At 34.2% G+C, this 60,948-nt stretch overlaps 2 protein-coding genes and 2 long non-coding RNA genes across 6 annotated transcripts; 1 reads left to right on the top strand and 3 right to left on the bottom strand.

The window, feature by feature from the left end:
• Positions 1-929: 929 nt before the first annotated feature.
• Positions 930-20,368, bottom strand: LOC135123035 (uncharacterized). Of its 2 annotated transcripts, XR_010279524.1 has the most exons (5): positions 20,245-20,368; positions 15,554-15,770; positions 15,428-15,486; positions 15,230-15,380; positions 930-1,274 (listed from the first exon to the last, which is right to left on the bottom strand). It is a non-coding gene; the product is annotated as an uncharacterized LOC135123035 (long non-coding RNA). The 2 variants fall into 2 exon arrangements; XR_010279523.1 differs by lacking the exon at positions 20,245-20,368 and having other exon boundaries at positions 15,554-16,979.
• Positions 20,369-20,390: 22 nt separating this feature from the next.
• Positions 20,391-21,931, top strand: LOC135123781 (uncharacterized). Its single transcript, XM_064048658.1, has 4 exons — positions 20,391-20,538; positions 21,242-21,434; positions 21,486-21,852; positions 21,899-21,931. The coding sequence occupies exons 1-4, from the start codon at positions 20,391-20,393 to the stop codon at positions 21,929-21,931; spliced, it is 741 nt and encodes a 246-aa protein (XP_063904728.1).
• Positions 21,929-27,455, bottom strand: LOC135123034 (uncharacterized). Of its 2 annotated transcripts, none has more exons than XR_010279521.1 (6): positions 27,382-27,455; positions 27,139-27,325; positions 26,799-27,091; positions 26,380-26,560; positions 26,066-26,284; positions 21,929-22,242 (listed from the first exon to the last, which is right to left on the bottom strand). It is a non-coding gene; the product is annotated as an uncharacterized LOC135123034 (long non-coding RNA). The 2 variants fall into 2 exon arrangements; XR_010279522.1 differs by having other exon boundaries at positions 26,799-27,083.
• A 30,054-nt stretch (positions 27,456-57,509) lies between these two features.
• Positions 57,510-58,463, bottom strand: LOC135123780 (uncharacterized). The gene has a single exon (XM_064048657.1). It carries the CDS (start codon positions 58,461-58,463, stop codon positions 57,510-57,512), a length of 954 nt encoding a protein of 317 aa, XP_063904727.1.
• Between the last annotated feature and the right edge of the window lie 2,485 nt (positions 58,464-60,948).

The following is a 60,948-nucleotide window of genomic DNA, read 5'->3' as shown; positions in this document are numbered from 1 at the left end:
TATTAATTGAATAATTCTTTCTCTAATGCTGGAATCTTGGAGTCCTCGGATAAACTGAGCTCGTAGTAACATGTCGATCACAGATTTCGAACAAGTAAAAGGAGGAGGTTCTTTTTCTTTACACCCCGTTTTGAATTCACAATTTTTAATTAATTCCTTCAATCCTGCAACGAATGTAGAAATTGATTCACCTGGTTGTTGAACTCTTGAAAAGAATTTATGTTGTTCAGCTAAAACATTTTTCTTCGGTGCTAGATGATTTCATGTATTGTCTTAACGTAAAGATGGGTTCCTGCACAGTATGATCCGGAATAATGTCGCTTTGTATATATTCTTTTTTCCAGGATCCTCTCTTACATTTTTGCTACTACACTAAATATTACGTAAGTATTTATACAGAAAGTATATTCCTCTGTAATTTTCACATTCTTTATGATCGCCTTTTTTGTATATCGGAACAATCACAGCAGTTGTCCAGTCTTCCGGTACCTTTTTCATTGACCATGCCTTTCGTATGATTCTGTATAAGTGGTTTTCCCCCTTCTATCTCGCATATTTGATCATCTCTGGTCTTACCATGTCCGCACCTGCCACCTTCCCATTTTTCAACGACTTCATAGCTTCTATGACTTCTTCTATCTGGATGCCTGGCTCGGAGTGCTCTATTGTGGGAATGTATTGTGGATACAAATGTCACCTAAATTTAAAAAATCAGTTACTTACGATGTTAATATACGAAATGTTATCACTCAATGTCTTAGTGATTTCTCTGAAAACTTTAACTGTGGTTGTGAGTGCAGTGAAGCTAATATCAACCTTCGTGAAGAAATTAGCAACTGCAAAGCGTTGATAGAAGCGCGGACAACACTCCTGAGCTTACTATAGCAAGATCTGACAACTCTAAGGCAGTAGTTACAAAAAGTAAGACCTGTGTTACCTATGAATTCTATTTCGTCCACTTATAAAGAAGAAAATTCTGATGTGCGGGAAAGACGAATGTCATGTGTAGGTCTAAAAACAATAGCTGATAACACACACACTTTCACTTATAATCAACCAGGTGATATCGGTAATATAAATAAAGCTGCAAGAAATTTCCGGCGTTTTTCTGATTTTTCTGATTCTCATCGCCGTATAGATGATAATAGTGAATCTGAATCGGAAAATGATGATACAGCTATTTCCACTGAACCTAAGAAATCTCCATCTCTGCTTCATAAGGATGACACGAATCTTCTCTGCCAACTAACTTGGATTCTGCTCCATTAATACCCCTGCAAACAACAAATAATGAACTAATAACTAAAGATAATAATTGGTCTAGATTGAAAGCAAGTACATCAACTGATTTCCACTCACAAGATTACCGCTTAAATAAGTCAATCACGTAAAAACAGACTAAAAATTTTCCACCAACTACAGTCCCCACAGAAACCACATAAATTTTTGGGTATACCATCAAAACGTGCAGAGCTTGTGTACTAAAGTACCAGAAATTAATGCATTATTTCCTAAATTTTCTATAATCTGTATCTCTGAACATTGATTCCAGTCGGCTGAATCAATACCTACCAAACGTAATTTTAGACAGTTATAAATTAATAAGTTTTTTCTGCAGATTTTCAACCACTCATGGCGTTGTTGCCATTTTTGCCCATTCTTCATATTTTAAGTATTTTGTGAGCAGAGATATATTATCTTTAACAATAGAAAATCACGTTGAACTATCTGGAATTGAATCACAGGTACTTAATTTACTTGTTGTTGTTATCTACAGACCTACAGACAGGTGATAAGAATATATTCTTAAGTGTTATGAATGTCCTATTTGAGAAAGTGTGTGCTTCATCTCGTGCCTTAGTGTTCACTGGCGACTTCAATATTGATTTTATAAAACCCAGTAGCAATATGAGGGAATTTTCTAATTCATTTTCATCTTTCAATTTATTCTATATTGTGCATTAACCCAGAGTTTAAAGTCTTGTTTAGACAAGTTTTTAACAAACTTACAGGGAAGACTATGTATCCAGTTATGTCCTGAACTATATCTAATATATATGTCTGACCACAGTGGCATCTTGTTCAATATGTGTATGTGCTTTTGTAATTTGAAAGTCGAAAAAATTATAAATCCAATACTTCATTAGGTCTATTTACTTTTTATAATAAAATGGCAACTGCAAATAGACATTTTCCATCGCGGAAAGTAAGTTCAAATTCAAAATCTCTTAACATATATTGGTTTAATAATAACTTAAAAAACATGCGCAACCAAATAGATTTTCTTTATCACGGCTATCGATTAACAAAAGATGCAGATGTTGGTCAGCAAATTAAGCATCTTAAAAGAACTTATAGATTTGAAATAAAAAAAGCCAGGCGACGAGCCCATGATGATTACACCTTAAAAGCTAATAACCATTCTAGAGCGATTTGGGCGTTAGTTAAACATTTAGTTAATACTGTATTACCTGAAATTCCCTGCTAAGAATGATTTTAATAACTATTTTGCCAATATACCAACTGAATTAACTCAGGATTTACCGGATAAAACAGACCTAAATAACTACAGATCTTCAACATTTGAACTACCGAGTAGTAAATTTGCCTTTAGCAAATTATCTTACAATTAAATCCGTGATATCATCTCTCAATTAAAAAATTCTCCAGCAAAAGATATTTATGGCCTAAATTCAAAAATTATTAAATGTATTAAAAACCTTATTGTCTACCCTTTAACTACTCTTTTTAATCACTGCATTCAAACTGGTATTTGTCCGTCAGTTTTGAAAAAATCTAAAGTAATTCCTATTCTCAAAAAAGGTGATTCAAAACTACTTAATAATTACAGACCCATCTCCATAACTCCCATATTAAGTAAAATCTTGGAGACGTGCCTTCAAATCCAACTAACACACTATTTCGAAACAAACAATCTTTATTGTGAGACACAGTTTGAATTTGGGAAAAACAAATCCACATCACTTGCTGTCTCTCATCTTGTTTCAAAAATTAATTATGCTTTTGAGAATAATATTTAGAGAGCGGATTTCTAGGTTTAATGCTTTTTGTGAAAAATGTAAGCACTTCAAAACTTTTTTATATCTGTAACTATGATACAATCTGGTGTCATTTGACACATATTTTTTATGCTTATTTGCTTTTTTTTCAATTTTATGCATATTAAAACTTATATGCTTATTTAATGCTTTCTTGGACGAATATGAGTTTTAATGCATATTTTGTTCAAATGCCGGCTTTGTCGGGATGACAAATACTTGTTAGTTAACCGTATCGTAGCGTATGCATTTTACCTGGACTTGACCATTGAAGTCCACTTACTCAAGACCCTTTCTGTGAATAGGTTCCGATCGTTTGGGTAATAAAATTTTATTATAGGATTGGAAAAATAGTCCATAGATTTTATGAGTTTATATCCTTACTTCCGTTGATATTGAATTAAAGCTTTTAACCAGATGTTCTTTTTCGGCATTTTGCGGCAAGACCGTTGAAGATTTTCTAGAAAAATGGATTATTGTACCCAACTACCAACCTTAAAATTTTTCTAATGGAAACTTTTAAGTAAATGAACCGTTTATTTCACAACCATCAGTCTATCGCATCTGTCGTAGTACAGTGTTATACGTGGTTCTCCCTTGTTACATGTTGAGTTCTTTTTGGTAATATTACTAATATTTTAAAAGAATGCCGAAAGTAAAATCGACGCCGGATGAGTGGATAAGGGATTTTCCAGAATTAAAATTAGAAAACAACAAAATATTCTGCAGAGCTTGTGTGAAAACCGTAATCCCACTATTTTTTTTTTATCTATTTTCCTTTGTTAATCCTGTATATGTACGTTGTTTTAGATTCAAAGTGATAAAAAATATAACGTGACGCAACATGTCAGATTTCGATTTATCTAAAATGATGATCCAGTCCAATATACCTTCAAAAAAATTGAAGAAAAGCCCTCTTCAAGAATTCCTTGAAAAACACTGCAATCGACATATTCCGGTTGAAAGTACTCTCCGAAAAAATTATGTAGGCCCAGTGTTTCAGCAAGTTTACAACGAAATTAAACATCGCATTGGAGATAATTAATTATTATTTATGGTTCGCTGTCGATGAAACAACCGATAGTTGTGGAAGATACGTGGCAAGTTTAATTGTTGGAATCTTAAATGAAAATTTCCATAGTCGAGGGTATGTAGTAAGTTTGAAATTGTTAGATAAAACAAATGGCAATACGATTACCAGATTTGTAAATGACAGTCTTACGTCACTATTTTTGCCAAATGCAATAACCGGAATAAAATTTTATTGATGATTTCGGATGCAACTCGTTATATGTTGAAAGCAGGGAATAATCTAAAAATATTGTACCCTAATTTAATTCACTCCACTTGCATTGCCCACGGTTTAAACAGAGTGGCTGAAGGAATACGTTTGCAGTTTCCTACTGTTAATAAATTAGTGGCAAATGGTAAAAAGATTTTTGTTAAAGCCCCACTAAGAGTGCAACATTTTAAGGAAAAATTTCCAAACATACCATTGCCCCCAGAGCCGATTATAACGAGGTGGGGAACATGGTTACAGGCCACATTTTATTATGACAAATATATCAAAGAATTTGAGGAAGTAGTTACGGAGTTTAGCGAAGATTCTTCTCAATCGATTAAAGATTGCATAAATATTTTGGAAAACAAAGATTTGCGACAAGATCTAGCTTTTATAAGAAGCAATTATCAATTCGTATGTGAAGTAATAGAAAAGTTAGAAAAACCCAACATGTTGGTAGATGCCATAAACTTAGTGAAATAATTTAAACAACAAGCAAACGCAGTTAGGGGTGATATTGGTACTAGAGTATCTCAAAAACTTGACGAAGTGTTAAATAAAAATGCAGGTTTCGGTGTTCTTTACGACGTTGCTCGTGTTTTACAAGGCCAGAAGGTGGAAAATTTGGAGTTAGATTCAACATTAGTTGCAAAATTCAAATTTGCGCCAACAAGTGTTGATGTGAACGCACATTCTCCAATTTTAAACACATTTTAAATGATCGGCGAAAACATTTTACAGTGGACAACTTGGAACAAATTACAATCATAAACTGTTTTAAAGAAAACTGAAATACGTGTGTAAAATATAAAGTCTACGATTATTGTAATAATATTTTATCCAAAGTTCTAAGAAGTGTCCTTTGATTTGTAATATGATTATGTTTTTAATGCTTTTTTGCTTAAAATAAAACTTTTTTATTGAAAATGTTGTGCTTATTTAAGCGATTATTCTTAATTTTTTTGTGCTTATAAATCCGCTCTCTAATAATATTATATGGGAGCTTTGTTTTGCGACTTGTCGAAAGCATTCGACTGTTTGTCTGTTGAACTACTAATACGTAAACTGGTTAACTGGCATCGTACAACATTGTTCGATCTGAATTGAATTTGCTAACATTTTATTTGTCAAACAGATGTCAGTCAGTGGCACTGGAAAACGATCATTCCACTGATCTTGAAATCTATTCTGGTGTTCCTCAAGGGTCGGTCTTTTTCCTCATCTATATTAATGACGCTCACAGTGCTTTTTTCTATAGTGAACTAGTCTTAACGCAGATCATACTACTTTTTTAGCATCAGATTTTAACGTTACTAAATTACAATACACACTAGAAGAAAAAGAATGTTGTTTAACGCACTTTTTTGCTGAGCAAAATCTAGTGTTAAATAAATCTAAAACAAAAAAATGCTATTTTTCTTCAAGAATATTTCCTCCGGGGATCAATGAAACAGAATCTGCTAACTTCTCGGGAGTTCATCTAGATTCACGAATGTTTTGGTATCAATTACGAAAACGACTGCAAGTTTATAAGAAGTTTTGCAGACCTAGGCTATAACTTTCGACGGATTTGATGAAAGCGTTGAAAATTTTGAGAGTTACAGTCAAAGACTAGAAAATTTTTTCAAATCAAGAGATTTGCATAAAAACGACAAAGAAACTAGTGATGCCAAAGTTGTGGTATTAATACATTGTTTGGGCAGCAGACATTACAAATTACAAGTTTGATCTCTCCAGAACTACCAGCTACAATAACCTACCAAGAATTAATGGATCTTGTAAGAAATCATTTTGCATCCAAGAAAAATGTTTTTTAACATAAATTCTTTTCAAGAGTTCAACAACCAGGTGAATCAATTTCTACATTCCTTGCAGGAGTGAAAGAATTAATTAAAAATTGTGAATTCAAAACGGAATGTAAAGAAAAAGTACCTCCTTGTTTAACTTGTTCGAAATCTGTGATCCACATGTTACTACGAACTCAGCTTATCCGAGGACTACAAGACTCGAGCATTAGAGAAAGAATTCTTCAATTAACAAACGCCTCCTTTGATGAAGCATTAGAAACAACGATGGCAATCGAAGCTTCAAGAAGTCAAAATCGAGAAGTTTATAACAACTCATCACATGCGTCAAATAATGTTAATAAAATTGGTTTTACTAAAGGACAATCAGAATCAAAATATAATCAGAATAGATCTTCACGTCAAAAATCTTCAAAAGTAACAGGTTGAAGGATAAATGTACAAGAATTATATCTATCCGGATTATGCTTACATTGTGGAAAAAAGAATCACCAAACTGACAACTGTCGCACCAAAGAAACATCAACAGTCTGATTCAATCAACAGAAAACACACTAAATCAAGAGCTCATTCAAGAGAAAGAAATTTGGTCAACAGAAGAACATATCGTACTGGCAGGTGTCGAGTCACTACCAGTTATTGTTCAAAAAGATGATCAACTTGAACAACAATATTAATGGGTCGTGAAACAAGCGTACAGCCCGCGATACATCGATCTAATAGAATTAAGAAACCAGTCTGAGGTTATTTTGTAATTTAAATATTTTACTGATTTGAATTCTGAAATTAGGGAGGCAAGACTGTTATATATGTTAATCAAGTTACTATGTTAAAAAAAAACAAAATACATTATTATTATTAGGTTTAGAATAATTTTCAGTTATTACATTTCAATGAAATAAAGAATAATATAAAAAATATCTAAACTGTTAAATACACAACAACACAACAACTTAGATATTTTTCTAAATTTTCGGCAGAAAAATGTTTCCTAGAACGACCCTATTGACATTTTTCAGCCCTAAATCCCCCGTTTTAATCGCCTATTTTAGGATATATTTTGAACTAAATAATTGATACATTTATCATTAAAAAAGTGTTAAAGCAGAACTTTCTCTAGATCGTGCTATACCGAAAATTCACCAACCTTCAATTTTTGTTTTAGTATTTATTTAATAAAATCCTTTCACAATGAATTATTTTCCGTTTATTAACTCAAACGATAAATCCTACAATCGCTACAAATTTAGTAGCAAGACTGAGTCTGAATCGCGTCCGACGTAACTGTCCGTGTACACGGTTCGAGACGCGTCAATTTCTTAAAGATGGGAAAATCCACCCAGACCTAACAGAATCTTCCTCGTTTAGAACTCCATCCGACACAAATTCCGCATTATTGACATGGGAAACGTCTCCGGCAATAAAGTGTGTGCGAGTTAGTGGATGAATGAAGAAGCCTGATTGAAAATCAACCAATTGTATGTGAGTCGCCTACAAGCAAGTGAGGCGGCTTGCTCTAAAAACTGCCGCTGCTGAACGTGCATAACAAGCTACATAAATTCATTCAACAAATGGATTCTGTGTTCTGGAAGGCTTAGTTGTCGACTTCGTAAAAGACCGGGGACGTTTCCTGTTTATTGCCTTCGGGAATTAGTTGAGAGGTCTGGTGGCCTAAACAAATCATTTACGCTAGCGAGGAGAAAAAACGTTTCAATACGGGTAGGCGGTTTTGAAATGTTAACATTGGGACAATAATTAAGTTTTTTTTCAATTATTGATATCAATTGGTAGTATTGTATGTCATTGTGTCACTATTTTCTACATTTTGAGACAAAATACTCAGTTTAACGTGTGAAAATATCGAGTGGGCAACATATTTAATAATTTTTTGTTTTGTTTCAGGTAAGGTTCCGAAAATTTTCAAATCATAGTGCCTCGATATACAAAGGTAACATTACTTATATCATCAGAAATCACTAAATATTGCATATAAAATGTCGTATTCGCTTCAACCGGTTTAAAGAAATATAAAAATACACTGTGCTTTAAGAGGTACTTGATAAATGTAGAAATAATATGTGCTCTTAACTTACCTCCTGATGGATATCATTATGTGTCAGTTAAATATAATTATGAATCATTTTTTGTAAATTATCTCTAAGCTGGAATACCACCTATCCGTGTCAACGGATATGAATGTAGTTGGTTATGTAAATGTCAAATGTCTGTCGGCTAAAGGAAAGGTCAAAATGGTATTAAAAAATCAAATTAATGTTAGGGAACGTCGGTTTTTGTGATTCAAAACTGTGTTCAAAAATTTAGACCCAAATGAAAATGTTGAAAAAGAAAACATGTGATCATAAAAATGTACAATTTCGTTTGTATATTACATATTTCTTTCAAATCTAATGAAGGTAATAAAAAACGTCAGCCAATAAAGAGTCCTTAAATAAGAAAGCGATAACATGTGACAACGTCGCCCTACATTCATCGCCTTCTTAAAAAAATAATTGTGATGCCATTGTCAAAAACTTTGAAGTTATTTTCTTCAACACCATCGAAATCAACAGTGGAGCTATTAACACATACGGAAGAAAAGTATTGTGTAATTGATCAGTAGTTTTCGGATCTTAAGTTTTTTGCCTTTTTATATCTACTTCAGGCATTGCAGCGAAATTTATATATTTATCCGAATTTAAAAAATTCTGTTTATTTAACGTCCATTTATTACTACCTAAAATGCCTAATTTACCGTTAGAGACCTAAAGTGTTAATTAAACGACCTAATTGTAAATTTTAAAAGGTTTAAAATAGGATTCCACGACCAACGAAGCGGACATGCTTGCACAATAGAGATTTTCGTGAATTCATTGCTTTGGCTGGCAGATCGTTTAAAAATGGGTTGTAAACAACGCCCTTTAGTTTAATGGTACGGGTTGGTGTCGCCAACTGACAACGCTGGCCTGCATTTTATTTATATTATAGCCGGAAGTAGGTGAATCTCTGAAAAAGCATTTTATTTTAGAAGTTTATTGTTGGTGATAGTGAGTGTCTTTGCGTGTTAGTGAGTGTGCTGGGGCCGGTTTTGATTTTTGTGCATACAGTAAAGAATCCTCAAAATGCCTAAGATAAAATCATCCATGAAAGGTAAAATCAAATTATAGTTAGAGAATAATTTGGACACTAATTTTCAATTTCCTTCTTCAACCAAAGACAATGAGTTATTCTGCAAAGTATGTGCAATAGTTCTAAGTAAACATTTAAAATACTGAAGCTTGAATTATGTTCACATTTTTGTTTCCTAGTTTAAGTGCGAAAAAAAATCAGGCAGTGGCGATGCACATAAAAAGAACGAGAATAAATCCAGTAAACAGACTTTATTAAACATTAGTTCCGACAATGATTTTACGCAATTTTGCACCGATTTATGTAGGGCATTTACCGCAGCAAATATTTCATGGAATAAAGTTAGTTGCCTTGAGTTTAAAAATTTTATGCATAAATATACAGGAAGGCATTTACTCTCAGAAAGCACTCTGAGAAAAAAATATTTACCAAAAGATTAGGATATGGTGAGCACTAGAATTTTTATTTTAAAACTTTTTAACATAAATTTTATAATTTACAGGTAATTAAACAAATTAGAAATTCTATTGGCAGTAATGATATATGGATTAACGTCGATGAGACGACGGACAGATTAGAAAGATACATAGCCCATTTAGTAATTGGAAACTTATCTTCTGAAGAAGCTGGCCGTCCATTTCTACTAGCTTTGAAGCAGCTTGATAAAACTAATAACAACACAATCTCGAGATTTATAAACGAATCATTGGGTGTGCTATTGATAATTTTAAGCATTGAAATTGTTATAATTTATTTATTTGTTAATTTGTAGCTTTATTGTGGCCAAAAGGAACTTAACACAAAAAAGTTAAATGGTTTGTATCAGATGGTGCTTCATACATCATCAAAACTTAACATGTATGGCACATAGGTTACATTTAGTGTCTGAAACAATTAGATTGAATTATCTAGATGTCGATGGGATAATTAGCAATGTTAAGAAAATCTTTTTAAAAGCTCCAATAAGAGTAGAATTTTATAAAAACAGTTTACCAAATACACCTCTCCCACCTGAACCTGTATTAACCAGGTGGGGCACTTGGATTCAAGTAGCATTGTTTATGCAGAACACTTTGATGTTTTAAAACAAGTCAGTAAATATATAATGGTTTTTTACTATCATTCGTATATTGAATATTTTTAGGTTGTAATGTCATTTGAAGCCACAGATGCACAAAGCATTAAAAAAGTTCAAGAGTTCCCGAATAAAGCAAACGTTAAAAATGAACTCTTGTACATTAAAACTCACTTTAAAATTATTGCTGATGCAATAGAACAATTAGAAATTATAGGTTTAAAATTAAACCAAAGTATGGAAATTGTGGAAAAAGTGTATACATCTTTAAAAAACACACCAGGAAAGGTGGGGGCAATGGCGTTCCAAAAATTATGTTCTCTATTAAAAAAGAATCCAGGATACGATTTTATATCTTCAGTAAATAATGTAATTTGTGGTAATGGAAATGCTACCAACAATCCATACATAAATGAAAACGTAAATTGTTCAATATTTAATTTTGCACCCATCACTTCTTGTGATGTGGAACACACGTTTTCAAAACTTAAATGTGTTTTAAGCGATCAAAGGTGTAAATTTATAATCGAAAATTTTGAGAAATATATAGTTTGCTTATGCAACTCATTTTAATTACCTGCATTAATATTTTATTTTTTGTTAAATGCGACTTGCTTTAATTTGATCATCATTTTTTTTGCGATAACTTAGAATTAGTGGACGTAACTATAGATCGTTTATTTATTTAATCATTTTTTTGTTCGTTACACCAAATATTTGTTTCTATAATGTTTTGTTTAATGTTTTTTTAAGTATATATTTTTTTGATGTATGCTTTTTCGTTGAGCAAATATTTTTTCCTCCAGGTTTTTAACCTAAACTAAGATTTTTATAACCTAATTCGTCAATTTTGGGACCTAAAAATGTCTCCTTTTATTCATTTTTTAACGACCTCTAAAATCCGAAGCCTATTGATCAGAAATCTCAAATCCTTTATCTGGTGATTTATCCTTTATTTTAGGGCCAAATTATTTTTATACACGGACATATGCAACCAATATCACATCAAATCTACGTGATAAACCGATAAAGAAAAAAATATATACAAACTTGTCAACTACTCAAAGTACATGGTGAGAATTATAGTAATTTCAATGCAAGACAAAATACATATCTCATATGTAACTCTTTTATATTTTATTTTTCTAAAATGTACAAACATATTTAGATACGTAGTAGTTAATTTTGACGTTCACAGTAATTCTATTTGTCAATTTTGATCTCCAATAAATTTTATGTCCTAAAGTCTTTGCCATTTCTATTGAAACACCATCTGTTGATTTTGCTTAAAATTTGCCAATTGGTAACAGCTTTCGGTTGATTGACAACGGCTTTTATTTAGAAAATTGTGTGAATATGAACGTTGCCAAATTTACGATCAACAAGTGGTGTTTCAATAGAAATGGCAAAGACTATAACTGAAGAAGTACAATAAAACATCGTGTGTTAAGCCGAAGAAAATCCAATGTCTTCGTTAACAAGGACAAGCAACTAGTTTGACATTTTTCGGTCTTCAATTCACAAAGTTTTGAAAGAGTTTAAATAAAAACCTTATAAATTCAGAAATCACCAACAACTAAGTCCAGAAGACAAAATTAAAAGAACGTATTTTTGCGAAATACTATTTAATTCAATTAACAATAATGAAAACATTTTACAAAACATCGTATTTACAGATGAAGCATTATTTTCATTAGAATAGATGGTGAAATCAGTTCCCAAAATGATCGGTTAGTCCTGTTGAAAATTTATAGATTTCAACTCCAGTTGATATATTAGATTGTCAGAACACACGAGTGTTGTATCATCGGCAAAATATACAAATCTGTCAGGAAGTAGATGAAAATATAAATCATTTATGTATGTAACAAAAGTAGCGGACTGAGGACACTTCCTTGTGGCACTACTAGTTAAGCCTTTTCAATATTCGATTAGTTCTATTTACTTGCACAATTTGACAACGGTTTTGCAGATAGAATTTTATAATAGCCAGGGGCATGCTAATTTGTATAATAATAATAATAATAATAGTTAGGACAATTCCACGAAAATGTCAAATGGCCGAATTTTATTAATAAAAATTTTATCGGAAGTTGCCTATCAAAAGAAAGCTCGTTTTTTCAAAATAAAAGGGAAGACAATATTTACTCTGAGTCTATCAGGAATTATAAGGGACAGAGCAGACAATTTACAAATAAATATTTTCTGAAACGTTTAAAAAATGGGCAACAATTAACCAGATCTTGGTTATCCTATTCGAAAAGCAAAGGATGTGTTTTCTGTTTAGTGTGCAAATTATTCTCCAGAACACAAACATCTTTACTGAGTGGTTATTCAGATTGGGCAAACATAGTTCGTACTTTTGGACAGTCATGAAGAATCTCAGGATCATAAAAAGGCGCTGTTACCCTGGTTATCCCGCAAAGAAAACAAAAACGTTGTTGACAGGCATCTTCAGGAAAAATAAAAACTGACTGTGAATACTATTACCATGTTCTGATGCGAGTTGTGGCAGTTATTAAATTTTTAAGTGAAAGAGCATTGTCATTTAGAGGACATGATGAAAAATGGGGTTCAACACGTAATGGAAATTTTATGGGACTTATGGAACTTATTGCGGAATTTGATCCTTTTTTGAAACAGTATGTAGTAAAATGCCAAACCGAACAACTAGTTGCAAGTTACTTGTCTAAAACGGTTTATGAAGAGATAATCGACATAATGGCAACTGAAGTAAGAAAAAAAACTATTTAGGACATAAACGATGCAGATACAAAATATTATTCAATTATTGTGGATTCTACTCCAGATTTGTAACAAACGGACCAACTGGCAATTATTTTGATATACACTTCCCAAGGAAAAATTTTTGAAAGAATTTTATCATTTATAACAATTGACAGTCACACAGGAAAAAATTTATTTAATACACTACATTTATTTTTAAAAGAAAATTGTCGAAGGCAGTCTTATGACAATGCTGCGGCAATGAGTGGAAAATATAATGGACTTCAAGCACGTGCTAAGGAAATTACCAAGTTCGCATATTATGTACCATGTGCAGCTCGCTCTTTAAATTTGGTAGGAGTCGAAGCTGCAAGTGTCGTACCCGATGTAATCAGCTACTTTGGGGTTGTACAACAACTGTACGTGTTTTTTTCGACTTCACCCCACCGGTGGAATTTGTTAAATCAACATGCAAAACTGCCACTTTCAGTTAAAGGTTTGAGTCAAACTAGATGGTCAAGTCGATACGACGCTGTTCACGCGTTAAAAACAAGTTGTAGCTTAATTGTAACCATATTAGAAACTATTATTAATGATAATTTAGAAAAAAAATGACTGCAAGATGGAAGAGAAAAATATTAGGTAAGCTATACAAACTCGAAATCGCTATATTGTTGAAGGTTTTTGGGTATATCCCGTAATAAAGTAAAGTATATTGACTGTCGTCTGGGAAGAACTTCTTGAAAGAATTAGCAAAGTCAGTAAAAAGTTACAAAAACCTGGATTAGATTTGTGTGAAGGCCTTGCACTAATAACATCTTTAGAAATATTTATCAAATCTCTTAGAGAAAAATCTAATTAGAAATTAAATTGTGAGTGAAGGGGTTTTAGCAGTAAAGTGGAAGAAAATTATAGTAATGCGAAGAATAGGATTAAAATTTATAAATATTCGGACGGCACAACAGGTACCAGTCCACTACAAGGACGTGAGAAATTTCTCGTGGAAGTTAATCGATTGTTGGACACTTTAATAACCGAACTCACCAGAAGAAAAGATGTATATAATGAATTAGGGAAGAAATTAAAATTTTTAACGAACCTTACAAACAAATATGTAGCACATATTGACGAAGACAGCGTTGACTGTGTTTTACAGTGTTACAATGAGGACATCGAATTAGGATTGAAGAATGAATGTTTACAATTTAAGGAATATTTAAAAATTTCTGCTGACTTAGCTCAGAAACGTACTGTAACATGTTCAGATATACTCGACTGCATTATTAAAAAAAACCTTATGGACATTTTCCCGAATCTGTACACAGTAGTTAAGATCTTCTTGACACAGCCAGTGACCAGTTGTAAAGCTGAAAGAGCTTTTTATAAATTGAATTTTATTAAAAATAAATATAGATCGACAATAAAAAACGAAAGACTAAGTTCTCTGTCGATTCTTCTTCAGAAAGAAAATTGTTATATAATTTGTTTGTGTTTGTTTATTACATTTTATTTTTGTATTTTTTGTTATTGTTTTTTTATATTAAAGTATTGAAAATGTGTAAATTAAATGCTTCTAACAAACTTCTATTCATAAATGGGGCCCCAATTAAATAATAGCATCAGGCCCCCAACAGTCTAGATCCGCCTCTGTTTGGTACAAAACAAAATCATCCAATTATCAAATGATTGTTGAAAAATATAAACTAACTTCTGATTTGGTTGACGAGCAACACATTAAAGATTTTGGTGAACAAGAAGGCAAATTTGAGCTGCGTCTAAATTAAATGTGGATCTGTTACAATCTAACCATTTTAACAAAATGAAGATGTCAAATTCTCTAAACGTCTTGAATCGAAATGTTATTTGTGGAATAAAATTTGATGCAGAAGACAAATCTTCTCTAACGACAGCTGTTTTTATTGATGTGTAACAGTTCCGTTGTCCAAAATTTCTTGAGTTTATATTAAAATTATTTAACTCACAAATTTCGAGATAAAAAATAATTTGAAGAATAGAAGATTAACGATTACTGAACTCTGATGGGTTCAGTAATCATTACATTCAGTCCGTACTGATTTAAAGTATTTTTTTTTATATTTAACACATACAAACTCCAACATTTCCTCAAACTTTTCCAGAAATATGCTATAATTACCTAGGTCTGTGCGATAAATTCCTGCAATCACTGTTTTCGTGTTGATGATAGCGCAGAATTCTGCTTCCAAATTGGACGAAAATTTATCCAAGCAAACACAGTGACGCCACTCCTTGCGAAGATTGCAACTTCTCCATGTTTATGTTGAGTCCTACAATAGTTTGACATTAGGTCAAATTTGATTAAATTAAATGATACCAGAGTATTTAAGGTTTGCCAGTGCTCCGTAATGCACACCACATCGAACTTATATTGATCTAAAAACAGAGATAATGATTCAATTTTGTTTGACAAGCACTGGATATTTATATGAAAAGTACGGACCTCAGGAACCTTGAGGTTATTATCGAGTTTTAAATGATCTTCCAAGAAATCCAAATCCGCGCAGGCCTTTCTACAACAAACTGCTTCCCGGGATATTTTTCGACCAGGAAGTTTGTCACATCCTTACACTTGGTATTTGTGTTCGTTCTTCCAACGTAAAGCCAACTTTTTTTACCGCTGCCCTGAAATTCGTAGCGCCCTCCGTTGACACGTTCTCCTCAATAACAAAATTTTTGTGGTTAGGATTGTTCAATTTTTTTTTAATAATAATAATATATAACCATTTTCCAACAGACAACTACATCTACAGTGGAAACACAATGCAGTAATACATAACAAAATAAAATAAAATAAATAAATACAAATGAAAGAAAACATAAACTAAAGAAAATTTGTATCATAATTAGGAATAATATGTCAGAGTTATTAGTTTTACACTTTTGTTATTAAGCTTGACATAAAATATATCCCTAAGTTAACACCAAGACAATTGTGTAGCTTAAAAGATGTTAACAGCGGACAGTTATAGTGATGGAAAGTGTTAGGTACATTATAATAAAAAGTTATTGGTACTCAACTTTTAATCATTTATTTCGACGTAATGGGTTCTGTTTTCATGATAACTTTTAAGCCAGTCCCATGCTACTCCCCTGATTCCTTTGTGCCATAACTTATCTAATAATATATGTTGGTTGACAAGATCGAATGCTTTACTCAAATCTTTAAAAATTGCAATGTCGATATTTTCATAGAGATGAACTAAAAATTCGATGATCGCAGTTGACGTCGACCTTCCCTTGGTGAATCTGTGTTGATTTGAATGGTTAAACCCCAATTTGTGTAGAAAAATACTTAGTCTTTTTACAATAGTTTTTTCAAAGGTCTTCTTGTTGGATTATCTTTTTTTGTAAAGAGGGAAAATTTTAGAATTTTTTAGCAAGCTCGGAAATTTACCAGATTTAAATGAGTTATTTATTAAAGTTGTTAGTATTCTTGTTAATTGTGTAGCACCGTGTTTTAAAAGCACTGAGTTTATTTCATCTGGTATACTTGCTGTACTATTTTTCAAATCCATATAATGTGTTTAAGACTTCTCTTTCTGTAACCGGTTCTAAAGAAAAAGAGAAACTATTAGCTTTTTTGGATTTAATTGTTCCAAAAGAATCTGTAGAAGTTGTATTATATGTATTACATTGTTGTGCAACGGTGTTAAAGTATTTATTCAATGCATTTGGACAACTATGATTATCGTATTAAGCTCTTTTAAGGTCCCCGAGCCTTTTTCTTTTTGCCTATTATTTCCCAAGCTATCTTATGTTGTTATATTTTTTATTTTGCTTCTTGAATGATTTTTTTATGTGTTTTTTTGTCTTGTCTATAATTATCTGTATTTGTTTCGTCTCTTATTTTTGAAAGTTCAAAAAGATCTCTTAATATTTGAGCTGATTTTTTTAATTCTGATGTGATCCAACATTTTTATGGTTTTTGTTTCCTATTGATTTTATATTTGACTAGAAACGCTATGTTGAAGTAATAAGTTATCAATAGAGAGCGAATTTATAAGCACAAAAAGAATTAAGAATAAGCCCTTAAATAAGCACAACATTTTCAATAAAAAAGTTTTATTTTAAGCAAAAAAGCATTAAAAACATAATCATATTACAAATCAAAGAACACTTCTTAGAACTTTGGATAAAATATTATTACAATAATCCTAGACTTTATATTTTACACACGTATTTCAGTTTTCGTTAAAACAATTAATGATTGTAATATGTTCCAAGTTGTCCACTGTAAAATTTTTTCGCCGATCATTTACAATGTGTTTAAAATTGGAGAATGTGCGTTCAACATCAACACTTGTTGTTGGCGCAAATTTGAATTTTGCAACTAATGTTGAATCTAACTCCAAATTTTCCAACTTTTGGCCTTGTAAAACACGAGCAACGTCGGAAAGAACACCAAAACCTGCATTTTTATTTAACACTTCGTCAAGTTTTTGAGATACTCTAGTACCAATATCACCCCTTACTGCGTTTGCTTGTTGTTTAAATTCTTTCACTAAGTTTATGGCATCTACCAACAACATGTTGGGTTTTTCTAACTTTTCTATTACCTCACATACGAATTGATAATTGCTTCTTAGAAAAGCTAGATCTTGTCGCAAATCTTTGTTTTCCAAAATATTTATGCAATCTTTAATCGATTGGGAAGAATCTTCGCTAAACTCCGTAACTACTTCCTCAAATTCTTTGATAAATTTGTCATAATAAAATATGGCCTGTAACCATGTTCCCCACCTCGTTATAATCGGCTCTGGGGGCAATGGTACGTTTGGAAATTTTTCCTTAAAATGTTGCACTCTTAGTGGGGCTTTAACAAAAATCTTTTTACCATTTGCCACTAATTTATTAACAGTAGGAAACTGCAAACGTATTCCTTCAGCCACTCTGTTTAAACCATGGGCAATGCAAGTAGAGTGAATTAAATTGGGGTACAATATTTTTAGATTATTCCCTGCTTTCAACATATAACGAGCTGCATCCGAGATCATCAATAAAATTTTATTGGCAAAAATAGTGACGTAAGACTGTCATTTACAAATCTGGTAATCGTATTGCCATTTGTTTTATCTAACATTTTCAAACTTACTACATGCCCTCGACTAGGGAAATTTTCATTTAAGATTCCAACAATTAAATTTGCCACGTATCTTCCACAACTATCGGTTGTTTCATCGACAGCGAACCATAAATAATTATCTCCAATGCGATGTTTAATTTCGTTGTAAACTTGCTGAAACACTAGGCCTACATAATTTTTTCAGAGAGTACTTTCAACCGGAATATGTCGATTGCAGTGTTTTTCAAGGAATTCTTGAAGAGGGCCTTTCTCCAATTTTTTTAAAGGTATATTGGACCGGATCATCATTTTACATAAATCGAAATTAAACTGAAACTGCTCATCTTTTGTGGAAGTAGATGCAGCAGATTCATGTATGGTCTGCTGTTTAATTTTAGAAACTTCAAACATTTTCTTCCTTTCTACATGAAGAGTCGTTCTGACATGTTGCGTCACGTTATATTTTTTTTCACTTTGAATCTAAAACAACGTACATATACAGGATTAACAAAGGAAAATAGATAAAAAAAAATTAGTGGGCTTACGGTTTTCACACAAGCTCTGCAGAATATTTTGTTGTTTTCTAATTTTAATTCTGGAAAATCGCTTATCCACTCATCCGGCGTCGATTTTACTTTCGGCATTCTTTTAAAATATTAGTGATATTACCAAAAAGAACTCAACATGTAACAAGGGAGAACCACGTATAACACTGTACTACGACAGATGCGATAGACTGATGGTTGTGAAATAAACGGTTCATTTACTTAAAAGTTTCCATTAGAAAAATTTTAAGGTAGGTAGTTGGGTACAATAATCCTTTTTTTTAGAAAATCTTCAACGGTCTTGCCGCAAAATGTCGAAAAAGAACATCTGGTTAAAAGCTTTAATTCATTATCAACGGAAGTAAGGATTTAAAGTCATAAAATCTATGCAGTATTTTTCCAATCCTATAATATAATTTTATTACCCAAACGACCGGAACCTATTCACAGAAAGGGTCTTGAGTAAGTGTACTTCAGTGGTCAAGTCCAGGTAAAATGCATACGATACGATACGCCTAACTAACAAGTATTTATCATCCCGACAAGGCCGGCATTTGAACAAAATATGCATTAAAACTCATATTCGTCGAAAACAGCATTAAATAAGCGTATAACTTTTACTATGCATAAAATTGAAAAAAAAGCAAATAAGCATAAAAAAAAAATGTGTCAAATGACTCCAAATTGTATCATAGTTACAGATATAAAAAAGCTTTGAAGTGCTTACATTTTTCACAAAAAGCATTAATACCTATACCTGGGTAGAATTTGACATGTTTCATTTTCCGATGTACCTAAAGATTGCAACAAATAATTTAATTTTAATAAAGATTCATAGCCTGAAGAACCGCAAGAAAATTTAATCGACAGTGTTTTTTATCCAGTCTCGAGGCGCCATTTCAGTTTTTTTTTTTTTTATTTAATCCATTTGTAATCATTTCTTCATTTATTTTAAAACACTCAAACGCTGTTACCTTTTATAAATTTGGTTCAATCAAACTAACAAAGAAAAATGGCTCGACTGCCAGGTAACATAGTTTTCGTTAAACTAAATGTTTACCCGATAATTCTAACTACACGTGGTACTCGTATTACTTATTATTTCCTTTCAGACACTAAAATTAATTCTCCGGAATAACCGATTTAGCAACAAATTATGAGCCATTATTAATTAGTAACAACTGAGGAAAACGCTCACCGGAAAATGAACAACCTGTTACAGAACAATCCGATTAAATTTTAATAAACACATCCTGCATAAACACGCATCCTCCAATAATCCAATTCTAATGCAAATTTAATGTCGCTCTTTTGTGTTAACACGTCTCAATAAATTTTTGAAGTGCTTACATTTTTCACAAAAAGCATTAAACCTAGAAATCCGCTCTCTAGTTATCAACCTGGAAAACATATTTTGCTGGGAATCAACGTCACTGCAGTCATCGATATTTTCTCATTTTTTTGTTTTATAAGTTTTTTAAAATGCATTATATTGGCGATATTATTAATTTGTCTGTATCTTACCCTGTTCTCCTTATTATCCTCTTCTGTTGTTGTTTTTAACTGCACTAACTGGGCTGCATGATCAGACCATCCCGTCCATATTACAGTCCTCTACATCCAGTGAAATACAGATACTGTCACTTATAATACCATAAGTAGTCAAAGTTATGTCGAATATTTTTGCGGTGGTGTCACGAATGGGCATTACGCTTGGATTTAAATACCACGAGTGCGAAGCACGAGTGGTATTTCCAAGCGAAATGCCCATGAGTGGAACCACGGCAAAAATATACGACTTAACTTTGGCTACGCATGGTATTCGAGGGACTATTGCATGAATCAATAATTTTTCAGATTAAAATTCAACCAAAAAGTAAGAAAAATTAAGATACACATGCCTTCATTTCCATATCAACCGACATAATAAACATTTTTTTTTTCATAAAACTTCCGTGACATTTAATGCAGTTTTTGGTGTTATTCTGTGATTTCAACATGCAAATGCAAGAAAAGAGATTTGGGTCAAAATCAGAAGAAGAAATAGATGCCGAGATATCCAAAAGCACACCATGGAACACAAAAAAATCACGCGACTCGGTATGGCGGCAATTTTCCAGCTTTTTAAAAGAAAAGGGCTACAATTTAGAGCAATCTACTTCTCCTGAGAGTTTAAATACTATTTTGAAAAGTTGGGCCTCTAACATGAAAAAAAAAGATGGTACTGATTATAAGGAAAATGTAATTAAACACATGTTTAATACAACAGCGAAGCTAGTTCAAGAAAAATATTTCAATGAGTGGAATATTAAAATAAATCCATTTACGGATCCATGTTTCAAGGCAGCACGAGACGCCAGAGACGCTACCCGAAGAAAACTTCAAACACTACCAGAAAAAAGGACAGTAAACTCAACTGCGCTAACTGAAAATGAATTCTTAAATATGGTACAAATTTTAAATGAAAATACACCCGACGGTTTGCAAAAGAAGTTTTTTTTAATAGCATCTTTTGAATTAGCATGGCGTGGTGGTGAAGGAGCCAGTTGTTTCACATACTATTTTAAGCCAGAAATTGACAATAAAGGACTTACTACAGGCCGGATTGAATATAATCCTGTCTTTTCTAAAACAGCACAAGGTGGTTCAAAACCACTAACAAGTAGTAAATGGTTAACGAAAAATAAAGACAACCCCAACCTCTGCCCCGTTAGGTATTTTTCTTTCCCATTTTATGTCGTGTATTAAATTGTTTCATTTTATAGGCTGTATCATCTACTAATGATGAAAAGAAGAAATAACATAAACACCGACAGAATGTTTTTAACACCCAATCCTTTTTGGAACAAAATACAAAATGCAGTGTGGTACAAAAATAGTCCCGTTGGAGTTAATGAAATTGGTAAATGGGTAAAGTCGTTAGCAATAGTGACTGGTTTAGATATTAAAAGAAGGAAAATATCGAATCATTCTGTGCGCTCATCAGCGGTGTCTGCTTTGGCTAAAGCTGGAGTCGAAGAACAGCAGTTGATGAAAATCACAGGACACCAGAACGTTAACTCAATTAAACCATATTTGCAACTCGACGATGAACATCACAAATCAATTATTAATAAAATACGAAATAATTCAGTTAATCACGTAAACAATACTGTAAATGATAAAATTATAAGTGGAGCTTCTTGTTTATTACAAAACTGTACGAATGTAACCTTTTCAAATTGTACATTTAATGTTACTGACAAATAAATACATTAATTTGTCGTCGACTTTCTTTTGTTAAAAATTGTCAGTTGAATACCTTCCTGGGAAGATATATCCGATACAACACATTATAACCATAGTAACGCCCACACAAAGTACAATTTTTATTGGCTCTTTTTAACCAATTGACAGATGAATGGAATAGTCTAAACAATTTTACCCCTGGTTGGTCCATTTATTACGGGCTTCAAATAGAAGGAGTGCAGAATGTCCAACATTTAATTTAGAAGCTAAGGGAAACAACCGTGAAAGTGTGCTCTGCAACAAAGTGAATTTATTAGGGAAAAAACAGCTATTATTAAGTCGAACAACATATAAAAGAGTGAGAGTGAGAACTACATCAAGATCTCGTTCAAGGTAGGAGGAAATACAAGTGGAAAATAGAAAGTGAGAACAGGCCTTCCGGAGAAGCAAAATTATAGTTAGATCTCCAATAAAATCAACGAATCAAGGAAACCAGACAACCGTATACATGGAAGAAATTAAAAAATTGCTGAACGAATTTAAGAAAGATTTAACAGATCAAATGTCGAAGATAAGAAACGGGATCCGAAGTGATATAAATGAGATAAAGGATGAGATCAAAAACATGAAGAGAGAAATAAAAAACAATAGAGAAGAGGTCAAACAGATAGCGACGGATATCGATGAAATGAAGATAGAAACAGCAAAGAAAAAGAGGATTTATCTCTCAGAATACAGGCAGTAGAAAACAGATTAGAGAAAATGCAAAAAGAGAAAAAACGAAACAACTTGATAATTACTGGGGTCACAATGGGCGAGGTAAGAAGAACATATAAGATCGACGAGGCAAGATACATAATTGAAATGGAACAGTGCAATGACAAATTAACAATACTGAAAGAAAAAGCAAAACTAAAGGGAAGGGACATATTTATTGACTCAGAGCTATCAAAAACGGAAAGAGAAATCCAGAAATGCATCAGGGATGTGGCCAGAATTGAAAAAGAAAAAGGCACGAAGATACAAGTGGGATACCAGAAACTAAACGTTAATGGACAGATGATGAAATGGAACCACGCAAACAAAAAGCTAGAAATGGTCAAACCAGATAAAGATCCAAACAACCAAAAACCAATAAACAGGGATCAACGACGACGGCAAGGCAAAGAAAAGGGTACAATGAGAATGGAATAGGAAATGGAAGTCGAGATGAAAGAAATAGGCAAAACATGGAGAGAAATGGAACAATAGAGCATAGCACAGTCAATAAAGAACAAGTACAAACAAACGAGAATAAAAAGAAAGAGGACTCTGGGGTGCAGAGAGCTGATGACTCACTCACCTTAAATTTACACATCAACGAAACCAAAACAACGCAAAACAACAAAATCTTTGGAATGAAAAACAAAACAGGAATAGGAACCTGAAACGTAAGACAATGTTAGAAGCAACTCAGCTGGCGCAGATAATACATGACATGGACCTCCTCAATATCAAGATTCTAGGGTTATGTGAGACAAGATGGCCAGGAAATGGAGAAATAACAAACAGAAATGGCAGCGTTTTGCTTTACTCAGGGAAAGAGGAAAGCGAGAAAAGAATGGGTGGAGTAAGTATCCTGCTATCCCGTAAAGCTAGAATGAGTATGTTACAATGGAATCCCATTTCGGACCGAATTATAACAGTAAGAATGAAGACATCAGTCAGGAAAATTACAATTGTACGGTGTTACGCACCTCCAAATGTAGCAGAACATGACCTGAAAGAGAAATTCTATGGGGAATTATTAGAAGTAATAAGACACATCAACAAAGGTGATGTAACCATAGTAATGGGGGACCAGAATGCCTAAATGGGGGACAATAACGAAGGAGCTGAAAAAATTATGAACAAACACGGAATAGGAGTAAGAAATGACAATGGTAACTGATTAATAGAATCCTGCCTAGGAAACAACCTGGTAATCGGAGGCACTTTATTCCCACATAAAAAACATCACAAAGTAACATGGATCTCACCAGACCATAAAACACGAAACCAAATTGATCACATATTAATAATAAGCAGTAAGTGGAGAAGGTGCTTATTAGATGTACGCAACAAAAGATCAGCAAATGTGGGCAGTGGCCACCACTTACTGATTGCTGAAATGAGAATGAGAATATGCGTCGTAAAAAGAAACGAAGAAGCCCTAAGAAGCAAAAAATTCAACATAGAAAAGCTAAAAGAAATAGATATCAAAGCAGAATGGATTGCCCGACTAGAACAAATCAAAACTAAAAGTCAGAACAATAGAAGAAGCATAGATTGTAGATGGAAAGATATAAAAGAAAACATACAAGAAGCAGCAAAGGAAGTGCTAGGTTATATGGAGAAGAAAAGGAAAGAATGGATAAGTGATGGCACGTGGAATCTTATACAGAAAAGGAAAGACATTAAAGCCAAGAGAAATGGAATGAGAGAGCAAGAAGAAAACGGAAAACTAGGAGCAGAAAACGGGAAGCTAAACAAGGAAATAAAGAAAAGTGCAAAGAAGGACAAATCAACATGGACGAACAAATTAGCACAAGAAGCGGAAGAAATGTCAGTAACGAATAATATGAGAGAACTATATAAAATAACGAAAATATTAACCAATAAAAGCTACAACCCCAATAAACCATTATACGACAAACAAAAACAATTCATTACAACACCTGAAGAACAAGTGAAACGATGGCAGGAATATTACACAGAACTACTTGTAGAAGAAGGTATGGAAACAGAAGCAGCAAGCATAGAGGACAATGAGGAAAGGTGCGAGCTACTAACGAGATACTTGCGGAAATATGAAAAGCGGACCCAGTGAGCACAATAGAACTACTAATACTATTAATAGAGGATATCTGGACAAACGGAGAGATACCAAAAGAATGGAACAATGGATAATAGTAAAACTACCCAAGAAAGACGACATAAAAGAATATAAGAACTGGAGAGGAGTGACCCTACTAACCACAGCAAATAAAATTCTGGCATATATAATAATCAACCAACGAAGAAAGCAGAAAATAGGCAATACTTTGAGACAAAAACAAGCGGCTTTTAGAAGAGGTAGATCCTGTATAGATCAAATCGCAACGATGAGAATTATAATGGAAGATACAATCGAACGAAACGCAAACCTGATCCTGGTCTTCGTGGACTTTGAGAAAGCATTCGATAGACCTAAGGGATATTTAACAAATAAAATAAAAATAAAAAAAGGTCAAGCAAGGGTACATACTATCCCTAACCCGAGAAATGGAATAAGTTGGAGCCCACTAGACAATAAGAAACTAGCAGACCTAGGCTACGCAGACGATATCTGCTTAACGTCAAGCAACGAAAAAAATATTAAAAGGATGTTAGGAAAAGTTGAAAGAGAAGCAGCTAAGGTGGGAATGAAGATTAATGCAAATAAAACAGTGCTGATGAAAACGGGAAAAATTCTAATACAAGAAAAATTACTCTTGAATCAACGAGAAATAAAGGAAGTAAACGAGTTCTGCTACTTAGGGAGCGTAATTAGCATAGAGGGAGGAACGGAAGAAGACATAAAGTAAAGGATTTGGAAAGCACAAGAGGCCTTCGGAACACTAAAGAACATCTGGTCATCGCCACATATTATGTAAAATACCAAGTTACGTATCTTTAACAGCAATGTAAAATTTGTTTTGTTGTACGGCAGTGAAACATGGTCCATGACAGGAAAACAACAATAAAAAATACAAATTTTTGTCAATAAATGTCTACGCAAATTACTGAAAATATACTGGCCAAGAAAGATTCGAAATGAAGAGTTATGGAAACTAACGCAGCAAAAAACTATGAGAGAACAAACCAAAAGAAAAAAGTGGAACTGGATAGGCCATCACAAAACATGCACTAAAGTGGACTAAGGAAGGAGATAGGAACAGAGGAAGACCGGCAACCAGCTGAAGAAGAGTTACTGAGAGAGAAAGAACAGAGACTGGGAGAAGTTGGGGAGAGACTGGGAGAAGTTGGGGAGAGCTCACAAGAATGGCCAAAGACAAACAACAATGGAAATGCCTCGTGGAGGCCCTATGCTCCGATTATTAATTTGCCTGTATCCTACCCTGTTCTTACTATCCTCTTGTGTTGCTGCTTTTAACTGCACTAACTGGGCTGCATGATCAGTCCATCTCGTCCATATTACAAAACTTTGATTGTCCTCGATATCCACTGAAATACAGATATTGTCTAAATAATTTTTCCCCTGGTTGGCCCATTTATTCCGGGCTTCAAATAGAAGGAGTACAGAATGTCCAACATTTCATTTTTTCTTGCGATTGACCTGAAAAGTTGATATTACTAATTTGTATTTTTTTAATTTGTTACGAAAATTTTTTAGCATTGTGGTAAACATTTCAAAAAACAAATCAATAGTACCATTGCTACTGCTTTTGTATATAACAGCGACAAATGGATGGAGCTCCCCCACATTCAACTGCAATAATAACACATTATTTAGACGAAATTTTTACAGACCGGTGATAGGAAGATTTGGGCCAACTGCTTGGCCACCAAGGTCACCAGATTTGTTCCCGAATACTTGTTCTTTTGGGTGTACCTAAAAAATGCAGAATACAATAATAACATTATGATAAACGATATTTCTGTTATCTGATTTATGTTGTATACATTTTTCAAAATTCCAAATTATATTTTGACAAGCTGACAAGTTTAAACAATTTTTTTTAGTTATCACTTAGAAATGATGTAATATTGGTTGCATACTTCCAATACATTGATGTGTATTTTTTTCAGATTGAACTTTATGGTGTATGTTCAGAGTTAAAAAAATGTACCTGTGGATTAACCCTAGATATGTTCTCCATGAGCTTTCCTGTCCTTAAATTTTATGATAACGATGGCATTTAAATCTCTGTTGTTTCGTCAAGTTGAGACGAAAATGGAACCCTCTAGTCGGCTTGTACTTACTGAATCTTAAATCGGAAATCCTTCTTCGTTATTTTGGTTGGTGATCCAAGGTTGAGTGAGAAATCTTCGCGGATTGAAAATGGACTTGAAGACGTCAAAATCGTTCTTGACTTTTCTTACATTTTTACTACATTTACAACGCTCAGTAATCTCTGAAACACTTTTGTTGATATTGTAAACATCATCTTTCGGAAGAGAGATACTTACTTCATTTTGAAGTCTGTACATAATCTTCAATAGGTGAAACTCTTCCATGTATCTTCTGAAACTCCTCATTAATAATAATTTGTAACAGTTTGGGTTTCAAATCATTTTTCACTTTGCCAATTGTTTTCCTTCAGCTGGTTAGTGTTTAGTAGCCAGTGCTCCCGGACAAACTAAGTAGTGGCTTAATCTCGAGTATAACTAACGATTAGTTGTCGCACAATAATATTTCGATTTAAAACTTACAATAGATGATAGTATATTCTTGAAGTGCAAAACATCAGCTTACGCAACTTTAGAGGACACACACTCTGAGGAACTGAGATCGAAGGGAGGCCTGAATTCAAGGCCTGATAAGTGATAAGTAATGATAAAATCCCTTTGTTTGCGCTTGCCTGAGAGAATGGGAGACCAGGCCGCACATACTTTTTGAAAAGTTTAGAAAGGACTAATGGGCTAGCTTTGGAAAATATTTAGCTCAGAAGAAAGAGCATTTTATTTGCTTTACTTGCCATTCGCTGGACACGCTTAGTGCAGGACAAATTGGAGGTGACAACAACACCCAAGTCAACGTGTGAGTTTGTACATGAAAGAGATAAGATGTCAATGGAATAAACGTGTTCGGGTTTTTAATCCCAAAGTGCAGGAATATGCACTTGTCTAAATTCAAACGCTCGATCGCTCAGAAAGGGATCTATCCACCCAAGAAAGTTTCCCCGTATACCAAGAAGCCTTTGAAAAATCGAGATATAAAATATCGACGGGGCGATCCAGATCGATATCACTACTCCAGTCTCACAAACAACACAAAATATTAGATTAAACAGATTTCGTAGTATTTACTTGGAGTATTTTCCGCATTTCACGTGCATTCAAGTACTTGAGACTTGAAGTACTTTTAGTAATAGTAAGTAATTAGTACTTGACTTGACCACCATTTCAACTAGCACTTTATAATTAGTACTTCAAGTACTTTTGTTGAGTACTTTGAACAGCTCTGATTACGACAGTACGACTACATAATCAATGTCAACATAATTTTTTTTTATTATACGTAATACACATTGTTTGCATTTAAAGATTTCTGCTGGGGGGTGTGTAACTCCTAATCTGATTCGATAAAATAATGTGCAGAGGACGTGCCGAGATATTACCATAGTTATCGAATTAAGGGTCGTCCAAAAAGGGGACACTTTTTTATTTTTTTCCGTACTTATTCTCGTTCCTGTGTAGCCCAAGTGGATGTATATCGCAAGAAATTTATCGTACCGTTGCCCTTAGAGGAAATTTTTCGTTATCAGTATTGTCAGCGTGAAGAATCGGGTCGACAGCAGAGTTTTTTTGTTGGCTAATCGTCCATTTTGACTCGCTGAAGGATTGCAGGAAAGTCGTGTACGCTGATGCAAATTCCTGCAGTCTCATCGAAGTATAGTCAAGATATTTAAGGATTCTAGCGTTTGTAAACATTTATTATTATCAACAAATACCACTTGAAATTACTGTGGATTATCGAATATCTATATACTTAATATTGTCAATGGAAGTGTTAGTATTGATTTTGATTCTGTTTGTCACACCGCAGTTCCTGTATTGCTTTAAGTAGGGTAAATGTGTACAAGAGTACGCGCTTAGTATAAAATTGTCAACAACTTTTTAATTTTTTTGGATAGACAAATTTGATGATATGGGTTCATCATATACATGTTTAGAGACCACATATATTTAATTGTAGGTCCCAAGACCACTATATTTTAAGAGTAATTTCAACTTTTGTCAAGATGTGTAAATGCGCACTCTTAGACAGTTCATTGCACAAGAATGCGCATTTGAGCGCTTAGGAGTGCGCATTCCATTTTATGAAAAAATCTTTGTTTCTAAGGTAAAAATAAATGGGAATAAGTGACTACAGACTACACATAAAACGGGAGACCTATTTCTCCGTACGCTAGGGGTCTTGAAAAGTCTAGAAAACGTAAAAGTAGAGAGTCGATCGACGGACTCGATTACAACACGCTCAGGAAGTAAAAGTTAAAAAAAAAATCACTATAACCACCACCACACAACTTGAGAAGCAGTACAAAGTAGTAGAAAATAATTCATTATCGTATGATATGTATCTACAAGACTATTATTAGACTACGTATTATAAGCAATGTGCACTCTTATATATACAATACCTCGCTGCGCACCTAATGTTTTCAAAGTTAAAACCTTTTGATGGATAGAAAGTATAAAACTGTTAGTGCATAACGAGACCTTAAAAGTTACAGCTAATGAAAATTATTACTGTAAAATAAAAGAACTGGTACGTACCTTACAAAAAACTAAAACTATGGGCGGTAAAAATTACGTCCACACAACGTGTGCACATAAAATCGTCAGTACGACCAAACTATAAACTATATACAGGTCACTTTTGCACCTTTATCTCAGGTTTAGCATTAGATTTTGAATGGTAGAACTTCATCTTACCCAGATGGCACTAATAAGCAGTAATCATCAGTGCGTACTCTTATACATATTCGCACTCTTGTACACATTTACCCTACCTAGGTATACGGTTGATAATTGTTGTTTACCTATTCCGGATTTAACCAGTTCATAAACATCTGCCGCTTTATTGATATGATTCATCACTTTTAATTTATAGTCTTTGCCATTTCTATTGAAACACCACTTGTTGATCGTAAATTTGGCAACGTTCATATTCAGACAATTTTCTAACTAAAAGAAGCTGTAGTCAATCAACCGAAAACTGTTAGCAATTGCTAAATTTTAGGCAAAATCAACAGGTGGTGCTTCAATAGAAATGGCAAAGACTATACTGTCCATTTCATTTCTTTTGCAGAATCTTGCATCGATTTACCAAGACTGTCAGTTTTTATATCATCTGATGGATGCTCTAACTTTTGAATAATCTAATGGGACATAACGAGTGTTAATTTAAAAAATTCATTAAATTGTGATCGATTTTTTTGAAGTATGTCTACGCTGAAATCAAAATTTATGATCGATGACAGCTGTTATCGATTGTCTAATCTAGAGGGCCTTGACAGAATATGTCATTTTTAAGAGTGTGACCAAAGTCATTTAATAGATAGTTCTCTATTAACTAACCTTGGAGTGTGACCACGAAATGACAGTTTCAACTTTAACATATTTTAGGTTATATGACTGGTTGTCAGAAACACGTGTATGCCAAAATTGTTGTCAGATTTATCATGAAAGGATTTTCCAGTTTCCTAAAAAATTGCAGCAATCCACTTGACTGTGATTTTTATAATTTGTCATTTTTTGAATTAAAAAGTCAAACATTGAAAATATTTTCTGAAAATGCCCAGCAGTTTAAACGATGGATATCGTTTATATAATTTTCCCTCATATAAGAAGACTATTGCACAAGTTTGAGGCCTCCAAATTGGAACATTGGTTCTACCTTCAAAATTTGTGACGTGCTTACTTTTGTAAAATCCTTTCCTCTGTTTTTTAAAATTATCTTTTAAGGTGCACTTTGATCAAGAAGCTTTCGTCTACGACTTAAAGTTAAAAGCAAACGTTTTAAGTAAATATTTTCAAGTTCAAGATTTTAAAGATAAAGCACCATTTAAAATTGTTATTCCGGAACAAAATATCAAAACTCAAAATTTAATAGCCACTGAAAAAGAATTATTAGCGCAAATTAGAGTGTTTAGGGAACTACTATCAAAATTTGTTGCAAACAAGACGAAATTTGTTGTTTAAAACAAAAAATTAACAGTTTGAATTTAAAAAAATTAAAAATTAATGACAAACTTGTATCTTTTACCAATCATTCACAGCGTCAACCTATTTTAGTGACGAAGTTATTCCCAATCATTTGACTTTGTGTACTAAACTGTAAGCCATGGCAATAAGAAGAAAAAGTTTGCTCGTTGGTTACTTGCGAAAACAACTGATTTTTTTAAATTCTGAGCACAGAAAACACGTAAAAGTAAACTAAACAACGAGACACAAACCGAAAATCGGGTAATATAGGGATGCTTGTGATGCTGGAGCATTAGGGCGCCGAAGGTAAGGGGCCTCGTTCGGCTTAAATGTAGAAAAAATAAAATTTGTTTCTAATTTGGTTCTTACAAAAATACAATTTCGTCTTCGGCTGACCGTTTGCAAATCTGGTCACTTCCTCCCTTTCCGTCAATTTATGGCAGCCACCTAAATCTGGGATACCATAAAGAGTTCTCGGTGCAAATGTTTTACAAAACGTTTTGTTTTCAGTCCCTCATTCTTTTTTGTTCGTTCAGTAAGTTTAAAAGTGTACTGATCTGCGAATATTACAGTGTGTTAAAAATTAAAAATTCAATAATTCAGTTTGCGTCGAATTATATTTTATCATTTTTGGAATCAACAGTGTTTAAGGTATTTAGATAATTATTTTCGTTTTGTTAAATATTAATAATACAACTTATTCATTAGGTATTTGTTTAAATAAAATGTCTGAGCGCAAATATCTCAGTGGAAGCCAAAAGAGGAAACTTAAGCTTCAACATGAACAGGAACTAGCAAAATGTCGAAAAGTCACAAGTTTTTTTACACCTCAACCTTCCCCTTCCACTTCAAATAACTCAACTGGTGAAAATGAAGTTATTTTGAAAAGTGTGAAAAATTCTGCTGGAACTTCATGCAACAACTACGCTACCACCGTCATCAATACAGTTGATGAAAAAATGATTAAAGATGAGGCTAAACAAATCGTAAGTGATATATTTAACGATAAATTTAAAGATATAGCATTATGGCCGAATTCTATCAATGAAAATTTTATCGGAAGTTGTCTATCAAAAGAAAGTTCGTTTTTTCAAAATAAAAGGAAAGACAATATTTACTCTGAGTCTATCAGGAATTATAAGGGACAGAGCAGACAATTTACAAACAAATATTTTCTGAAACGTTTAAAAAATGGGCAGCAATTAACAAGATCTTGGTTATCCTATTCGAAAAGCAAAGGATGTGTTTGATTTTAGGAAAAATCGTTTATCTTAGTCCTTAAGCCGCCAACATTTTGGTAGTAAAAATTTATTACTTTCTTGATCGATTATCCTGAGATCTATTTTGAGACACATCTGGAGATATATTTTGGTTAACGATGTAAGGCTGATTGTTCTTATATTTCAACATAATATCGGTTCCACCTTTAGCCACTCTATCCTTAAATTCTTTCCGAACCTCGTTATTAAAATGTCTTTGCCTTTTAGTTAAATCCGGATGGAAATGGTAGTTGCAATTAGAATTATTCTTGTTCGAACGAGGAATGTCTTTGACGATATCTTCATTCTCAAAAACAATTTTTAATGGACGAACTACATTGGGTTTGGCTAGACCAATACGAAAAACTTTCTTGGGTTCCGGAAATGAACCAAAACAGACGTTACTTTCTGAATATCATCATGAATTTTATTAGCCAGCTCAGATGCCTTTGATTCCGGGATATTAAAAAGTAATACATTAGAATTACGCAAATTACGTTCCTCGAGTTCAGAAATAATATCATTTAGATCACCTTTGTTATCTACCTACAGTAGATTTTTTTAACTCAGTCCATTCGCTTTTAATCAGACGAATATCATTTTCTACTACTAACAGTCTGTCACTGATCACTTTAAAGTTATCATCAATTTTGGCAACCGGTTTTTTTTTTAATTTAAAAAAGTTTCTAAGTAAACGTGTTTGGAAAAAATTTGAAAGTGCTTTGGAGCCTCCATTGTCTTTTCTTATAATAATTTAATTGCATTTCTTAGCGGATACGTCATTTGCTAAAATCAATCTTATCTTAACAACTACTAGACCCAACCGTCTGCGCTGTTCTCATTCTAACGATTTTAATTTTGTTCAGTATAAGATCCATCTTTCATTCGGAGCAGATAAAATGTATCAGTGAAATGCAGGCGAGATGGGTGGGTGGGGATAATCAGTCTTAACACGTACTATCACCGCCCACCCACCCTCTCTTGTTTTGAAGGGTATGTCATTTGCCAAAATTGGTCTTATTTTAGCAGGTACTAGCCCCGCCCACCCACCCTCTCTTTTCTGAGAGGATACGTCATTTGCCAAAATCAGTCTTACGTTTTTATTTTTGTTCAATATAAGATCCATTTTTCAATCGAAGCAGATAAAATGGATCACTGAAATGCAGGCGGGGTTAATCAGTCTTAACACGTAGGTACCATATGGCCATAAATCATCGCTTTTTCTGAATATGCCGCATTTTAAGGAATATACAATTCGAGCCTTAATTCTTGTCGTGACATATTTGTCGTGAACGGTTTTTTGAAGAATGCCATTTTCTCAATTTTCTCTGACTATCCATTAAGTTGCAGTAAGGGTGAATACTTTCGCTAGAGTGAGAGTAGAAAAAGGACATCTCTCATAATTTCATCATCTGAAAAAAGTTAGTTAAACCGTCACAATCTTTCACGAAACCGTTTCACTTCCATTCCAGGAAGTTCTTTCACCCGAGCGTTCCTCAACCGCTCGACAGTCCTACCGCGCTTCCACCCGTATTCGCTCCCTTTTCGTATACCTACATATATAGCAGCGCTTTCATTAAAATTCATAATTTACCGCATTCAAGACCCGAGGTCACTTGCAGCCATAAATCGCACCTCGTCTACTAAAAACCTCTCGTTTCTAATTTAGGCGAGCAGCAACAAATTGCGCTTGTCGCAGACGTCAGCTTCGTTTGCGACAAAATTAGTGTCGGCTAGTGTATCAGCAACAATCCGGCATAAACAAAACAACAACACAAAAGTCAACACCGCACCCACATTAGTTGTTGATTTACAGCGCATTTGTGCGCACCACTAATATTTCTATCGTGCATGAGCGTTCATGACTTAGTGTCGGACCATTTTTCCGCTTTCTTGCAGAGTTTATCGAGGGTAAATACGTCCTGATGAAATTGTTGCCGATAAGCAAAGTGACTCGGGTAATATTATTAAATCACTGCGACAATTGAACCGCCACCACTTAATATAGAAATATGGTAGCGTCTTATCGCGCGATTGTAAATTCTTCCGACGGTATTTATTGGATGTCATTTACATAGAACACATTTCTTCACTATAAGCGCGGCTGATTTGTGAAATTGGATTTGTCGCAATTACGGGACAATATGGTGCAGTTGCCACAATTGCAGAATTGTCGGGGTTTCGTTTGAGATACGGGTGATAAGATTTACCAGCATCGCATTTACGGTTAGCTTGTATAGAGAGTGATATTTTCTAAGTTCGCTGAAATATCCGATGATCAGAAATTATTGTAATCGTAATGTGTGTAAATGGAAGTCTGCTGAGCAGAGGGGGATCTAGACTGTTGAAGGCCTGATGATATTATTTAATTGGGGCCCCATTTATAAATAGAAGTTTGTTAGAAACATTTAATTTACACATTTTCCATACTTTAATATAAAAAAAACAATAACAAAAAATATAATAAACAAACAGAAACAAATTATATAACAATTTTCTTTCTGTACTTGATGTCAGGATACGTTCGTATGGCGCTGTCATATGTAACTGACCTTGTGATGTCATTCTCAATTGCAAGAATCAACAAGGAACTTAGTCTTTCGTTTTTCATTGTCGATCTATATTTATTTTTAATAAAATTCAATTTAGAAAAAGCTCTTTCAGCTTCACAACTGGTTACTGGCAGTGTCAAGAAGATCTTAACTACTGTGTACAGATTCGGGAAAATGTCAATGAGGTTTTTTTTTTAAAATGCAGTCGAGTATATCTGAACATGTTACAGTGCGTTTCTGAGCTAAGTCAGCAGAAATTTTTAAATATTCCTTAAATTGTAAACATTCATTCTTCAATCCTAATTCGATGTCCTCATTGTAACACTGTAAAACACAGTCAACGCTGTTTTCGTCAATATGTGCTACATGTTTGTTTGTAAGGTCCGTTAAGAATTTGAAGTTCTTCCCTAATTCATTATATACATCTTTTCTTCTGGTGAGTTCGGGTATTAAAGTGTCCAACAATCGATTAAGAACTTCCACGAGAAATTTCTCACGACCCTGTCGTGGACTAGTCCCTGTTGTGCCGTCCGAATATTTATAACTTTTAATCGTATTCTTCGCATTACTATAATTTTTTATTATTATTATTATTAAATAAATGCGTTCGGGCAGAGGTTAAACCTGTTATGCCCGCGCAGCCTATTATTTACAAAACTATAATAAAACTAACAATATAAAGTTATTCAGTACAGTAATGGTCGTAGTTAATTTTAAATGACAGTACAGAATTACTTAGAACTACATAGTCCGGTAGTGAGTTCCAAGGATCAAAAACTCTATTTGACAAAAAGTGTTGTCTACTCCGGGTTTTGAAATTCTCTTTTTGAAGCTTGAAAATATGTCCTCGAGTTCGTGTATCAGGATTGAGTGAAAATAGGTGCCCAATAGGTGAATTTGCAGTTGTTAAAGCCTGAAAAGTTGTAATAACATCTCCTCTTGTTCTTCTTACAGAGAGTGAAGTTAGGTTCATGGTGGCTAGTCTATCCAAGTATTGCGGACGGTTTATACCATACGGCATTCGGGTTACTCTGCGTTGAGTAGATTCCAATAGTTTCTTATCTCTTTCCAGAACAGGAGTCCAAACGTTATTTGAAAATTCTAATATTGGGCGAATATAAGTTTTATAAATTTTTGCTGTCGTTTCAACACTAGGTTTGACAAAAGTTTTAGATACTAAATAAATGATCTTATTTGCCTTAGCAATAATACGATTTAAATGCTCTGACCACGATAGACTTGATGTAATCAACACCCCTAGGTCCAGGTACTCATCACATGTCGAGAGTTCTACGTTATTAATAAAGTATCTATGCCTAGGATTATTTTTTCCAATATACAATAATTTGCACTTACTGGTATTGAGAGGAAGTAACCAATCTTCACACCATCGTTCAGTTATAGTCAAATCTCTTTTTATTTTCTGATGGTCAGATGAAATACCATATATTTTTAAGTCATCTGCATAAAACGCATGAGGAGACTTTAATAGACCACTGAGATCGGCGACATATGTAATAAAAAGAAGAGGGCCTAAAATGGAGCCCTGAGGGACGCCACTTAAAACTGGAGCGGAAAGACTAAAACAGTTTCCGACCTTGACTTTGAAAATACGATCAGTGAGGAAAGATTCAATCCACCGGAGAAGAAGACCTCTAATACCGTAATGTTGAAGCTTGAATAAAAGCCGCCGTTTGGGCACCCGGTCAAAAGCTTTGGAGAAGTCAAGATATGCAACATCTACCGAGTTGCCACGATCCACCTCCAGTGACCAATCCGATAGACAGCACAGCAAGTTGGAGGAAACAGACTTCCCTGGTACGAACCCATGCTGCTGTGACGGGATTATCTTATGTTTCTGCAAAAAGTCTAGCGTTTTCTCGTAGATTATAGCTTCCATTGTCTTCACCACCAATGAAGTTAAACTAATCGGGCGGTAGTTGGCCGGATCAAATTTGTCGCCTGATTTGTAAATCGGTTTAACTGTTGCAGTCCTCCAATCTAGTGGAAGAACTCCTGACTCCAAAGATTGGTTCATTAAGAAACTCAGGGGTTTACAAAGTGAGGTCGCGCAGTTATTTAAAACATTTGCGAATATATTATCTGGGCCAGGGGAGGTAGCTATTTTTAATCTTTTTAGCCTTTCATAAACCGCAGTTTCAGTAACAACCACATTTGTAATTTGATCGGAGTTAGACGGTGAGTAAACGGTAGATGAGACTGTGGGAGGCTCAGACACAAATGCCTCAGAAAATGACTTGGCGAACATAACGGAAATGTTTTCGTGACGATCTATAAGAACCCCTTTAGAATCGCGCAATTGTGGAGTTCTGACAGGGCCTGATAGAGCACACCTGATATACTTGTAAAAACTTTTAGGATCTTTGTTTTCACCAATGGTTTTCTCATATTTACTTCTGGCATCTTTGATAACATTTGACAGCCAATTTGAGAATACTCGATGTACATTATAATCCGCCTGACTACTTGTTCTTCTGAATCTACGCCATAAACATCTTTTCCTGTTAATAAGCTTAAGGATTCTATTATCTATCCATGGCTTTTTATATGACTTTTTCAGTGTTATCGTTTTAGACTTAGATTCAATTAAGTCGTTCAACTTTTGCTTAAAAATGTCCCAATTGTCACATACAGAAGAGCCGGTGAATAATGATGACCAGTTTAGTTTATTTAGTTCATTGTCCAGTGCACCAAAGTCGACAATTCTTTTTTGGTATACCATAACCTTGCTATTCCATATAAAACACATCTGTAATTCCGCCTTCAAGACCGAATGATCTGATTTTCCAATAGGGTCTAAATATTCTAAATTGGCTAGTAAGTTTTCATCCGACGTTATAAGAAGATCTAATGTCGAGGGTTGTTGCTGCGATCTATATCGAGTAGGTTGATCTACTAACTGCGTTAAGTGACTATCGATGAGTAATTCACGCAACATTTGTGACGCATTACTTAAGCATTGAGAAATATTTATAGGCCATGTTACTTGAGGCATGTTAAAATCACCAAATAAAAATAGGTGATTATTATTTGAAGCTAGATCCGATAACACCGCAAATAAATTAGAATCGTCAGGTAATAATGAGTCTGGAGGACAATAAATGCAACCGATGACAAAATTGATGGACCTATTAGAAATTTTTAAAAAAAGAGAATCAATTCCTTTGGTATTAACATTTAAAGGATCTACAAAAAATTTGACCAATACAGCGTCTGATATGTAAATGCAAACACCACCTCCTCTTTTACCAACACGGTCACTCCTAAAAACTGTATACCCATTAATGGCAATTATACTGTCAGGCAAAGCAGATGAGAGCCAGGTTTCAGATAAAAAAATAAACGCTGGTTTTTCATAAGATACAAACGCACAAAGTTCATTAAATTTGGCATTCAGCGAAGCTATATTAGTGTAAACTACCGAGCTAGTAAAATACTCCGTATTAGGAGTATTATTATTCATTTGTTGGACATTGAATTTTGCGAAAGAGATGCTGTCGTTTGTGTCTTCCCAGTATTGCTTTCCGCAGTGTTGAGCATGTCCATTTGACGTGACAAGGCCTTCCGTAACTTCCGTTGAATATTTAAACATCTACTTTTGACATTTCTATATTCTAATGCCGGGTATATCTCATGCAACATAAATATTACACCTTCTATATTAGATGTAAAATCGAGGAGATATTCTATAGGATCCGGTTGCTGATTGATGTTGTCCATCACTTCGATTAGTTGATCAAAATCCAAGGGAAATTCATGATCTGTGTTCTCAATAATCTGCTTTGCTGGGATAAGTTTTTCTGCAAGTGACGTTAAGCTTTCTAAAGATTCACTAGGTTTAAGTTTCTTATGAGACGTTTCTTCCGTATCTAAATTTCCTAAAGAATCGGGTGATTTAAGTGAAAAGTCCAAGGGACCTGCATCTTCAACTGGAGATGAATCTTTAGTTCTTTTATTACTCGTCACAACTGCTGCATAGGCTGCAGATGATGTCCGAGGGATATCGTTAGTAGGTGTATTCTGCTCGGGGAAAATAGGCTCAGTTTGCGCATTAGCCCTTTCAGCATTTGCTTCATTATTTTGTGGGCAGTCATTTGCTATATGTCCCAATTGTCTACACTTATAACAAACGTTGTCATAACTTAAAAATATTCTATAATTTGTGCCCTCAAATTTTATAAGCAGAGATGATGGTAATTCAATGTTGTCGTCCGGCTGGACAAATATTTGTCTCCTAAAACTTAGTACATGGGCATATTCGTCTCCAGGAAGACCTGCTCTTAAGAAAGTCATAGGAGAGATAACCGTGAACCCTAGGGTCTTTATACTATTGACGAAAATATCGTGCGGGATTGAAGGGCAAACATTTGATAATATTATTCTTCTAGCAGGATTGATGAGACGCCTTACATTAATCAAATGATTTTGTATTGTTAACACAGGATGGTCAGTTACAACTTTGTCTACAAGGGATTTGCTGCTTAAATAAACACATATGCGGTTATTAGCAATCCGAGACGCGAAAACGACGTTTTTTGGTTGCACTAGGATACCTACTGCACTTACATATTCAAACAATTTAAGATCATCAACTCCGCCTAAAATAATTGCTTGGTCTTTGTCTGGGAATACGTTCATTGTGGACATCCTTATTCTGAGAGTAGAGTAGGCAGCCCAACAAATTTCATTAAAAATGAAGCTGATAGCCCACCTCACTACAAACAGTAGAAATAAAAACTGGTTGAAAAAAACCGTAAATTTGGTAAAAAGCGACCAGCTACCAAATTACTGTCGTTCCAAATGTGGATTCAGCAGGGATTACTGTATCTAAAGTATGCTTACGTATCACAATAATAGTTTTGGCGATATTGTTGAGAAAAATCAGCACAGCGAAAGAACCGAACTTCTCTTGTACACTCTTAACACCTCCACTTTACTGCTAAACCCCTTCGCTCGCAATTCATAGTTAATTAATTTCTCATTAGATTTTTCTCTAAGAGATTTGATAAATATTTCTAAAGATGTTATTAATGCAAGGCCTTCGCACAAATCTAATCCAGGTTCTTGTAACTCTTTACTGACTTTGTTAATTCTTTCAAGAAGCTCTTCCCAGACGACAGTCAGTATAGCGGTTTCGAGTTTGTATAGCTTACCTAATATTTTTTTCGCTTTCATCTTGCAGTCATTTTTTTCTAAATTATCATTAATAACAGTTTCTAATATGGTTACAATTAAGCTATAACTTGTTTTTAACGCGTGAACAGCGTAGTATCGACTGACCATCTAGTTTGACTCAAACCTTTAACTGAAAGTGGCAGTTTTGCATGTTGATTTAACAAATTCCACCGGTGAGGTGAAGCCGAAAAAAACACATACAGTTGTTGTACAATCCCAAATTTAAAAAGTGAGCTGCACATGGTACACAATCAGTTATAATATCACAAGAGCATAGAAAATAATCGAAAATACTAACCGATTAACGAGACTTATAATCTGAAAAACCACGAGACCGAAGGTCGAGTGGTGTTTCTGATTATTGTCGAGTTAAGAGGTTAGTATTGAGATTATTTTCTAATGCTCGAGTGATATTCGTTACGATTATATAATGAATTGACAGTATACTAATTACATTTACACTAAATTAACTTTAATTATTATGAAAATGAAAAATACAGTTATTATAATAAATATTATTTGTATTAAGAGGTTCCTGCTGTTGAAGGGAGGACGTTGATGGCACTGATGACGACGAAACATTTTGATTGTTCCGAATTTGATTGATGATTTTGGTATGATGCTGTTCGTTGAGTTTTAAGTATGGTTTCAACGAGTTTGGTGTAGAATGACCAGTTACTTTGATAATCTCTTGCAAATTTGCACCAGCATTTGCTAACGCACTCACTGCGGATGAACGGTTAGAATGGTTGGTGATTCTTGCCTTTTTTGTGTCTATTCCAACATTCTCTGCACCTAAACGTGTCCATTTGCTTATCTGATTTACGCCAACAGGGCAGTTCTTGTACCAAACATTTGTTGCCTTCCAATTATTATTTGGTGTTAAAAATAACCGGTTCGTCTTGATATTCGGGGTGCGCTTGAACATCATTTTTTCATACAACCTCACTGGACACAAATCTTCATTTTCTTCGTTCGGTGTCAGCCACTTGGTGTCGACGAGATTTTTGTCGCCCCCTTGAGCTGTTTTTCCAAAAATTGTGTTGTACTCCAAGCGACCCGTTGGTAAGCCGTAATTATTCAATTCCTTTTTAAAAAAATTAACCACACATGATGCTGCTTCATTTCCACGCCAAGCCAGCTCCACAGCTGCAATTTGATAAAATTTTTTCTGTAAGCCGTCGGGCGTATTTTCGTCAAAATTCTGGATGATTTTTAGAATCTCGTCTCTTGTTAAAGCCGCAGAACTTGCTTTCCTTTTTTCCAGTATTAATTGAAGTTGCTTTCTTTTCGTTGACCGAGCTTTACGGGCCCCTTCAAATGCCAAATCTTTGAAAGGATCGATTTTTCGATTGTGGTTTTTGTAGTATTGTTCTTGTAGAAGCTTGGCACTCACGTTCCATATAGTCTTCACAACTCCTTCTTTGTAGTCTGACCCATCTTTCCGTTTCATATTAAACGCCCAGTCCTTCAAGATATTTCCCAATTCATCATTAGACGTCCAGGCCGTTAACTCATAGTTCCGTTGCTCGCAAAACTCTTGAAATTGTTTCCAAATGTAATTTTCAGTTTTTGTTGTATTCAATGGCTTTAAGTTGTCAATTGCTTCGTCAACATCTGCCGAAGAATTTTTACCAAAACGATTCATTTCATTTAAATTCAACAAATTTAATTTAATGACAAATTTGCTGTTTATTTACTCTCTACGTTACTATGGAAAAAGGTAAGTTGAATACTAGATTTTTGTCTAAAAAAAGACCTAGCGAAACACCAAAACGATTATATAACGTCGTCAAGGGTATGATCGATTATTAATACGTTGGTATCTAACGAAATTAAAGAATCTGATTGGTTTAAAGAATCATAAATTATATAATCCGCGAACTTGCTTGAACGTGCTTGAAGTCCATTATGTTTTCCACTCATATTCGCAGCATTGTCATAAGACTGCCCTCAACAATTTTTCATTGAAAGACCATTTTCTTCTAAAAATAAATGTATTGTATATATTAAATAAATTCTTTCCTGCGTGACTGTCAGTTGGTATAAATGATAAAAATCTTTCAAAAACTTTTCCTTGGGAAGTGTATCTCAAAATAATTGCTAGTTGGCCCGTATGTGACAAATCTGGAGTAGAATCCACAATAATTGAATAATATTTTGTATCTGCATCGTTTATGTCCTCAATAATTTTTTTTCTTACTTGAGTTGCCATTGCGTCGATTATCTCTTCATAAACCGTTTTAGACAAGTAACTTGCAACTAGTTGCTCGGTTTGGTATTTCACTACATGTTGTTTCAAAAATAGATCGAATTCCGCAATAAGCTTCATAAGTCCCATAAAATTTCCATTATTCAGATTCATAGAGATATCAGTGTGTGCAGTTGATGTGTGCATCGCTCTGTAGTTTTCTGGTGTTTTTGGTATGTTCATTGATTTATTAGTGGTTTATTTTAATATAGGCTTATAGAGTATTTTTTTCTCTCTAAGCTGATGTAGCTTGTCGTGCATTTTGCTATTCAGATAAATAGTTATTGATTAGGAATTAATTTATTTTAATCTTTTCTACAAGTGATTAGCTCTTTTTACTGCTGATAACGTATCGTTTATCTCTCAGCTGGCCGGCTCGCCGGCCAGAGGCGAATTACTAGGGAGTTTACTCTGTCAGTTTATTTATTTTTATAGTGAGTTCTGTTTAACTGGCTTCTTTGTAATTTTGAAACATTCCTGTCTGGGAGAGGTGTGACTGCGGCATCCTCAACATGTTAACTCCTTGAGGTGAGTGCTTAGGAGCCATTAATGATAACAACCTGTCGGTACTTTGTGCAGGGGTTTGTAGTAAGCGTTTTCATACTTCCTGTGTAAATATTTCTCCTGAACTCTTCAGACAATTTAAGCATGTTCCTGGTTTGTCCTGGAAATGTGTGAATTGTGACAGAATGTGTTTTTCTGTGGATCATGTGGGTTTACAAGGATTTTTAGAGCGGAAGTACGATGAAATGCTTAATAATTTGAATTCGGTGTTTGATGATCTGAAAAACAAATTTCTTGAAATAGCTGAATCGAAATTGTCTGCTGAAAAACCTAATGTCGTTGAAGAAACCGGGAAATATTCTGATTTATTAAAAAATAAGACTCAACCGGCGGTTATAGTTATGCCTAAAAACAAGGTACAGACGGCAATAAAAACAAAAACTGATATTAACAAAAATATTAATCCAGTTGATTCACAACTAACAATTGCTAAAGTTAAAAATGTCAAAGAAGGTGGTATTCTTGTAGGTTTTTCCTCGAAAGAGGAAAATTTACGATTTAAAAAAATTGCACGTGAGAAACTTGCGGAAGATTACGAAATTAAAGAAATTAAGGGTGTCCAACCTCGAATAAAAGTTGTAGGTATGACTCAAGTTTATCAAGACGATGAGATTTCTGATTTTGTGGAATATGCTGTTCGGAAAAATTGTACCGCTATAAATCAGAATATTGAGTGCTCTGTAGTTAAATTTTTCCCAACTAGGAAAAAGTCAAATATTCATCAAGCTGTTCTTCAAGTGGACAAAATTTCATATGATGCTTTAATGAAAGCAGGTAATTTATTCATCGGATATGACTACTGTAATGTATTTGATGCTGTAAAAGTACTTAGGTGCTACAACTGTAATGGTTTTCATCATTCATCAAAACACTGTTCTGGTAAAAAATCTTGTCCAAAATGTGGCATATCTGAAGGGCTGGACCACACGTATAGTAACTGTACAGCTGTGGAACTGAAATGTGTAAATTGTTTTAAGTCGGTTCAGGAAAACAAGGAATTACTGGATTTCAAACACGGTGCATGGGATTTATCGTGCCCCACTTATAGACGTGAGGTTGAAAAGTTCAAGAAGGATTTGCTTTTAAATAAATAGCAATTAGGTTTATGCTATACTGATGAACTGTTGATAATGCAATGCTCTCATTCTTCAAATTTTATGACTGATAATATCTTAAAGTCTAAAAGTCCAGACTCTTCTAACATCAGAGCAAATTGTAATACATACAAAAACGTTATTTCTAAGGAAACTTTCAACGCTAAACCTTTAAGCATTTTTTATCAAAACGCACGTGGACTTAACACCAAAACTAACCTTCTCTACCACTCCATTTCGGTTTGTGATTTTGATATAATTGGTATTTCTGAAACTTGGCTCAAAGAAGATGTTTCTAGCAGTGAGCTGTTTCCATCAAATTTTGTAGTTTTCAGAAAGGACAGAGATTTTGAAATATTAAATAAATCTAGAGGTGGGGGAGTTTTATTAGGTGTTAAACAATCTCTGGCTGCAGTAGTAATGGATCTACAGGGAACTTTATTTGATTCTTTAGAGGAAATTGATGTGCTATGTGTTAAAATTATTGACCTGTATAATCCTTTATACATTTTTGTAGTATACATTCCTCCTAAAATAAGCACAAACACATTTTTTTATTTCGTTGATGCTATGTTTTCACTGGAATTTATATTTAAATCCAAGATTATTATAATTGGTGATTTCAATGTCCCTGAATATGTTTCATACATATTTAAATTCAGGAAATTTACTTGGAAACACACTTCCATTGCTGCATCTCATGAATACTCTGGAGTTTTCGCAATATAATAATGTCCTAAATGTTAATCAACGCATTCTTGATTTAGTTATTTCTAATATATCATGTCACGTAAGCAAATCGGATGAAGAACTAGTTCCTGTAGATGTACATCATCCCCCTCTGCCACTGATGGTTAAAAGTGCTGTAAAATGTACTAATTACATATGTGGTGTGAACACAGGTGACAACTTAAATTTTCGCACAGCAGATATTACTGTTTTAATCAAGGGTATCTCGCTAATTGATTGGTCATCACTTAATAAATCTACTGATGTGAAATATTCTACATGAAACTTCAAGAGGTGTTCAGTTCAAATGTTCCAAAAAGTATAGCACGTAAACATCACTATCCTCCTCGGTTCTCTATTGATCTCATAAAGGAAATAAAGCAAAAAAGTAAATTTTGGAAAAAGTACAAGAAATACGGTGATAAAGAAGACTATGAAAAATTCAAAAATTTGCGTAGGGTTATCAAAGTGAAACTAGCAAAGCTATATAAAGATTATTTATTCAAAGTTGAGGGCGAAATTTCTAATGATCCGAACAAATTTTGGCAATTTGTTAAATATAAAAGTAATGGTACCGATGTTCCCTTTAATATGAGTCTTGGTAATGTAAACTACTCTGGACCAAAGGAGATAGTTGATGCTTTTTACGAAATGTTTAAGTCAGTGTTCACTCCTGTAACATATAACTTAGGGAACTATTATTCCAAGGAATCTAAGTCTTTGTGTCAATATGTGTCTTTGAAGCCTATTTCTGAGCAAGATGTTATTGAGGCAATATACCAATTAAAGCCCAAGTATACAGCTGGTCCTGACAAGATTCCGGCGATAGTGATTAGGGATTGTGCATTGAGTCTAGCTGAGCCTTTAACAGCATTATTCAATTTATGTTTGAGAGAAGCTACATTTCCTGATGAGTGGAAAAATCGAAAATTGCCCCTGTCTTTAAGAGTGCTGATAAGTTTTGCATTGAGAATTATCGCCCAGTGTCTCTGATTAATAATTTTGGAAAGGTTTTCGAATTTATTGTTTACAAACAGCTTTTTTCTCAATTAAAATGTTATTTTAGTGAAGTACCACATGGCTTTTTCCCTGGGAGATCGACAGTGACGAACTTGTGCGAAATCACACAATATATTTCGAAATCAATAGACCTGAACTGTCAAACTGACGTTATTTACATTGACCTGTCGAAAGCTTTTGATAAGTTAGACCACGATATTCTTTTGTCAAAACTTAGTAATATTGGCTGTTCCCCAAATGTAGTTGAATTTTTCTCCTCTTACTTGTGTAGAAGAAAGCAGCATGTATTTGTTCATGGACATTCCTCTCAAGAATTTATAGCTCATTCAGGGGTACCGCAAGGTTCTGTTCTTGGACCACTGTTGTTCAATATTTTTATAAATGATGTGATGGCTGCACTGAATGTACCCTGTTTATTATATGCAGACGATATCAAAATATATACCACCATTCATGGTATCGAAGATTGTGAGAATTTACAAAAAAATCTTAATATTGTATCTGATTGGTGTGAACTAAACCATCTTCCCATTAATAAAAAAAAGTCAGTGGTGATGTCTTATGGTCTCAAAAGTAATAAATTCCTATTTAATTATGAGTTAAAGGATTATTTGTTGGATAGACCGGAAGTGGTCAAGGACTTGGGTGTGACATTCGATAAGAAATTGTGTTTTTCGGATCATATTGAGAGAACGGTAAACAGCTCTATGAAAATTTACGGATATATAGTGCGTACCGCAAAAGAGTTTTCTAATAATTTGACTTTAATAAGAATATTTAATTCATTCGTACGCAGCAAACTTGAATATGCGTCGGTTGTTTGGTTCCCACATCATAAAAACCATACAGAAAATTTAGAGCGCGTGTTGAGACGGTTTTTAAAGTACCTTTGCTATCGAGTGGACGGAACTTATCCTCCTGTTGGATATTCATATTGCAGACTTTTGGAAAGGTTTTCATTTCAAAGTCTTAGTGAAAGAAACAAGACAGCAAAAATTATTTTTCTGTATAAAATTTTGAATTCTGTTTTCGACTGTCCATGCTTACTGGCACAAATAAGTTTCCATATAAACGTAAGAGCATATAATACAAGGAATATGTCAATTTTTTATATTGGAAAGTCTCGTACGGATGTCTTAAAATATTCTCCTCTATGGACAATGTGTCGCTTAGGTAATTATGCCCATAATCAGACAGATCTGTTTATAACTAATGTTTCTGAATTGAAGAAACTCGATTTCTCCGAATTATCTTAAAAATTATGTATGAAAACCTAATTGTGATATATATATATAATAAAATTGAAATGATCAGATGTATGTTCTATAATTGGAGTATTGCTCCGTTGGACATACTGCACAATAATAATAATAATAATAATAATAATAATTATGTGATGAACCCTATTTTTCATCATGTACTCTAAATGGCAATCCTCTTTCACTTAAAAATTTAATAACTGCCACAACTCGCATCAGGACATTGTAATAATATTCACAGTCATTTTTCATTTTTTCCTGAAGATGCCTGTCAACAACGTTTTTGTTTTCTTTGCGCGATAACCAGGTTAACAGCGCCTTTTTGCGATCCTGAGATTCTTCATGACTGTCCAAAGTACGAACTATGTTTGCCAAATCTGAATAACTACTCATTAAGGATGTTAGTGTTCGGGAGAATAATTTGCACACTAAACAGAAAACACATCCTTTGCTTTTCGAATAGGATAACCAAGATCTCGTTAATTGTTGCCCATTTTTTAAACGTTTCAGAAAATATTTGTTTGTAAATTGTCTGCTCTGTCCCTTATAATTCCTGATAGACTCAATGTAAATATTGTCTTCTCTTTTATTTTGAAAAAACGAGCTTTTTTTTGATAGGCAACTTCCGATAAAATTAGTTAAAATTAAAGCTATTGCTCATTAGTTCGATCGAAGTTAGAATATTGCTCTCCGGTGTGGACGCCGATATATAAAGTTGATTTGGAAATGCTGGAAAAAATCTAAAAAAGATTTCTGCGTACGCTAGAATTTAAAGTTGGTCATAGGCATATTATTGGGAACTACAGCTGGGTTATGCACACTTTCAATATACCACCGCTGAGTGTTAGAAGACGTGTATACGATGCTTGCGTTTAACATGGATTAATTAATGGTCGAATTGATAATCCTCATGTGCTGTCCGAGTTGTCCTTTATAGTGCCAGTTTCTAACAGTCGTTTAACCAGAAGCAGAATCATTTTTAGAGTGACGTCGGCTTTGACGACTATAGTCAAGAACCATCCTCTACGTAGAATGATGCTCGCTGCCAATGATTTAGCAGGACGTAGGGAGATTTCTATTTTTGATTCGACACTTTCTAGTTTCAGACATAACGTTTTACAAAAAAAATCTCCATGGGCTCTCAAAATAATAAAAGAATCTTAGGAACACGAACTGTTTTTTTTTAAGTATATAAAATTGTCATGGGGGCCTCTGCTGTCTTTTTTTTAAGAATATAAAAGAATCTCGGACCCCCCGACTATTCTTTCTTTGAGAATATAAAAAGAATCTTGGGGGCCCCGATTGCCTTTTGTGAAGACTACAACGGAATCTTGTAGACCTTGACTGTCTTTTTTTAAGAATTTTAAAGAATCTCGAAGGCCCCGACTTTTTTTTCATTTTAAAAAGTATACTAGTTTCTTTTTTTCAGCATGTTAAATAATCCTGGATGGGGCTGCTGTCTTTTTAAGAAAATAAAAGCATCTTGGGAACCCGTAGGACTGTTTTTTTTAAGTTAAAATTCTCATCGCGATCTTTTTTTTTAATATTAAAGAATCTCGGAGCCCCCGACTATCCTTTGTTTTTTTAAGCATATAAAAAGAATTTTGGGGGCCCCGGCTGTTTTTTTAAGAGGTTGAGTAATCTTGGGGGTCCCGACTATCTTTTTGTTTAAGAATTTACAAGAATGTTGGGGGCTCCAACTCCCTTTTTTTAAGAATTTTAAAGAATCTCGGAGACCCCCGACTGATTTTTTTTTAATATTCAAACATCTTGGGGGCCTCGACTATCTTTTTGTTTAGGAATACAAGAATGTTGGGGGCCTCTATTGTCGTTTTGTGAAGAATACAAGTAAATCTTGGAAACATTTTCGAATGTTTGTTCAAATTTGTAATAACACAATTTACCGAACTTAGTTAATTAATGTGTCGAAACACCGCGATTTATTTTGAAATGTGGAACCCGTGGAAAAGATAAGATGATTTTCGGGATTTAGTTCTCGGAAATAATTTGTTGCATAAAATAAACCACTTAAATAATTGCGTAAAAAATGTGTCATCAAGTTTTTGTTGGGAATAAACAGATATATTTTGATTAACAATTTACCACGCTTACAATAACCTTAAAACGTCTGGAAGATGTATTCAGTTTTGCAATTCTTGTGTTATTCAGTAAAATAAATTCACGCATTCATTGATTTTTTTGAGTCACCCTGTATAAGCAAACCTAAAAAATATGAATACAATAATAAATTGCAAATATTAGACTGATCATATGTATTTTGCATACTTCGGGTGGAATGTATTCGGCAAAATTTTGAGCTGACGTTATCAATTTTTTGGAGGGTATAAGCAAATATTTTGATTAAAAATTTATAATGCTTATCATAACTTTAAAACATCTGTAAAAATCAAAATTAAATTGCAAAATGCTGTTTTATGATTGTTTTTTTTTTTCAAAAATCTGGAATCGGCCCAGTACTTTCGGAGATTATCTGTCTAATAAAAATCGGGACGCCAGACAGACGGACAGACAGACAGACGGAAACGGGAGACTTATTTCTTCATACTCTAGGGATCATAATTACACTAAGTGCAAATTCTGTGTTTCTTAAATAGAAACCTTTACAATGTTAATTATGGATATTAACTTTTATTTACGATTTTGTTTATAGTTTTTTGTATTAGTTAAAGTTTCAGTCATAATTATAATTTTTTTGACAATCGTAATCATATTCGTAATCGTGCGATTGTCAACTTTAAGATTCGTAACATGAATCACTAGTTCAAATCTGTATTTTTCTTATATAATCTATCAACACTAACAATGTAACCTTACAAATATTTTGTACAATTGGTGCATTTATTGCATTTAAATTGTCCCACAATAAATATCACGCTGGTTAAAATAATTCAGTTTGAGTTGTTCGGTAGCGCGAGTAAATCCCCAGCTTGACTTGACAGGATGCTGTCGATGAACGTGTTGAGGAAGACGAGCTGCTCGAAGGGCTTCATCTTCGGCCTGGTGAAGTTGGAGATGGCTCGTTTGACGGGGTCGCGAACTACGACCAGGAGTTTCATGGAAGGATTCATGCACAATAAATGGATCAATTTGTGCTTAATTTATCCTACAATTATCATTATTCACTACATTACATAAAATAAACCAATTTGAGTTGTTCAGTGATTACATATAGACAGACAGACCATCTATGCCGAAATTTAGACTTCATTCTGATAACGTTGTTAAAGTTGAAACTAAAATTAAGGAAGTAAGTTGTGAAAACTCGTCTTAATGCTCGTTTTACCAGACAGTGACACTTTAGCTAATTACATGAATGAATCTTGTACCTCATTTATCCAACACTCTTGGACACAGCCGACAACTAAAATAACCTAATCACACCTTACATTTTCCAGCAGATTTAAGTCAGAGGAAACACACACTAAGTGCTAAATACAACATACACAAATCAGTCCCTCGGACTTAAAGTTCTCAGCTTTGTCGTATTTCCTCGACGCTGCAAAATAACATAAAGCAGGCACCACGTGAAGCTATTTCTCGAATTCTTGCGCGCCTTTTTTCGTCGCGACTTCCTTTTGCGTTTTGACGTGTTTCTTTTTCTTTGGAGTTCCAGACAAATTCTTCAACCTCCTCATCCATAATAAGACCGCCAGCATTTATGCCGAACGCGTGTCTGCATTTCCAATATTTTTCCGAGCAATCGACTTTATCGTTTTATGGGAGTTGTTACATCAGCCCGCCAAAGACGAGAGATATATGACGACATGAAATCGCGTGTATCATTGCGAGCGAGCTGCTCGCACAATAACATATTTCAAATTCTGAAATTTATACTCCGAAATAATCAAAATGAATGATGATGGGAACGCGAGGAGAAGGAACGCGAACAACTTCTGGTTTTGTTCTAGTTTGACTAATGGTCCGACGATATCTGTTGTTTCGGTTTTATCTACGGCGACGCTGAGGGACCATTAATTTTAATTATCTGCGTCGAAGATGCCCAGATACGGCGTCTTCGAGGTAGACTTAATAAAGGTGGCTTGTTGTTGGACAATTAAAACAAATATCAATCAAGACGATCAGAAACAAAAAACGGCGGCCTACTAATGATGGGTTGTAATATATCATGTTCGTGTCGTACATGGTGGGATGATGTTGGAATTTTTGGGTGCTGGTTGGCTGGGGTTCCGTTAATTTTCGGCGGAGACTAGAATCTCAAATTAATGGCTGGCGAAAATGCACAATGCTTTGGGTTGGCGAGCTTGGCCAAAATCTGGCTTTGCAAAGCAAAAAAAGCTTGCAAGCTCTAGCTCTAGATAATAATTAGTCACGATTGGTTCACTATGCAAAAAATAAAGACAATTCGTTGCAATTATTATTATCTGATATTGAAATTGTTGATGATGCAACTTCAACAAAATCGTTATCAAATTTTGAAAATATTTCTTCGATAAAATACTACGGAAAGCAAACAATAACTACATCAAGTCTAGCTACTTTACTGAAAATCGCCTTCACTTAAAATCGACCAATGACATTATTAGGATTTTACCTTAGCAACCAATTAGGATTTGATTTAAGTGAAAATTGCACGCCGTCAAGGGTAACGGGCGATTTCCGGAAATTTCACTAAAATCAGTTTCTTGATTTTCCTCCTGTTCCGTATTTTTCCGAAAATTTGCCCTCACTGTCAAGAACGCGTGCTTTTTGAATTTTTACTTTTTAGATTTTTGATGTTTCCATTGTTTTTTTCAATTTTTTTGAATCTTTAGATTTTTTAAATTTTCGATTTATCGATTTTGACCTATTCGATTTAATAATAATAACAAGTTAATTATGAAGATATAAGGCAGATACTTTTAATAGACTCGTTGAAAATCAGAAGGACCAAAATGGATTCAAATATTCTACATAAGATATTTAACAGTGTGGTTGACTGTCCTCAACTTCTATCTTTATTTAGTATATGTTGTCCTTCAAGACCTTTAAGAAGTAGTCCCTTAGTTTGGTGCAAACTTAATAATATTAACTACGGATTTTTCTCTCCAATTTCAAGATTACCACGTGAACCAAACTTCTATAAGAACGAAATAGAGTTATTTGGAGTGTCAACGCAACACTTCAAACGATTGCTACGACATGTTAAATTTTTATTGTTGAATTTGTATTAAATTAGTCCAAAATTGTATGATAAATGTTGACTTAGTACTAATAGATTTTAGTCTATTCGATTTCTCAATTGTTCGGTTTTTCGATTTCCCGATTTCTTAATGTTTTTGATGTTTTCAATGTCTTAGTTTTTCATTTTTCGACTTTTCGATTTTTCAACTTAGATTTGCTCAATTTTTGGAATTTTTTATTCGATATCGATTTTCAGATTTTGCGGGCTTTTAAATTTTGAATTTTCGATTTCTTGGTTTTCCACTTTTTCATTATTTCGAATTTTTAAATTTTAGATTAATTTTTTCACTTTCGATTTCTAAATATTTCGATTTTGGGACTTCTCGCTTTTAGATTTCTCGGTTTTTCACTTTTTCGATTTTTAAAATATGTATTTCAATTTTGGATTTTGCAGTTTTTTGATTTTTCAGTTTATCTCTATTTCTTGCTTTATCAAGTTTTCGATATTTCGATTTTTTGAGTGTTCAGTATCTCGATTTCTCGATTTTTCAATTTTACGATTCATCGATTTTTTTATTTAAAATTTTTCAAGTTTTCATCTTTTAACTTTTCGCTTTTGGTCTATATCGATTTCTCAAGTTTTCGATATTTCGGCTTCTCGATTTCTCGATCATTTGATGTTTCCATTTTCCGATTTTTCGAGTTCTCTGTTTTTAAAATTTCCAACTTTTCGTCTTTTCAATTTTCCAATTTTTCGATTTCCCAATATTTTAAGTCATTTCAGTTTTGGAATTTTAAAAATTTTCGATTTTTCAACTATTGCAACTCGTTTTCTTGGTTTTTTAGTTTTTCGACTTTTCTACTTTTAAATTATACATTTTTGGATTTTCCAATTTTCGATTTCCCGATTTCTCGATTTTCGAACATCTTGCTTGATCCTTCGTTTTTCAATTTTTCAGTTTAAAAAGTGTTTAGTTTTTTGATTTTTTAAATTTAGTTTTTTTAAATTATTCGATTTTTCAATTTTTCTCTCTCTCGATGGGGATTTCGATGTTTTGATTTTTTGTTATCTAATTTCTCAATTTTTTATTTTTTTATTAATTTTGCAAGTTTTCAATTTTTACCTTTTCGATTTTGATCTATTTCTATTCTTCAATTTTTCAATATTTCTTCTCAATTTCCCGATTTTTTTTGATGTTCCGATTTCTCGAATTTTCATTTTTTGAGTTTTTTCATCATTCGAATTCTGTTTTACGATTTTTTTACTTTTTGGCTTTTCGCTTTTCTAATTATTCCATGTTTTGATTTTTCAATTTTCCAACTTCCAGATTTTTTGTCGTTTCAGTTGTGGAATTTTTCAATTTCTCGATTCTTTAAGTTATTTTTCGCTTTTGCAGTTTTCGGATTTTTTAATTTTCCTATTTCTGGATTTTTCGGCTTTTCAATTTTGCTATTAATTTATCGATTTTTTGATTTTAAATTTTTCACTTTTTAGCTTTTGGCTTTTGGCCATTTCGAATTGTCAGGTTTTCGATTTTTCGGATTTTCAATTTCTCGGTCATTTGAGATTTCGATTTCCCGATGTTTCATGTTTTGAATTTTTCGCTGTTTCGATTTTTCGAGTTCTCTGCTTTTAAAATCTTCAAATTTTCCTCTTTTCAATTTTACAATTTCTCGATTTCCCAATATTTTAAGTCATTTCAGTTTTGGAACTTTCAATATTCCGATTTTTCAATTTTTACAATTTTTTAAATTTTGAATTTTCGTTTTCTTGGTTTTGAAATTTTTCAGTTTTTCGATTTCTCGATTTTTCGACTTTTGAACATGTCGGTAGATTTTTCTGTTTTTCAGTTTAAAAAGATTTCAGTTTTTATTTGTTATTATCTAATTTCTCGATTTTTCAATTTTTTGGCGTATTTCGATTTTTCAATGTTTCGATATTTTCCATGATTCGATTTCTGTTCTACGATTTTTTCGACTTGTCAGCTTTTCAATTTTCCAATCATATTACTTAATTTCCTGATTTTTCAGTTTTTCAATTTTTCAATGAATCGATTTTTTAAATTTTGATTTTTCGCACATTTTCCCGTTGGTTGTGTCCTTCTGTTGTATTTCTTATTGTCCGCGCTTGTACCGACCTTTATGCCACTGGTTTTGCGGAATTTGTTGGGCTGTACTTCAGGGGCTAGGGAAGTTCTGTCGAAATAATCTTCGACTAATTTTTACTTCCCGAGCGTAAGCTAAGGAAGTGTAGTAATTGCCACTTCCATATTTTCTCGACGTGTCATGACCCTAGAGTTCGAAAAAAGTGGCCTCCCGTTTCTGTCTGTCTGTCTGTCTGTCTGTTTGTTTGTATACATTTTTATTAGACAAGTAATCTCCGAACCTAAGTTTTTTTAAATTTTGTAAAATAAGATACTCCTGCACTTGTGGTGAGTCAATCCATGTCGAATTTTCACCCTTACCATCCAGAGATTTTGGAAAAAATTCAAAACTGAATAACAATAAATCTTGTAAATTTTTCAAGGTTATCGTAATCATGATAAATCATTAACTGCAGCTTGCATTATTTCACATAATGTATCCGCGTTTTTTCCTGTAAGCAGAATCACTAGATCGTCTGCGTATCCAATTGTGTGGTAGCCAAGATCATTGAGGCGTCGTATCAGGCTGTCAACGACAGTATCCTACAGTACAGGAGAGAGAACTCCTCCCTGAGGACATCCCCTGCCTACAACAGCCTCAATCTCAGTGCCACCTACATTATTCAGTACTTCCCTATTCCTCAGCATACCGGCCACCCACCTACTTAGGGTAGAGTCCACGTCGTGCTCTCTTAGGGCTAGTTCTATGCTTTTGAAGGTCGTTTTATCAAACGCTCCTTCAATATCCAAAAACATTCCTAAGGTGAAGAGTTTGTTCTCCATCGACCACTCTATACGGTTTACAACTGTGTGTAGAGCCGTATCGGTGGATCTTCTTTGGATGTAGGCATGTTGGTTCGGATGTAGAGGCTGCTTGCTCAAAGCAGTCTCCCGAATCTCTTTTTCGCTTAGTCTTTCTAGCGTTTTCAGCAAGAATGATGTTAAGCTAATTGGTCTGTAGGATTGGTGTAATCTTGTCGTCCTGGCTTAGGTATAAAGATTACTTTTCGCCATGCATTCGGTATGTAGCTGAAAGCCAGACACGCCCGAAGCATTGACATTAAAATAGGGCGTAGTCTGCTCATTCCCCTCTGCAGGAGGGCGGGATAAATACCGTCAACTCCCGGAGATTTGTATGGGGAAAAGCTGCCCACTGCCCACTCCAGTCTTGCCTCCGTGACTACCTTTGCCGCCAGCGCCCAGTCCTTCGGGGAAGGTTGAGTACCCCCTACATTCCTTTTGGAATGGGAGGTAGTCCGTGTGCTGCCTGGAAACATGGTTTGCAGCAGAAGTTCTGCGGACTCTTCTAAGGTGGCTGTAAAGATGCCATCTTCTTTCTTTAGGAAACCTAGTTGACGTGTGTGGTCCTTCGAGAGGACTCTCTTCAGCCTTGCGGTCGAAGCAGTCGACGTTATGTCGCTGCAGAAGGATCTCCACGTTTCCCGTTTCCTCTTTCTTAATTCTTTCTTAAACTCTTTCCGGTGCTCTTCATAAGCTTCCCAGTCTTCAGTTTTCTTAGTGTTTTTTGCTCTATTGAAAAGTTTTCTTAGCCCCGATTGAAGTAGGCTGAGCCTTCGGTTCCACCATGGTGTACCATTGCCCAGACTTTCCTTCTTTAGGGGGCAACTTTTCTCATACGCTGACATTAGAGAGTCGTTAATGATGGTCAAGGTTTTCTGTCGATTTATATTCTGTTTGTATAGACTGCACGGAGGTCCCCAGTCTGTCGTCCAGTTCTTCGTTGTATAAAGCCCAGTTCGTCAGCCTAGGATTCCTGTACGTCCTGTTTTTATGAAAACCTTTATAACTTATAAGGGTTTTCATAAAAAAATAAAATTCGCATAATAAAATTTTATAATTGTTCGAAAAAGCTGGATATGTTTTATTGAATTTGTATACGCAAATAGTATATTGTTAGCAGTAAGCGGAAATTTATCTTGCGGATGCAATTCCCCAGTTGAAGCAAGGTGTGTTTTACGGCGAGTGGCGGGGACGCTTTGATCTGGTCCACAAGGGCGTAGCCAGTGCGTCTCTAGAAGTGTTTACAGCTAGTAAAAAAACTACTTCTATATTACTATACTAGCTGTTACCCGCAGCTCTGCTTGCGTGGATTTCGCAATTAGGACACATTATTTTTCATCTCCTTATTTATTTGTTGATTTCAATTTATATTATTTTTTGAGTTTGTGGAGTCTTAATTAATAATAATAACAATATATGTATAAAAGTTTTTGTCCTGTCCGGCTGACTGATTCATCAACATAACTACTGGAGATATAAACATGAAATTTGGACAAAATGTTTCTTTCGTAATGTGAAACAAAACTATTCTAACAAAAATATAATATAATAGTAACTATACTTAATACATATATTCTATTTATTTCAACCCAATTACGGAAATAAAAAATTATAACACAGAACAAAATTAATTTGTTACTAACAAAGTACCTCTTTGTATACCACATTCGTCGTAAGCTTTCCATGTGCTAGAATTACCAGACGACTCGCGGCACTCACTCTGGAACAGGCCACATAGAACTGTCCATGAGAAAAACAGTCTTCCATCAGGTCTATTCCGGCCATTTTCAATGTTTATTTATAACTCCTTCCAAGTAACAAAATAGAGCGCAATAGAAAATTCGGTTACAAGACTAAACAAATTAAAATCTAACATAATAACGTGTTTACACTATGAAACATTTAAAATCTAACCTAATAATTATATTTATAACTCACACTTGTACAAACATATTAAAAATATACATTATTACGAGGTTATTAAGTAATCGCCGCCGTCTCTTTGGAATTTCACGTCGGAGATGAGGTTGGTGTGCGCGGGGATTGTGTATAGGACGGACAGTTTGCGCAGGTCCCAGATTTTGCAGGTGTTGTCCTCGCTGGAGGTGGCTATATGGTAGCCGTAGGGGGAGAAGTCGATTCCTAGGATGGCTTTGACGGGGCTTTCCATGAACATTATGCATCTTCCGGTACGCAGGTCCCAGACTCGCTCGAAGGAATCGAGGCCTCTGATATTCTTGTTGTTTAATTATTTAAGTTTGTACGTGGGTTGTTATTAATTTTGATGAGATGTGGATGGCCTGGACGACGTCTGGGGGGATCCAGATGATTCAGACGTCGAGTCAGAACCATATAATTCTTGAAGGCGCTTCATGACGCGAAGTTGCTGTCTGTTTGTTTTAAAGTATATCTTGACTATTGGTGCTATGTCACTATACAAAGTTAATTTGATGCCTCGGCGTCCCTCCTCGTGGAATCCGTGGAAATTACGTGGCAAAATATACAAATTGATCAAATTTGGATCATCTGGAGTTATCAAGACCGCTTTGGAAGAGATAACCACTCTCGCGTAATATACACGCCCAAAAGCTTTTGTTTTAATGTTTAAGAACCTCATTGTTATCTGGTGTTGGCGCCTTTACTGTTCAATGTTTGACCTTGTGCTTTATTGATAGTTATTGCGAAGCAGACCTTCAGGGGGAACTGCAACCTTTTGAATTCAAATGGGTATTCTGACGGTATTAAAGGTATTCGTGGTATGAATACCTTTTCCCCTTGAGCACATCCCGTGATTATCGTGGCCTCTACAACATTCCGGTGGAGAGCCGTTATTTGCAATCTGGTGCCATTGCATAACTTTGGAGGGTTCAGGTTCCTTAATAGCATAACTGGTGCGCCAATCTTAAGTGTGAGATTATGAGGGGGAAGACCAGCTGGGTTAAGCGTATTTAAAAACTCGACTGGATAATTTATAGCATCATCAGTTTGTACTACCGAATCCACGGATTTATATTGAATTTCTTCTCCTTCAAATGATTTTAACAAAAGATCGTTAATACCAGCCGCTCTATCATTTTTGGGAGTCAAAATAGCACGTTCGCATAAACAGTCTATGGGTTTTGCCTTAAGATTGATGATGTCGGGGTAAATTTTGTTGGTTAGTTCTGTAAGAGATTCTACTACCGTAGCCAGAGTTGGTGGTATAATAATCTTACCATCAACTGTAGGGTAATTTCCATCTCCTATTTGAAGCACAGTCTGTGCAAACTCACCAACGGTAGCATCATCTCCTAAAAGTACTCTCATATTTGTCTTTAAGGCGAGCTTCTTAATTTGGGGCCACAAATACGATGATTTTAAACATGACCTCACTTCATCGGCTCGTGTTCCCCTTGGTACGACGGGTAAGGTTTGTCGAAAGTCTCCAGCTAAGAGAACCGTAACGCCGCCCATCAAACTACCATTTTCTCTTATATCTCGCAGAGTTTTACTGAGAGCTTCTACGCCTCCTTTATGGGCCATAGTGCATTCATCCCATACTATAAGTTTTGTTTCTTTCAAGACTTGCGTCATATTGCTCTGCTTTGAAATGTTGCTGTTAGATATGTTAGATATCTAGTATGTTTAGAGACTTACTTTTGTCATGTAAAATAAATAGTTACAAATATTAAATATATTTTTTCTACCGCCCACGTTTTTTGGTTTTCTAATAGAGCTATTAACGCACGCAAATGACGTCACAGCAGTTCGTTAATAGCGGAAAGGCGTTCTTTAATAGATCTGGTGTAATTTAGATCGGTAAGATTGGTAGCAATGACGAGAAATGTCAGGTGAATGTCAGTGGCAAATCTAAACTTAAAATTTCCCATGTTTCCGGACGCGTAACTTCTTCGCAAGACATTTTAACCAATTTTAAATTACAAAAACTCGAATTGGTTCGAATTACAATTGTTGTTGTGAAAATTCGAACCTCAAATATTTCGTGGTTAGTGTCAGACCGACCCATCACCAACCACGACAAAAGTCCCCAGATTAAAAAAAATGCAAATTTCAATTAAATTTTGGGAAAAAACGTGTGCGGTAGAAAAAATAGTATAAATAACTCGTTCATAAGGCCATTGAGGCACTCATCCTTTATATAACTCGCGGCTTCGCCGCTCGTTCTATAAACTTGGATTCGTGCCTCAATATTTGCCTTATGAAACTCGTTCTTTAATATACTAAAAGAACACTCCAATTTGTAAAGACCGTACCGTTTTCTATACAAACATAACAAATATTGGCGACGAGGATGCCGAATGAAGCTACGACGAGGATGTTGAATGAAACTACTCCAAGTAATACTTTCAAAGCTACTTTAAATATTGAACCTTTTCGACCTTCAATGAATTGGCTGAATTGGATTAGAAGATTAAAAGGTGATTTCAAACTTTTTCAAGTTAAAGACGTGGATTACGCTCCGGGATTATTACATTATATTGGACATGAAGCATTTGATGTCATTTGTGACAAATGCTCGCCTGACGATCCGTACAACAAATCATTTGAGGAAATAATACAAATACTACAAGAATTTTACGCACCGAAACCGCTAGAAGTTGCCGAGAATTATCGTTTTCATCAGCGTAACCAAATGGAGGGAGAATCATTACAAGATTACGTTGTGGCGATTCAGAAATTAGCGATAAACTGTAATTTTGGAGAATATCTGAAAACTGCGTTAAGAAATAAGTTCGTTTTCGGTCTAAAAAGTAATAGAATTCGCTGCAGACTATTGGAGATGAACAAATTAACATTTGACGATGCAGTGAAAATAGCCCATGCGATGGAAATGTCAGAAAAAGATGCAAATAAAGAAATACTAAATACATCAATGAACTATGTTACACTTAGAGAAAAGAAGAAGGGTGGTACGAAACATACGTCTAGAGCTTCTTCTATACTAGAGGAGAGTACGAAGACAAAAAAATTACAATCCATTCAACCGAAGTTTACGTCGCGAAATTCTAATTCCAATATTAAATGTTACAGGTGTGGAGGAAACCATCTAGCTTCAAATTGTCAATTACCTAAGAATACAAAGTGCAGATTTTGTGGGACCCTTGGTCACATCCAAAAAGTTTGTTTTAAGCGAATAAATAATAGTAACGAATTTGGTGCAGTACCAACTCACCAGGTGGAAGCAGAGGAGGAAATAAATCAATTAGACCATACTCACTTTAGAGATAAGTACACAATTTCTTTAAATATTAGTGGGAAATGGATTAAATTTGAAATCGATTCAGGTAGTGCTGTCACAGTTATGTCAAAATTACAATTTAAAAAAATGTTTCCAAATACGACCATTAATAGTACTGTTACAAAATTATTTACTTTCTGTAATACTGAAGTAACGACTGAGGGATACGCAAATGTTATTGTCAACCACAAAAATCAACAATATAATTTAAATATCTATCTTACTGATACAAATAAAATGCCTTTACTTGGTCGAGAGTGGATTAGACAATTACAATTGTTAAAATTAGACACCTTACATACAATTGACGTTCATAAGGAAGAAATAGATTCCCGAGTACAACTTTTGTTAGAAAAATACAATTCAATTACAGAGACAAAATTAGCAAAAATTACAGGGATACAAGCAAAGTTAACATTAAAATCTAATACGGTTCCAGTTTATATTAAAGCTCGTTCAATTCCATTTAAACTTAAACAGTTAGTAGAAAATGAAATAGATAAGTTAGTTGAGGAAGGAGTTTTGATTAAAGTTAATACATCAGATTGGGCTACACCCATCGTTCCGATTTTAAAAAGTAATAATACCGTTAGAATTTGTGGGGACTTTAAAGTTACATTAAATCCACATTTGATAGTAGATGATCATCCATTACCTACAACCGATGAATTATTTGCTACTATGGCAGGGGGTAAAAAATTCACAAAAATTGACTTAAAACAAGCTTATTTACAATTAGAACTTAGACCGGAAGACCAACATTTACTTACAATTAACACACACAAAGGACTATTTCAGTGTACAAGATTATTGTTTGGT

The sequence above is a fragment of the Zophobas morio genome, unplaced genomic scaffold, assembly GCF_036711695.1.
Source record: "Zophobas morio isolate AGI-343-1 ecotype UQ-CSIRO unplaced genomic scaffold, CSIRO_AGI_Zmor_V1 ptg000006l, whole genome shotgun sequence".
Lineage (NCBI taxonomy): Eukaryota > Metazoa > Arthropoda > Insecta > Coleoptera > Tenebrionidae > Zophobas > Zophobas morio.
This window is presented reverse-complemented; position numbering and strand designations above follow the sequence as displayed.

Excerpts from the sequence above, each read along its gene's own strand:
- LOC135123781 (XM_064048658.1), top strand. The coding sequence starts at position 20,391 with ATGTCGAATATTTTTGCGGTGGTGTCACGAATGGGCATTACGCTTGGA. Across the intron at positions 21,435-21,485 it reads CCCAACCTCTGCCCCGTTAG|GCTGTATCATCTACTAATGA; the intron begins GTATTTTTCTTT and ends TTCATTTTATAG. Across the intron at positions 21,853-21,898 it reads ATAAAATACGAAATAATTCA|CTTCTTGTTTATTACAAAAC; the intron begins GTTAATCACGTA and ends TTATAAGTGGAG.
- LOC135123780 (XM_064048657.1), bottom strand. The coding sequence starts at position 58,463 with ATGACGCAAGTCTTGAAAGAAACAAAACTTATAGTATGGGATGAATGC.